The sequence below is a fragment of the Bos mutus genome, chromosome 10 (assembly GCF_027580195.1).
Source record: "Bos mutus isolate GX-2022 chromosome 10, NWIPB_WYAK_1.1, whole genome shotgun sequence".
Classification (NCBI taxonomy): domain Eukaryota; kingdom Metazoa; phylum Chordata; class Mammalia; order Artiodactyla; family Bovidae; genus Bos; species Bos mutus.
Genome location: NC_091626.1, coordinates 20,118,117 through 20,186,230, shown reverse-complemented (window position 1 = coordinate 20,186,230; position 68,114 = coordinate 20,118,117). Strand labels below are relative to the sequence as shown.

The 68,114-nt window shown below is 50.7% G+C and overlaps 5 protein-coding genes across 8 annotated transcripts in view; 2 read left to right on the top strand and 3 right to left on the bottom strand.

Annotated features, from left to right (window-relative positions):
- The window catches only part of NYNRIN (NYN domain and retroviral integrase containing), a 21,236-nt gene extending 8,117 nt beyond the window's left edge, over positions 1-13,119 (top strand). The window contains exons 3-9 of the mRNA XM_070377415.1: positions 1,113-1,765; positions 1,882-3,396; positions 4,255-4,385; positions 4,518-4,614; positions 6,845-6,946; positions 7,157-7,258; positions 8,416-13,119. Of these exons, the coding sequence (XP_070233516.1) occupies positions 1,113-1,765; positions 1,882-3,396; positions 4,255-4,385; positions 4,518-4,614; positions 6,845-6,946; positions 7,157-7,258; positions 8,416-11,278 (5,463 nt within the window). The 3' untranslated portion in view covers positions 11,279-13,119. The remainder of the gene's footprint in view (positions 1-1,112; positions 1,766-1,881; positions 3,397-4,254; positions 4,386-4,517; positions 4,615-6,844; positions 6,947-7,156; positions 7,259-8,415) is intronic.
- A 3,839-nt stretch (positions 13,120-16,958) lies between these two features.
- CBLN3 (cerebellin 3 precursor) lies at positions 16,959-24,772 on the bottom strand. The gene is made up of 3 exons (XM_005910280.3): positions 23,646-24,772; positions 23,245-23,364; positions 16,959-22,934 (listed from the first exon to the last, which is right to left on the bottom strand). Exons 1-3 carry the CDS (start codon positions 23,943-23,945, stop codon positions 22,737-22,739), a joined length of 618 nt encoding a protein of 205 aa, XP_005910342.1. The 5' UTR covers positions 23,946-24,772; the 3' UTR covers positions 16,959-22,736.
- Positions 24,773-24,919: 147 nt separating this feature from the next.
- KHNYN (KH and NYN domain containing) lies at positions 24,920-33,619 on the top strand. 2 transcript variants are annotated; one of them, XM_070377412.1, is made up of 8 exons: positions 24,920-25,084; positions 25,724-25,944; positions 26,763-27,901; positions 28,059-28,189; positions 28,276-28,372; positions 31,323-31,430; positions 31,637-31,738; positions 32,176-33,619. In XM_070377412.1, exons 2-8 carry the CDS (start codon positions 25,744-25,746, stop codon positions 32,426-32,428), a joined length of 2,031 nt encoding a protein of 676 aa, XP_070233513.1. In that variant the 5' UTR covers positions 24,920-25,084; positions 25,724-25,743; the 3' UTR covers positions 32,429-33,619. The 2 variants fall into 2 exon arrangements, with proteins under 2 accessions (XP_070233513.1, XP_070233514.1); XM_070377413.1 differs by lacking the exon at positions 24,920-25,084 and adding an exon at positions 25,228-25,321.
- Positions 33,620-34,898: 1,279 nt separating this feature from the next.
- On the bottom strand, positions 34,899-38,348 carry SDR39U1 (short chain dehydrogenase/reductase family 39U member 1). 2 transcript variants are annotated; one of them, XM_005910277.3, is made up of 6 exons: positions 38,253-38,348; positions 37,832-37,938; positions 37,660-37,742; positions 37,142-37,263; positions 35,988-36,131; positions 34,904-35,715 (listed from the first exon to the last, which is right to left on the bottom strand). In XM_005910277.3, exons 1-6 carry the CDS (start codon positions 38,266-38,268, stop codon positions 35,303-35,305), a joined length of 885 nt encoding a protein of 294 aa, XP_005910339.1. In that variant the 5' UTR covers positions 38,269-38,348; the 3' UTR covers positions 34,904-35,302. The 2 variants fall into 2 exon arrangements, with proteins under 2 accessions (XP_070233515.1, XP_005910339.1); XM_070377414.1 differs by lacking the exons at positions 37,142-37,263; positions 37,660-37,742; positions 37,832-37,938; positions 38,253-38,348 and adding an exon at positions 36,209-37,130 and having other exon boundaries at positions 34,899-35,715.
- Positions 38,349-65,493: 27,145 nt separating this feature from the next.
- The window catches only part of TBC1D21 (TBC1 domain family member 21), a 13,391-nt gene continuing 10,770 nt past the window's right edge, over positions 65,494-68,114 (bottom strand). For both annotated transcript variants that reach the window (XM_005910274.3, XM_005910275.2), the window contains 4 exons: positions 68,021-68,114; positions 66,666-66,782; positions 65,919-66,002; positions 65,494-65,544 (listed from right to left, as the gene is read on the bottom strand). The exon at positions 68,021-68,114 is cut by the window's right edge and continues 7 nt beyond it. In XM_005910274.3, the coding sequence (XP_005910336.2) occupies positions 65,512-65,544; positions 65,919-66,002; positions 66,666-66,782; positions 68,021-68,114 (328 nt within the window). In that variant the 3' untranslated portion in view covers positions 65,494-65,511. The remainder of the gene's footprint in view (positions 65,545-65,918; positions 66,003-66,665; positions 66,783-68,020) is intronic.

Genomic DNA, 68,114 nt, shown 5'->3' with positions numbered 1-68,114 from the left:
TGTGGTTGACACAGGGGTGAGGAGGCGCTTGAGGATGAATGCAGTCATCAGGGTTGGCCGATTAAGAGGGGATTCCCATGGTTCCTTGGAGCCCGTGGGGTCATGCTGGGGGAACTCAGTCAGAGAGTGGAAGAACCCAACCTCTTCCATCCCAATGCTCTCTAAAGACGGAGTGTGTGAGCCCTGGAAACATGAGGGCCTGGTGCCCAGACAGCCAGAGGCCACCCTTCCGGCTCAACCATTGTATATATCTGTGGGGATCCCTTGGATACCAGACCAGGGACTTATCTTCTCCTCTGTCCCCTCTGGGCAACAGAGTTACCATGGTTACAGTTACAGGTTGTGCCAGAGAGCTTCTGCAGGGGGATTAACCAGAATCTCATAGGATTACCCCGTAGTCACTGTGTAGTCAACCCGAGGAGGTGGAAAGAGCTCTGGTTTCAGACCCAGACAGATGGCAGCTGTGGTCTTCACCCAGTCACCGCTGACTGTGTGTCCCTGGGTCAGCGATATGGCCTTTCTGAGCCTGAAAAATGGGAATAGATTGTACCAGGCTCAAGCTAAGCACTTCCTTTGTATTAACGCACTGAAACTTCATGATAGCCTAATGAGGGGGAAACCATTATCCCCATTTTACAGATGAGGAAACCTAGGCAAAGGGAGAGTTAATAACTTGGAGGGTACTCAGTAATGTGCCATCTCCATCCCCTCAGCTATTTCACAATTCTAGAATGCCAGGGTAGGACTGGCTCTTGGGAGTGTCTCATTTAATCCAGCTTTTTACAGGTGAGGGACTGAGCCCCTGAGAAGGTGATAGTTTTCACAGTACCCCTAACATATTGAGGTCCGGTTGGAACTAGAACTAGAACCCTTGACTCCAAGCCCAGGTACTCCCCTCCCCCATTTGTCAAAGCTCCCTGGAAAAAGATGAGTGTGTGAGGAGGCAGTACCAGGGAGAGAGGGCTGGGTCCCGGGCAGGAGTTGGGGTGGGGGGAATGGGTCATTTGGCTTATTAGTGAGCAGGGGGAGTACACGTGCTTAGTGAGGGGAGTGAGCACCAGTGACGGGCCCCCAACAGCTGGCTTCCTTCCTGTTTTCCCCACTGGCTGCAGGAGTATCTGAAGGGCCTGTGCAACCCGGAGCTATGGAAGGAGGTCCGCTACCCAGCAGCTCTGCACTGCGCCTTCCTCGGGGCCCAGGGCCTCTTCCTGGACTGCCTGTGCTGGAGCACCCTGGCCTACCTGGTGCCCGGCCCCCCGGGCTCCCTAATGGTGGGCGGGCTGACCGAGTCTTTCGTCATGACCCAGAACTGGCTGGAGGAGCTGGTGGGGCGGCTGCGCTGGGGCCCGGCCCCTTTGCTCACTCCCCGCGGCATCTGGGAAGCCGAGGTGACCCGGGCCTTTGGGGCCCTGGTCTGGATCCGTGGTGACCAGTATGCCGGGGACCTGCTGCAGCTGCCCCCGGCGGTCCAGGAGCTGCTGCTGAGCCTGGTGCGGGATGCCGCTGGCAAGGAGGACATCATCCAGTGGCTCAGCCGCATCGGCACCTCCGACTCCCGCTCAGACTCTGAGCTCCTGATCTGTCCAACCCACCAGCAAAAGGAAGGTCCAACCATGGTGGCCGTGGGAGACGGTCCTGGCCCCTTTGTGGAGATGGGGAGCCCAGAAAATTCAAAGAGATTAACCAGCCTGGGAGCCACAGGGGCCCTAATCTCGGGTACCCCAGGCCTGAGCACCCAGCAGGAGACAGCAAACCAGCTGGTCCGGTAAGTTCTGGAGAATCAGTTTGTCTTCTCTCCTGTTTCTGCGCCCCAACCCCAGGGAAAGAGTTTGGAACCTAACTCACCTTCCCACCTTTCCAACAAACTCGGGTTTTCTCCAGGGTCACTTCCAACAACCAAGGTGGTGTGGACTGTGCTCGCGAGGAAGGGTCAGTGCAAGCCAGCAGCAGCCAGGACTCCGTGGATCACACCCAAGCCTCGTCCCAGCAGAGGCAAGTCCGGAGAGGGGAAGACAAGCTCCCCCTCCAGCCTCCAGTGTCAGCCCTGAGTGTGTGCTCACCCTGGAAGGCCTGGACCCCAGGGCCAACCTTTGCACCCATGTGGCCAGGGGCTATTGCTGCTACCTTCTGGAGGATCAATGAACTGCACTCTCTTCACCTGGCCTGGCTCCTGTCCCAGGCGTGCTTCAGTTTCCCTTTCTGGCAGAGGCCACTGGGCCCCATTCAGTTCAAGCTGCCAGGGCAGAATCCTTTGCCCTTAAATCTGGGATGGAAACAGAAGGAGCTGGTTCCCCTGCCCAGTGTGGAAAGCCCAGACTGTACACCAGACGGCGGGCCGGGAGGAGAGGCAGCCCTACAGAACTGCCCAAGGCCAGAGACCCCCAAAAAAGTCATGAGTTTACTGGTGGTCTCAGGAGGCTCAGGGGTAAAGGATAAGTCTATCCCAGGACTTCCACAGATAGGGCCACCTTTGACCTCTACACCCCAGCTCCAAGCCAGAAGTGAGCTGGGGGATCAAGGAAGTGTGCAGTGGGATTGTAAGAGGCCAGAAGAGGGGCCCGTTCCAGCACCACCCACTGGGCAAGGGGTGCCTGCTGCTCAAGGGGGGCTGACAGCTCCATCGGGACCTGACTCTAAGACAGTGCCTGAAACTCTCAAAGTGCCCATGGCTGCTGCAGTGCCCACAGCTCAAACCCCACCCACAAATCCAGTGCTGCCTGCAGCCCCCAAAGTGCCTGAAACCCAGATGATGGCAGCAGCCCACGAAGAACGTGCAGCCTCCGAAGTGCCTTCAGTTCCAACAAAGCCAGAAGCTCAGGTGGTGCCCACAGCGCAAAAGGCCGCTGTGGGCGAACCAGCGCCTGCAGCTCCCCATACTCCCACAGCTCAGAAAAGGCAGGCAGCCAAAACATCACCTGCAGGTCCCCAGACATCCAGAGCCCAGACTGCGCCTGCCCCTAAAACCGGACCTACAGCTCCCAAAGCCCCTGCCGCCCCCCAAACTTCCAGAACTCCGAAAACGCCGGCGGCTCAGAAGGCACCCGCAGGTCCGGGGTCCACCCTGGATGCAAGCAAACTCCTGAGTGAGAGCCAGCCTCCGTCAAGGGGCAGTGCTTCCTTCCTGAAGGGCCAGGGGCAGCCTGGAAGTCAGGGGCCACAGTGCAGTGGCACCTTGGCTCCCAGTAGCAAGCGCCAGCCTCAGGTGGAAGGGCTCCTGGGGGCTGGGGAGGGGACCCCAAGGCAGCCAACTCGCCACCCACAGGCAAGCAACACAGTGACCAGCTTCCAGAGGTACCACGAGGCCCTGAATACACCCTTCGAGCTGGACCTGTCAGAAGAACCCGGGAACCCGGAGCTGCGGCGGGTGGTCATTGATGGCAGCAGCGTGGCCATGGTGTGAGTAGCCTTGGGCCTGGGGTGGACTGGGACTGCCGGGGAGTTCAAGCAGGCCATCCCCGGGGGCACCCTGGGGTGCCATTGGGTTCGAGTGGGGGAAAGGGGAGGGACAGGCACGTGTTGAGCAGCTACTGTGTGCTGGGCAGTGCTTGCGGAATCGACATAGCAGCCTTCCAAGGTGGATTTCTGTTCTCCCTTGATAGAGACAGAAACAGGCTCAGAGAAGTGATGCGTCTTGCCCAAGCTCCCAGAGCCAGTAAGGGGCCACGCTGGCCTTTGGGTTCAGATCTGCCCAGGCCCAGAATCTTTCCCTTTCAGCCTGCCTCACATAGCAGGGGGCCTGTAAACCCCAGTTTTCAAATGTTCAGCCCAACCCTTAAGGCCCAGCACTGATCTCAGTGAGGATTTTCCTCACCGTGCCAACCTGTAGAGATCAGGTCCCTGCACAGCACTTCCTGCTGTATATGCATATGTCAGCATGAATACGTGCAAGGTGTCTTCATTTGCCCGTGTCGTAGAATCTATGCTGAGAACATTGCCAGCACATGGTCGTGGTCAGCAAATGTTTGCTTCCAGCCCTAAACTGAGCTCTTTGGTTATAGAGGTTGCCCTCTTCCTTTTGCCCTGGAGGCCCCTACACACACACGCACACGAGCAGGTGAGTGGACCCAGTAGGTGCTCACTATTTGAAGAAGGAGGGAAGGGAGAGGGCACGGTTGGTGCTGATGCTGATACCCTGGCATTTCTGATGCCCTGTGCTGTCCTGGGCTGGTTCTGAGGAGAGTGCAGAGGCAGGGCCATTCCTAGGGCAGAAAATTGCTCCCTCATTGGTACCCCTAACCCCAACCCCACCTCCAGGCACGGTCTCCAGCACTTCTTCTCCTGCCGGGGCATTGCCATGGCGGTGCAGTATTTCTGGAACCGGGGACACCGAGAGGTCACCGTGTTTGTACCCACCTGGCAGCTGAAGAAGAACCGGAGGGTGAGAGGTGAGCTGTGCCCTGCCCCCCAGCCCCTCCGGTGTCACCACGCCTTCTTTTTCCTTGCCTTTCTGTTCCCATCATAGCCTTTCCTCTTGGCGCTTCCTCTGACCCTCACTGTCTTCTGCCTTTCATTTCCAGAGAGCCACTTTCTGACAAAGCTACATTCCCTCAAGATGCTTTCAATCACCCCCTCCCAGCTCGAGAATGGCAAGAAGATCACCACCTACGACTACAGGTGTGTGGCTTTGCAGGCCTTCTCTTGTGGGGCCCCGGGCTTGGGCTTCACTGATGTGTGAGGCAGAGTCTTGCTTCATCTGCTCTGGGGAGATGGAGGCGAACATGTCAGAGGGTCTTGTCAGAGAGGGAAGTGTGGTGCACTGGCCCTCTGTAGGCAGAGGGAGGAACACAGAGAGGAAAGGGCTCCAAGATGGTTCTATTCAAGCCCAGGGACTGTTCCTGAATTTGGGACTTTGCAGTCCCATTTCTCTGAGTTAATAGGCTTTCCTCTCCCATCAGCTTTGGGCTGAAACCCTCTACTGTCTTTGGATGGGACTAGCCCAGGTGACTCCTGGTGCTTCAAGCAAGCCGCTTCCCCCAGCAGCTGATTTGGGTGCCAGTTTGGGTTGAAGCTGAGGTTTTCTCAAGGAATTGCTATAGTCTTTTCCTCCTACCGCCTTGGCTCTGGGAGGAGGTGTGTGTGTGGCTGGAGCCCTGGCTCTGAAAATGGAGTCAGACTGCCCCTGCCTCCTAGCTAAAGGCCGAATGACTCCCTATTTGTCAATCTTGCAGCACGTGACTGCAGGTCCAATGTGCACAGGGGGATCCTGTGATGCTGCTTCTGTTGGGGGCAGAGAAGGCCCTCCCAGCTCACTGGCCCTGGGCTGGAGTCGATGCCCAGCAGGCACAGGTCTTGGCTTCACTTAGACTCCTCCCATGCCAGGCAGAAAGAAGTTCGGTTCCTCCCTAAGACATGGTATCCACTCAGCCTTCAGGTTTGGGTGGGGCAGCTCAAGCATCCTTCCTTCAATAGCATAGACCCTAAGCATGCAGCTTAGATCCTGCATAAGGTCTTTAAAGTGAAAGTGAAAGTGAAGTCGCTCAGTTGTGCCTGACTCTTTACGATCCCATGGACAGTAGCATGCACCAAGCTCCTCCGTCCATGGGATATTCCAGGCAAGAGTACTGGAGTGGGTTGCCATTTCCTTCTGCAGGGAATCTTCCCGACCCAGAGATCGAACCCAGGTCTCCCGCATTGTAGACAGACGCTTTACCGTCTGAGCCACAAGGGAAGACTCTCAAGTGTTAGCTTAGCTGCTCAGTTGTGTCTGACTCTGTGTGATCCCATGGTCTGTCCATGGGGTTCTCCAGGCAAGAATTCTGGAGTGGGTAGCTATTCCCTTCTCCAGGGGAATCTTCCCAACCCAGGGATGGAACCCAGGTCTCCTGCATTGCATACAGATTCTAATGCCTTTTAATTCAGGCCTGGGTTTGAGGGAAGAAAGCTTTTCTGTGGGGCTTCCCAGGTGGCGCTATTGGTAAAGAACCTGCCTGCCAACACAAGAGACTTAAGAGACATGGGTTTGGTCCTTGGGTCAGGAAGATCCCCTGGAGAAGAGCATGGCAATCCACTCCCAGTATTCTTGCCTGGGAGATCCCATGGACAGAGGAGCCTGGCTGGCCCCAGTCCATAGGGTTGCACAGTAGCCGACAAGACAAGCGACTTAGCACACACGGCTTTTCAGCAGAAGGGCCCTCTGCTGGGCACTTGTGGGATTGCATGGTCGAGGCTGCTAGAATTGCTTGCTGCCGCAAATGCTGAGAAGTAGGTAGCCTTTGCTTTCTTTCCTGGTCACAGCCCTCTTTCAAGGAGAAGTGATCCTTGGAAAAATGGATATGTTTACTCAGGTAGGTGTTTTTACATGTGTATAGATGCATACATATATATGTAAATGTGGCTTGGCATGTACATGAATGTTGTCAATTGGTGAAGAATAATCATGGAGTATTGGATATTAATATCTGCTGTGTAGCAGGCACTGAGCTAGACACTTAAGCGTATTGTCTCATTCAGTTTAATTTTCACGGCGATCAAGGGTAGGTATCTTATGTTTGATCGACAGGTACGGAAACCGAAGCAATAAAGAGGTATGTGTGGATGTGGATAAGGCGTGGGTTTCTGTGTGTGTGTCTAAGCATGTGTATGTGAGTGCCTATGTGTAAAATAGGGGTCTTTGTTTGCATAGACAGCTGGGGGATGTGCATCTCAGACTGCCTTTCCGGGGGCTCATGGTTCTCCAGCTAGCTGCATAGACAAGGATGGGCTCTCAAGCCCTGGCTCCCTGACTATCAAGGGCAGTGTTTTTGTCCTACACTTCTCAACAGGAAGCTACAAGTTCAGTTTCTCAGAGGACTGGGGAGGTGAGAGGCTGGGTACTGGGTCTATAGTGACCCCCCTCTCCCTGCAGGTTCATGGTCAAGCTGGCGGAAGAGACAGATGGCATCATCGTTACCAATGAGCAGCTCCACGTCCTGATGAATAATTCCAAGAAACTGATGGTCAAAGATCGGTGAGGCGGCTTCCATGGGATTGGGCTGTTCCTTCCCCGTGGGTGCCAGATAGCCCCTGGCAGGGGATGGTTGGAGGCAGGGAGAGGGGCCTTGGACCAGTGCTCACCAGCACCTGCTGGGAGGATATATTGGTCTCAGCTCCAGCTGCCAACAGGGTGTGAGTGGTCAAGAGCTCCATAGTGACCTTTCTTCCTCTGTTCTGGGCCCAGCCTGCTGCCCTTCACCTTTGCGGGGAATCTCTTCATGGTGCCCGATGACCCCCTGGGCCGTGATGGCCCCACCCTGGATGAGTTTCTGAAGAAGCCAAACAGGTAATGGGTTGGACCTCCCCAACCCCCTGCCACCTCCCAGCTCCTCCTGGGACTGACCGGAAGCTTCCCCTTGGTGCTAGCCAACATTTGTTTAGTGCTTAATAGTGAGCAGAGTAACTTGAGTTTTTTAGGTCTTTGTACTTCCACCCACATCTGCATCCATAAACTAATTACAGTATGGTTTTACAGTTTACAATCTTGCACGCACGCTTGAGTACTGTACGTATCCTTCCACAGCCGGCATCTGTCCCCACGTTTGATTGTTTTTCCCAGGTGTGCGCCATGTTAGTTCCTGTGGCTGGCTTTAACGTCCATTCCCTATTCCATTGCATGAATGCCCGACAGGTTTACGGGGTCTCTGATGGGAGGCCATTTGACAGTTTCTGTGTTATGCTGTGGGCACCCGTGCTGCGGTGAACCACCTCATTCTTGTTTCATTGCATGCAGGGGGAGCTATGTCTGGAGTATATACCAAGAGGAATTTTTTCCACGTGTCTTTCCCCCTTTGACCCTCACAGCTTGACTTAGATACGTGTGACCACTATCCTTATTTTACAGATGAGGAACCTGAGACTCAAGTACTTTCCCCAGGTCACTGTGCTGGTGCCGGCACAACTGATTTGCAGTAACTCAGTTCCTCTGGCTCCCACCCACTCTGAGCCTCCCAGTTCCCTGGGCCCAGCAGGGGACTGTGGTTGGCACCTTCTGGGCAGGGCACTGCTTCCTGGGTCAGGTCCCCCAGTCCCATTTCCCCATTTTGAAGAAAAATGCTGTGGCCGAGGCCTGTGTGCTGTGCCTCCTAAGCCCCTTGTCAGGCCTCCTTCCCTCTCTTGAGCTCCCCTGGCTTGCTTACCCTAGAGTCTGGTTGGAAGGACCAATCATCTAATTCTTATCAAACCGTTGGCTTAAAACTGCTTGGAAATGTCACTTGATCAATGAGGTTTTGATTAAATAAGCCTTCAAAGCCCAGATGAATATCTGACGTTGCGGTTTAGTGATTCTGGGGCTGGAGGGAGTATCTGGGCAGGTCGTGCTGTGTGGGAGGCTGACCTGGCCTCAGGGGCACTAAGCCATTGGGTTTCGCCTCAGGTGGCCTCTTGGGCAGGCTGTCCCCCACCTCCTCCATCAGACCCTTCTGCTCTGCTATTTTGGTGTAGGTTGGACACTGACATTGGCAACTTCCTGAAGGTGTGGAAGACTCTTCCTCCCAGCTCGGCCAGCATCTCTGAGCTGAGGGACGACACGGACCCTGGCCCCCCGGAGAGTCTGCAGAATGTGGAAGAAGTCAGGGAGGAGCAGGAGGAGGAAGAGAGACAGGACGAGGAGCAGAGAGAGGAGCAGGAGATGCAGAAGCCGGCTGAGGAGGAGGAGGAGGACCTGGACTCTTCGCTGATGTCCGTGTTCAAGGCTGAGTGCCCTTCCCTCTCAGAGGAAATCCTCCGGTGCCTCAGCCTCCATGACCCCCAGGATGAGGCCCTGGACATCGATCTCCAGCCGGCGGTGGCCTCTCCCTCGCTGGGCATCCCCTGGGATGGAAAGGCTCCCTGCCAGCAGGTCCTTGCGCAGCTGGCCCAGCTGACCATCCCCAGCAACTTCACCGCCCTCTCCTTCTTTATGGGGTTCACGGACTCCCACCGGGACGTCATCCCCGACTATGAAGCCCTTGTGGCGCCCTTGCACAGCCTGCTCAAGCAGAAGCCGGACTGGCGGTGGGAGCTGGACCATGAGAAGGCCTTCCTGGCCCTGAAGCGAGCCCTGGTGTCCGCCCTCTGCCTGTCGGTCCCCAACCCCCAGCTGCCCTTCCACCTGGAGGTGACGGTGAGCCAAGTGGCCCTGACGGCCGTTGTGTACCAGGAGCACTCGGGGAGGAAGCACCCTGTAGCCTATACCTCAAAACCCCTCCTCCCCGACGAGGACAGCGAGGGCCCGCAGTCAGGGGGAGACAGCCCCTACGCCGTGGCCTGGGCCCTCAAGCATTTCTCCCGCTACATTGGGGACACCCCCGTGGTCCTGGACCTTTTCTACGCCTCCCGGACCTCTGTGGACCCTGAGGCGTGGGACGGCCGCAGGGTTGCCAAAGCGTGGTTGATCAGATGGGCCCTCCTGGTACAGGACAAGGGCAAGAGAGCGCTGGAACTGACCCTTCTGCAGGGCCTGCTGGGGAAGAACCGGCTGCTGACTCCCACGGCTTCCATGCCTCGATTTTTCCAGGTTCTGCCTCCTTTTTCCGACCTGTCCACTTTTGTCTGCATCCACATGTCGGGATACTGCTTTTACCGGGAGGATGAGTGGTGTGCGGGCTTCGGTCTCTATGTGCTGTCTCCCACCAGCCCCCCTGTCTCCCTCTCCTTCTCTTGCTCCCCTTACACCCCGACCTATGCCCACCTGGCGGCCGTGGCCTGTGGCCTGGAGCGTTTTGGCCAGTCCCACATGCCCGTGGTTTTCCTCACGCACTGCAACTGGATCTTCAGCCTCCTCTGGGAGCTCCTGCCCCTTTGGAGGGCTCGGGGCTTCCTCTCCTCCGACGGGACCCCACTACCTCACCCAAGCCTGCTCTCCTACATCATAGACCTCACCTCTGGCCTCTCATCCCTCCCGTTCATCTATCGAACCTCCTACCGGGGCTCCCTGTTTGCTGTGACGGTGGACACCCTAGCCAAGGAGGGTGCCCAGGGGGGCGATCAGTGTTGGAATTTGCCAAACGACGTGCCGGCCCCCGTAGTGACTCCCCGTACTGTGTGCAAGAGGCCTGACTTGCTGGCATTGCAGCGGAGCGACAGCACCCTGGCTGATACCATGGCTAAGCTGCAGGCCGGGCAGAAGGTATCCAACTCCTCACCCTTCAGTTCCGCCTTTAGCTCCCTCAGCCTCGACAAGGAGAGCGGCCTGCTTATGTTCAAGGGAGACAAGAGGCCCAGGGTCTGGGTGGTCCCACGGCAGCTCCGGAGGGACCTGATTTTTGCTGTGCACGATGGCCCCATGGGGGCCCACCAGAGGCCCGAGGAGACCTATAGGAAGCTGCGGTTGCTGGGGTGGTGGCCAGGGATGCAGGAGCATGTGAGACATTACTGCAGGAGCTGCTTGTTCTGCATCCCCCGGAATCTCCTAGGCAGTGAGGTGAAGGTCATTGAGTCTCTGTGGCCCCTCAGGTCCACCGCCCCCTGGTCCAACCTGCAGATTGAGGTGGTGGGCCCGGTCACTGTCAGCGAGGAGGGCCACAAGCACGTGCTGATCGTGGCCGACCCCAACACCAGGTGGGTGGAGGCGTTCCCGCTGAAGCCTTACACGCACACGGCTGTGGCCCAGCTGCTGCTTCAGCATGTGTTCGCCAGGTGGGGCATTCCCGTGAGGCTGGAGGCTGCCCAGGGCCCCCAGTTTGCCCGCCATGTCCTGGTGAGCTGTGGGCTGGCCCTCGGAGTTCATGTGGCCTCCCCGAGCAGGGACCTCCAGTTCCCCTGCCTGACGAGCTCCGGGGCCTACTGGGAATTCAAGAGGGCCCTCAAGGAGTTCATCTTCTTGCATGGCAAGAAGTGGGCGGCTTCCCTGCCCTTGCTGCACCTGGCCTTCAGGGCCTCCTCCAGCCAGGCCTCGCCCTTCCATATCCTGACAGGGGCCGAAGAGAGGCTGACCGAGCCCCTGTGGTGGGAGATGAGCAGTGCGAACATTGAAGGGCTCAAGATGGATTTATTCCTGCTACAGCTCATGAGGGAGCTGCTGGAGCTCCACTGGAGGCTGGCCGAGAAGACAAGCGAAAAGGCTGAGAATAGGCGTTTCAAGCGTGAGAGGCAGGAGAAGGAGTGGAGCGTGGGGGACCAGGTCCTCGTGCTGTCCCTCCCCAGGAACGGCAGCAGTGCCAAGTGGGTGGGTCCCTTCTATATCGGGGACCGGCTAAGCCCATCCCTCTACAGGGTCTGGGGCTTCCCTACCCCGGAGAAGCTTGGGTGCATCTATCCTAGCAGTCTGATGAAGCCCTTTGCCAAGAGCGTCACCCCGCTGTCCTTCAAGGTCTTGGAGCAGTGAGCTGGAGCGGTGGGGGAGCCCCCTCCCAGGGTCCTGGGCTGCTGCTGCTAGGTCTCCCCCTGCCCCCAGGCATGCTCTCACAGCCTCCCCACCCCTACCCCCGGGACTCTTCACTGTGCCTTTTGTAGAGAAGTTACTTCACAAAGCTTTGCTGAACTGCCTTGAACTGGGGACCAGCGTCCCTATGAAACATCCCCAGTATGGGGTACTGGGAGAATCTGCTGAAGGCTGTCAGATGTGGGCCTCTGGCAATTCTACCCTGGGGAGCAGAGAGTTCCTTTCCCGAGGTAGACCGAGTTCAGTGTCTCTCCCCGAGTGAGAATGTACACGTACACACGCACAGCTCAGAATCTTACTCCTGGCTGTCCTTACCATGAAAAGGTGTGGCTCTAGACCTCAGAATTGAAACCACATTCCCCTGTCAAACAGAAACCCCGGATACGGGCTCCTCCCCTGTCTGTCCATTTGGGGAACCTTTGCCCTTGAAGCCGTAGCAGCTGAGACAAATCCATGCAGGCTAAGGAGAGGCACCCATCCTCGGTCTCATGGACCGCTTTCTCAGGCCAGGCTAGGCCTGCCCATTGACCAAGGAAGGACTGGCAGTCCTGGGCCCCGAGGCTTAGAGCTGGGGTGGGAGGGTGGCCAGCCAGGTGGGCTCGTCCTGCCTGTCGGCTCCGAAGGGCAAGGGGGAGCGAGTCAGCCTACCTCATTTGACTCCAGCCAATGGAGACACTCCCTGACCCTGGCTTTAAGGACATAGACCCCACAGGAGTCAAGGATCTTGATGCCAAGTGTGGCATCTCTACCTGAAGAGCTGCTTTGACTAGACCAAGGGGCCCAGGCCTCTGTTTCGGGTTGGCGGGGGGTCACTGAAATGAGCAGTCTGGCACAGTGTGGTGCTGGCGTGGCTCTTCATTCCAGCCCCACCCCGAAACCCACAGCCTCCTCCCACTGCCCCTGTGCGCTGCATCCCCAGACCCTACAGAGTGTGGCTGCTTTGTCTGGGTTCTCCCATCCCACCCCAGTCCCCTCGATTTGCCTTCTGTGTAGAGACAATCCTGGCCCTCCCCTGGCACCCCCCAGCCACTCTTGCAAAGATCAGTCACTGGGAGAGTGCGTTTCCCACAGGTGTGTGTGCCTTCACTCACCCTCTGAATTGCTGCTGCTGCCAACAGAGAGGGTTCGAGGTGGAGGCCAGCACTGTGTCACTCTGGCTGAGCCTCTATGTCGTTTAATTTCTCTGAAGCTGAGCCGGTCTCCTTGCCTAGCTCATGTTGCCAAAACACTTGATATTGCTAGAGCCAGAGTAGAACTTGCCATCAAGTCCACTTTGCTTGTTTTACAGCCAAAGGAAAAGGCCCAGAAAGGGGACGTGACTTCCCCAAAGTCACACAGAGTTGGTGGCTGAGCTGGGACTAGGATTAAGCTTCTTAGTTCACTGTTCACCGTAGATGGGGGTTCAAGTGAGAGAAGCTCTTAAAATCCTGTACCCATCTTCCATCCAACTCCCCATCTCCCAAATCTTGTAGACAAACTACTTAGGTGTTGCCCTTAAACCATTTCTAGCTGTTAATTCTGTCCAGGAAAGAACGATTGGGTGACAACTGAGACACTGAAAGGTGAGCCGTGGGGTTTTTAGCAGATACCTCTTTCCCCCGCCTCCTCCCGCTGCATGTCCCCCTCCTCTTCCCTTCCTCGTCCTCCCTCTGATGGTCTGTTCAACCTCATTCTCCCTTCCCAGTGCTGTACCCATTCCCTGTTAACCACATTTATAATACTATACTTGTTTGTGACCTTTTTTTTTTTTCCATTTGATTTGTCAATAAATGGATCAAAATGGAGCTAATGTCCAGGTTTTTTGTTTAACTTTAGACTCAATTATGGGCTTTCTGGTGACTCAGATGGTAAAGAATCCACTTGCAAAAAAAAAAAAAAAGAATCCACTTGCAATGCAGGAGACCTGGGTGGAGAAGATCCCCTGGAGAAGGAAATGGCAACCCACTCCAGTGTTTTTGCCTGGAAAATTCCACGGACAGCAGAGCCTAGTGGGCTACAGTCCATGGGGTCACCAAGAGTCGGACACAACTGAGCAGGTGGGAATGAAGATTAATGAAGGCTGGTGTAAAAATGGCATCCATGCTAAAGCAACTTGGCTGTGTCGGAAACACAATAGAACTAGGTTTGAATGCTGACTCCATGGCTGTGACCTATGTGGTCCTCTCCTGAAGTCTTGGTCTCCCCATCTGTCTAGTGCAGGCTAACAATTCCTAAATTTCGGATGGTGCAAGGATCTTATGAAATAATCCATGCAAAGAGGCTCCTGTGGTGCGGGGGATGGAGTAAGCCTTCATCACTGGGATGGACTGCATGTTTGCAGATTTATTTTGTCCCCTCAGATTTATAAGCTGAAATCTCAACCCTTAGTGAGATGGTATTAAGGTGTGGGGCTTTGAGGAGGTAATAAGGTTTAGATAAAGTAATGAGGGTGGAGTCCCCAAGATGAGATTAGTGTCCTTGTAAGAAGAGAGAGAAATTGGAGCTCCTCTCTCCACCACTTGAGGATACAATGAGCAGATGGTCATCTGCAAGTGAGGAAGTGGGCTCTTATTAGACACCTGATTTGCCAGCCCCTTGATCTTGAACGTCCAGCTTCTAGAGCTGTGAAAACTGAATTTCTGTTGTTTTTGTTATAGCAGCCACAACAGACAAAGGCAATCACACAGCTCATATTTCTCTTCCTGTCCTAGAACGCTGGCTGTTATTGCCCCTCAGGCTCAGAGACCTTCCTAACCCCGGCCAAGCTTCCGCACTTCCGGTGTCTACTTCTTGCTGCTCTTCTCACTTGTCCATTCAGCACTGGTCGGGGGATGGAGGGGCAGGAAGGAACCTTCCTTCCTGGGAACTCCCCGGCTCACGTGGTTATGGTCACTTAGTGTTTATAGAGCATATCTTGTGTGCCAGGCCCTGTCTAGTGTGGAGTGGGTGGAGGTAGTGGCAGTGGCATGGTCTCTGGCCCTTTGGAGCCCAATGCCAGGTGAGGGAGGCATTTCAACAAGCAAATACAGTGCAGAGTGGTAAGGGAAGGAGCATGGCTTAGGAGCCCACAGCACAGGAGCCTGAAGCCTCTGCTCACACATAATCCAGAGAGGTCTTGTCTTCCCTGACCCCCTTCACTGAAAATAATGCATGTGCTCTTAGGACAGGGCAGTAAGTGAAAGGTTCATACCTCCTAAGAGGAAGTTGATCCAGGAGGGGCTTGGCAAAATCACTACTTTCTACTCAACAGAACTTTAAGCAATACTCCTGTTTTACACACACTGGCTTATGAGCCTCCTGTTGGTGAGATTTCTCTTCTTCGCTGTTGAACAATTTACAAGAATCTGATTTGAGATTCCCCCTATTTTTAGAGGGGCAAATAAAGAAGATGGTTCCACAGTTGAGCACTGTGGGCATGGCAAACCACTAGTCCCTGCTTCTCTCCTTTATACCATCACAGTTTCCTTTTCTCATTTTGGGCACTGGCAGCTGAGCTTCCCAAGTCTCAACCATAGAAATTACATCAGACAGTCCCAGACATAAACAAAATATAGAGAACATTCTATACTGTATCTCATTCTCACATTAAAAAGTACTTAAATTACTAACATAACATTGTAAATCAACTAAACTCCAATAAATTTTTTTTTTAAGTACATAACTATCTGGTGAGCTGGGCACCCCCCTAAGCCTTGATATACCGTGTTTTCCTAGGGACTCTTTATGATATCCTGTGTTTCTGGGTAGAAGTGAACACATCTGAAAGAAAGAAGCATTATAACAGGTAAATGGCTACAATAAAACAATACAAAAATCCTACCCACTTTAAAAAGATTGTCCAAGAGTCCTTGGGACATGCACCAGTTTTGACTTGTTTCTTAGTTCCTATGGTAACAATAACTTACATATATTAGATACTTGGTCTGTGCTTTCCAATCCTGTGGAATAGATACAATGTTTTCTCTATTTTGTAGAGGAAGATAATAAGGCAAGGGGAGGTTGAATACTTTGCTGAAGGTCATGTGCAGCTACTAAGTGAGAGGCTCCAATACTCACCACCTTCACCACATTTACTGTTTCTCACACAAGTATATTCACTTTGTTGCTAGAGTTACTTTCTCCCCACTAATCTATGACCTCTCCATCTTTTGTTAATGTATTCTATGATTTCTCCATTTCATTATGATTTCTCCATTTCAGTTTGGTCCAGATTAAGACAATTCATAAACTAAAACAGAGCTGGTCTACTTCAGTTGGGTCCAAGAACAATTCTCTTGGCCCTGATCAAGTGACTCAAATGTCATGCCCTTGCTTTCTGAGCTATAATGAGAAAAAAGCTATTTCGAGTTGCTGTTTAGGCATTTTACAGTATAATGACCCAGAGTCTGGACATTTGGATAAGGACTTGAGTTTAGGATTCCTGCCCCAAATTACCACTTGCTTTTCCTGGGGCACCTTTGAAAACGACCATTGAGTGTTGAACCTGTATAAAGTTAGTGACCTGCACCCCAATCACCGTATACGTTAATATACTCTTGCTAGCCTGTTCACATGTGAACTGGGTCAGAGCACTGCCCTTCTCCTTGCTCACTGCCTCCCTTTCCCTGCTCCTGGTTTCTGGGATGGCTAAGTAATAAGTCTTTCAATTTTACTTCCTTTGTGGATTGTACTGTACCTTCAATCAAAACAACTGCAAGTTTTTACTTCCCCAGCTGGGCAACCGAGGGAGTTACTTGCTGACCCCATGTGGTGGCTTGCGCCTCCTCATTTAGCAGATCATAATCTGTATATCCTTAATTTAATATACCAGCTACATGTCCCCCAACACATAAGGGGTGCCATTTTCCCTCGGCTAATAAATGGTGCTATTTTGTAAGTTTCTACACTCCTGTAGATGGCGAAAAATGAATCAAAGGAGATTGCAGTATCTGGATTGTAAAGGACCTAAAAAATCTCATTAAGGAATATGGATTTAATCCTAGACCCTCTCCCTTCCCCCACAGTCCCCTAAAGGGCTTTAAGGCAGTGAAGCTCTTTTAACTAGATCACTATGGCAACCCCAGTATGAAGAACAGACTCACCAAAGGCCAAGGGGCCAGTTGGGAAGCTTTCATAGAACTCTATCTGTGATGTCGGGAGTTTGAGCCAGGATGGGTGGGAAACAATGGATAGAACTGATGGATGTGAGTGACTGGATGGGGGTCGTGGGAGAGGGAGGCAGGATTGTGGCTGGTGTTTCCTTGGGGCAACAGGGATGGTCTATTTTTAGACACAGAGAATGAAGGAGGAGATAAATCCACGCACATATGGACACCTTATCTTTGACAAAGGAGGCAAGAATATACAATGGATTAAAGACAATCTCTTTAACAAGTGGTGCTGGGAAATCTGGTCAACCACTTGTAACAGAATGAAACTAGAACACTTTCTAACACCATATACAAAAATAAACTCAAAATGGATTAAAGATCTCAATGTAAGACCAGAAACTATAAAACTCCTAGAGGAGAACATAGGCAAAACACTCCCTGACATACATCACAGCAGGATCCTCTATGACCCACCTCCCAGAATATTGGAAATAAAAGCAAAATAAAAACAAATGGGACCTAATTAAACTAAAAGCTTCTGCACATCAAAGGAAACTATTAGCAAGGTGAAAAGACAGCCTTCAGAATGGGAGAAAATAATAGCAAATGAAGCAACCGACAAACAACTAATCTCAAAAATATACAAGCAACTCCTCCAGCTCAACTCCAGAAAATAAATGACCCAATCAAAAAATGGGCCAAAGATCTAAATAGACATTTCTCCAAAGAAGACATACAGATGGCTAACAAACACATGAAAAGATGCTCAACATCACTCATTATCAGAGAAATGCAAATCAAAACCACTATGAGGTACCATTTCACACCAGTCAGAATGGCTGCGATCCAAAAGTCTACAAATAATAAATGCTGGAGAGGGTGTGGAGAAAAGGGAACCCTCTTACACTGTTGGTGGGAATGCAAACTAGTACAGCCACTATGGAGAACAGTGTGGAGATTCCTTAAAAAACTGGAAATAGAACTGCCTTATGATCCAGCAATCCCACTGCTGGGCATACACACTGAGGACGTGTACCCCAATGTTCATCGCAGCACTGTTTATAATAGCCAGGACATGGAAGCAACCTAGATGTCCATCAGCAGATGAATGGATAAGAAAGCTGTGGTACATATACACAATGGAGTATTACTCAGCCATTAAAAAGAATACATTTGAATCAGTTCTAATGAGGTGGATGAAACTGGAGCCTATTATACAGAGTGAAGTAAGCCAGAAGGACAAACACCAATACAGTATACTAACGCATATATATGGAATTTAGAAAGATGGTAACGATAACCCTGTATACGAGACGGCAAAAGAGACACTGATGTATAGAACAGGCTTATGGACTCTGTGGGAGAGGGAGAGGGTGGCAAGAAAAAAAAAGAAAAAAAAAAAAGAGAATGAAGGAGGAAACAGATTAGGGATGAAAGACTAATTTTAGCAGGTTTACTTTAAAGTGGGATGGGTCATGTACAAGTCTGAGATTTAGGAGGGAGGTTGTGGACAGAGATTAAAAAAGGTGGAAGTTGTCAGCACACGGATGGAGACTCGAGCTTTTAAGAGTGTGTCAGGACAAAAGGAATTCTAAGACAGAATCTCAAGGGAAACTGACATTTAGGAGATGGGCCGGGGTACAGGAGCCTGAAAAAGGCCTCAGCAGAGAGTTGGAGGGAGAGCCCAGAGCATGCACAGTCAGGGAAGTGGGGGCAGGGAGTGCTTCTAGAAGGAGCGGGTGGCCAACAGGGTCAAATGTTAGGGAGAGCCTGAGTGACAGAGGACCAGACGATAGTGACTTTAGTGACGCGGGAGTCCTGTGTGACGCGGGAGTCCTGTGTGACCGGCTGAGGGCAGTTCAGATAGAGCAGCAGAGGCCACAGTTGACTTAAGGGTGTGAGCAACCTGTGCGCATAGATATATGGCTCTAAAGGGGAGGAGAGGTGACGCTCACTAGCATATAAAGCTGAGGGTAACTACGTGTCTACCACTGTTTCCACATCCATCTCTTTCTGTTTTAGATCTAAGAGACTTGAGTCTATTTAACAGCTAAACAGAAGGAGAGAGTGGGGAAGGAGACATCGAACCTACAGGAGGGAGGAGAGAAAAAGAAAAGGCTATGTTTGCAGGAAACGGAATCCACGACTGGTGGATGAAGATAGCCGCCTTGACAGAGAGAAGGACAAGACTTCTACTGAGCCAGATAGGAGGGAGAGATGAGGAGGACGGTGAGTTTCCAGATACGCTGGTGGAAGGGTGTCTCCTGGGGTTTCTGCTTTCTCAGTGAAGCAGAGTGAAGAGTCTGCTGCGGGTGGTGGGGGCAGAGTTGGAGGAGTAAGAGGTTTAAGGAGAGAACAGAAGTCTTCAGCTGGATTCTGGGGAGGATGAGAAAAGAAGCTGGCAAAGAAAACCACAGAAGAACTGCTGGGAGGATAGAGGACCAGGGGCAGCTAGAGACCATGGATTTTAAACCACAGCATATCCTTCAGCAGGACTTTTCTTTGTAGCAATCAGCTGCCAGGGCGTGGGTGTAGAGAAGGTGGACAGTTGGATTCTATTCTTAGGTTCCTTAAAGTCCTAGGAGATTTTTGTGCCTGGAGAGGAACACTAGCCACCATCTGTGCTTTATTTGTTGTCTAATTTATTTACTTCACAAAACTACTTATGCAAAAATTGTCTATATATTTAAACACTATTTATATAACCAAGTCAAAATCTACACATTTTGCAAATCAAATTATCTAAACATTGATCACAAATTTAAATCTTCCTACACATTTCAGAAGAATCATCATTATGTCAGCTTCTCTACATGTTTCAAACATTTTGGTAAAGCACATGTATCTTATAAGGATTATAAACTCTTTTACACTTATACTCATTATAAAAATGGATTTGTAAACCCAAGAGAAGGACATTATCTCAATTCAGACCAATTATTGAATTTAGATATCCAATAGAAGAATATTATCTCAGTGAGACGATGTTTTGAATTGTTAATCAAATTATTAATTATTATAATTAATTATGAATTCTTGGTTGGGACCTGGGAACTACCTGAACTTCTAAGATGATGAAAATATGAGCCAGTGTTTATGTTATACATCACTGGAACTTTTCAAGTCCACACTTTTCCCAAGAATTAGTGTATTGTAACTGGATACTTTCTCTTTAAATTATTTCATCTTTAATGATTATAACATGCAAATGTCCCAAAGATGTCCATACCCAAACCTCCTGCGTTTAATGGTAAAGGGACATTTTCTATGTAATTAAAGTTAAAGGTCTTAAAATAGAGAGATTTCCTGGATTATCTGTGTGGGCCCAATCTAATCATATGAGCCATTAAAATTAGAGAATTTTTAAAGTCAGACACATAACCTAAGGGTAGGTCAGAGAGGTACTGTGAGAAGTACTTGGCCTGACCTTGTTGGCCCAAAGATTGATGGGTAGGAAACTTAATCCTGCAACTATAAGGAACTGAATTCTAAATGAGCTTGGGAATGGATTCTTTCAGTTCAGTAAAGATGGCAGCCCTGCCTACATGACCTAATGAAACCCCGAGCAGAGAATCCAGTCATGCTTTGCTGGACTTCTGACCTATAGAAACTGTGAGATAATAAGTCAAAGTTGTGTTAAGACACTAACTTTGTGGTAGTTGTTACAGGGCAATAGAAAACTAATACAATAACCGACATCATTTACAAATGTATTTAGCTCATTTTACATTTTTACAAACTCCCCCAATATTGTTGTTTTCCTCAATATCCAATTTCCCCTTCTTTCTTATTATATAACTCCTGACATTTAGCTGGACATGGCTGCCTGGAATAAGGACTTATTTTCTAGCCTTCCCACCCCTACCCAATGTGGACACATATGACAAAATTCTAGCCAATGAGATGCAATCAGAATTGTTGGATGTACCTCTCAGAAAGCTTCTTTGAAAGGAAATGGGTGTGTCCTTCCTTCCCCCTTTCTGGGGACTGTAAGGCTGATGTAATGGCTGGAGCTCAAGGAGCCACCTTGGGTCAGAAGGTGAAATGCTAAAGGTGGTAGAACAGTAAGAAAGGAAACTGGGCTGTGATGCTCATAAAACTACCATCCATTCCTGGACTCTTTATTTGCAGATTCTTCTACGTGAGACAGAAATAATCTACCATTTCATTTAAGCCAGTATTATTTTGGGTTTTATTGTTACTGTAATCTGACTATAATTAGTAGGGTAGTATACAGGCTTTCTTTCCCAAGAAATGAAGGATCATGTTTGAGCAGTGAGCAGTTATCCTTTGGATGTTTGACTAATTCATCATCATGTAACACACTGCTGGAATTTCTTCCTTTCTAGTTGTAATATATGACCAGATGGTGCCAATCAATCTCTTTCATTTTTGGTACAGTTCCAATTTTTTCTGGAATTACTCCGAGCTCTCTTGAGCCACCCATCCCTACTTATGCAGATAAGAAAAATAAATGTGCCTTATGAATAAATATAATATGTTATATTTATATTCTTCTACTTATCAAAATTAACTAAAAATATCCTATTATGGTCATAGTTCTTCACTCAGTATATTAACTACATTTTTGTACATTGTATAGTTGCTTTTTTTCTTTTTGAAAATCACAACAGAGTTGTGGATTTTAAAAATTCACCTTGTTCCAATTAACTATATTATTTTCCTTTTGATTATCAAATTGTCACAAATGCCACAAAAGTCAATTTGTGGAAGCCTATTAAAATTTGCTCCTTTGCCTTCATAGATTTACCCTATACATTAAAAAAAAAAAAATCTTTGCTTTTTGTCTTTACCAATATGTTTGAGGCCTAGAGTTATTCATGGCATGGAACTATTCCCTGAGGGAGCCTGAATCCCTTTAAAGGTGAATAATATTTGAGGCAAAGATCCAGGTGCTAAGAATGCACATCAGATTTTTCCCTGATGTTGTTTTATGCTACTTTAGCGATAAAGTTTGAAAAAGTAATTTCTTTTGAAAACCACAAATTCACATTGGTATTTCCTATTTAACTCAAGCACTACCAAATCCTTTTTTATTTGACTTTAAAATACAATTTTACATTTATTGTCTCTGCAGCATATCTCCTTATATCCTGTAATCCCTGAACCTAGCTGTAACAGCATTTTCTCTCCTTAGTGATCCTATATGATCTCACTGACCATCATTCTCTAATTACTTTACTGATAGAGTCATCCATGCTGGGCCAATGGGACAGAGAGGCGAGACAAAGTTTATCATACTGGCAGGAGAGTGGTTGAAGGGATGCACCATGGAATCCAAGGTAACAGGAAGTCTGAGAAGGAGGATAAGATGCCATAAATCAGGAGAAAGAAGAGAGGTTGTGGGATGTGTGAAATAGGTACAGTGAAGGTCAATGAGAGAGCTGGGAGGAAGGAGGTGGTGGTCAGAGCCTGAAGTGATCGAACTTCAGACTATAAAGGTGGAGCAGTTCTAGGAGGCAGCCACAGTCACTGATGTGTTCCATGCCTGCAGACCTACCGTGGCCTGCGTGTGACCTACCTCTATCTCCAGCTGCCAAAAGAAGCTCTGTATACCTGCTCTCAGCCAAAGCAAACATACACACCCCATGTCTTGGGTGGAGAGGTGAGGGCCAGAGTCCATTTGGGATCTGCCGCAAATAGATGCCTGGGTTCACCGTCTGCTGGCTGCCCCCTGTACACGAAAAGTGTGCACTGTGTTCAGCCTGGGTGCATGCCCCCTTCCTGTTGCCGTCACGGGCTCTCGGCTGCCCTGCCGCCCTCCCTACACTTCTGCTAGTGGCTGAACCTCCCTCCTGCCCTGGCCCACACAGTGCTGGCTCAGCTTCTGACTGCGATGGCTGAGATCTGTGATGCTGGCACTCCTCACAGGAAGGAGCCTGCTGGGTATGCTGAGGCTGGTCCATCTGGTCCCATGCAGGGGCCTGTCAGGCTCACCTGAACCACCTGTTCCCAAATAGCACCAAGCAGGAAGCAGAGGTGGGGGGGTGGGGGACAGAAAGAGCAGAGTCTGCAAAGTAGCACAGGTCTCCCTAGCTGCCAAACCCTGCCCTGATCCGAGGACTGCAGGCAGGAGATGCAGTGGGAGGCTGGGGGGGGCAATTGTGGGGGTGGAGTAAGAAGGGCAGGTCCTGAGACACCAGAGCTCTACTCTTCACCTTGGATGTCTGGCACAAGGTCCCATGCAAGCAAGTGGAATAAAAATGCAGCCAGAGGGCATCTCTCTCCTGCCTTAAAGACAATACTTCTGGGGCAGAGGGCAGAGGGCAAAGGTCAGGGGCTAGGTTTCCATCCTTGAAAGGCTTGAGTCCTCAGAGTGGGAAAATGAGGAAGCCAGAGAAGCTTGAATATTTCCAACCACCCAGCAGGTTCCCTCGACGCAGGCGCAGAGATACCCGGTCTCCAGGGTCCAGGGGCAGTAGCACAGAGCTGGTGGCCGCCTCCCGGGTCACATCTGGATCGTTGGCAAAGGCCGAGACGACAGGCCATGTGTTCAGCATCAGGCTCACCTGGGGAGGGGAATCCAGTTAGCACCTCTCCCTGGCCCTTGTCCCAGGAACCCCACTTCCCTCCTTTTCTCCAGCCCCAGAGAGACACTCTGGAAGCTGGGGCTCAGTGCGCCCTCCTGGATGACTGAGAGGTGGCCAGCATTGCACTCTGTGCCTCCTTCCCAATCTCTGCTAAGCAGGCCCTCCCCCACCCTTGCTCCTGGCCCCCCAGGATGTAGCTTAATGGAGGTCTGCCTGTGGGTCCCCTGCGCTCCCCTCCTCCCTCCCCCTCCTGAGCCAGGGATGGGACAGGGCCTAGGGTTCAGGTCACCTGGACAGTCTGGCGGTTGTACACCTTCACCACATGGAACCGGAAGCTGTAGACGCCCCGCACAGGGGCCACGAAGGAGCCAGAGGTGCGGTCAAAGCCACCTCCCTCGTTCACTAGGACCTGTGGGAAGCAGACCCTGCTGAGTGGGGCTCGGGGATGCTTGGGGCTCCGAGAAGCCACGGCATTGGGGGAAGGGGCAGTGAGTAAGGATAGGAAGGGGTGGCAAGTAGACTAAACAGGAAGAATGGACAGATTTAAAAGAAATGATGAGAAAGGGAAGGAAGGTATGGTGGGAGTGAAGGGAAAGGAGACGGGCAGCGGGACCCACAGCAGGGCCATTTCCTTAGCAGCAGAGTGGGTTTGGACAGTGACTCCAGGTCTTTGCAGGGTAGGGGGATTACCTGGTCGAAGTAGATGGCTCCACTGGTGCCATTGCCGATCTCCCCTGCTGGCTCATGGTGGTGGCTGCGGACTGCAGCAAATGCCACTCTTCCAGGGGGCGCCTCTCCCAGGGCTGCTCCCCCTGGCCCTCCTGCGGCAGCTCTGCCGGGCTCACAGACCACCAGGCACTCGCCTTCCAGGAGGACTGGCTCTGTCCCCTCCTGGGCCCACCCGGCCCTCAGGGCCAGAAGTGTGAGGGCCAAAGGCAACCCCAGGCTGAGTGAGGGACCTGGCGGCCAGTGTCGCTTTGTTCCCAGCATGGCTGAGTGGCTCTGTGACCCACAAACCTTCTCTTTCTGCTCCTTGGTTCTTCCCGCCTCTCCCCCAGGCTCTCACCACCCCTCAACCTGCTTCTCAGCTCTCTCTCTGGGACTCCTTCCTGGTCACCTGGTCTTGGCGTCTCTCTCTCCATCCCTCTCCAGGCCCCACGACTCTGTCCTGCCTCTCACTCCTGCTGTCACTGCAGTTCCCTCCTCCTTGGCAGGGCACAAAATGACAGCAGCTGGGCTTTGGGAGGGAGAGGAGAAGTGAGACAGCCAGACAGGAGGGCTACAACCAGAACCCCAGGGCAGCCCCTCTGGAGAGCACTGAAGGCTGGAACTGGGACCACTGGGTGTCTGTGTGAGATTGTGAGTGCACGTATGTGTATGTGAGTGTGTGCAGATGTGTGACAGCCCTTCCTCTTCACTCCTCCCCTCTTCAAAAATCCTTCACAAGTCAGCAGCCCTCTTAGCAGAATCTTTTCCACTGTTGGAAGAAAGGGAATGTTCTTGTATTTTCCCCACAACTGTTTTAGTGGAAAGTGCTTGGGTCAAGGGTGTCACTATCCTGTGATCCTGGGCCAGTCTTTTTCTTTTCTTGGTCTTCTATATCATCATTCGAAGGGACTGGATTAGTCCCTTTAAGGCCCTCTTCACCTCCATCTCTCCCTGAACTGGTTCCTCATTCCAGAGAAACAACTGAAAACTCTGAAGAGCGAGGAGACCTGACCCGGCAGCCTCCGAGCCAGAGCGGGCGAGTGGGCGGGGCAGGGGCGGGCCGGCCGAGGGCGGGACCGGGGGCGGGGCCCCGATTGGGGCCAGGGCCGGGGCCGCGGCCTGGGCTCGGGCCGGGGGCGGGGAGCAGCTGGCGGCTGGCGGGGGCGGGGGCGCGCTTCGGGGCTCGGTGCTGGCCCAGCCCCGGGAGGGGCCCAGCTGACTCCGCCCCCGGCCAGGAAGTGACTCAAAAAATTGTTTGTGATGTGGGGAAGAGAGGTCCCCGTTGGGTGAGGAATCGGAAAGGCCCGCCCCGACTCGGGCCCCCCGCCCTTCTTCCCTGGGCCGGGGGCGCGGGCGAAGGTGGGGCCGGCGGGCACCGAGCGGCGCCGGCGGGACCGAGGCCGCAGCGGGCGGCGAGGCGGGTAGGCGCGCTCTCCCCCGCGCCCGGGCTGCGGGAGCCAGAGGGCGCAGTGCCGAGCGCAGGCGGGGGGCGGCAGCCGCCAGCGGCTGTGGGCGGGGCCCGGCTCGGCCCCTCGGCCCAGCGTGGGGCGCGTGGCGCGACCGAGGGGGGCAGCAGGGGGAGGGGGAGGGGTGGGAGTGGCCAGAACCTTGGAAATGGCCGACGAGGGACCCCAGAGGAGAACCCAGTTCAAGCCCTGGTGAGGATTCATCTCTAAGAGGCCGTCTTGGACCCGGAGGTTGCAGAGACCCGGAGGAGAGGGACTCTTTCGTCACCTGTCCACTCCTTCTGGCCTCCAGACCCAGCTGGATCCTCCTCCCCGTTCCTGCTCAGGGCTGTGGTCGTCATTTTCCAAAGGCCATACGGCCATCCCAGATAGACAGCCTTGTTTATCCGTGACTTCGTCTCCGGGGAGAAGGCCCCCGTGTCCAGATAATCTGACATTCCCTCCCTATTCCAACTGGACTGAAGTTCTGGTTACCTCCTGGGTTGTTTACAGGTTTCATAACTAGGTGCGACCTGTTGATAGCTGGTTAGGTTAGGAGACCAAGATTTGGGCTGAGGGGACATCAAGGCTCTGAGCTGCTTTCCCTCTTCCCAGGGTCAGGCGGCCAAGCAGCCATGCCTACCTGGGGGGCCGGCTCCCCGTCCCCTGACCGCTTTGCGGTGTCTGCGGAGGCCGAGGACAAGGTGCGGAAGCAGCTGCCCCGCGTGGAGCGCATCTTCAGGGTGGGGATGAGCGTCCTTCCGAAGGACTGTCCTGAGAACCCTCACATCTGGCTGCAGCTGGAGGGCCCCAAAGAGAACGCCAGCAGAGCCAAGGTGAATGCCTCTCCTTGACCCGTCCGGGGAAACGATGACCCTCCCCCGAGGAGGCAGGAGAGAGGAGGGGCTGGGGAAGATCTTCACTTCTTGCTTGTCTCACTGGCTCTGAGCTTTGACGAACTTGCACCTTCTCTGTACAGAGTTTTGGTTTCATTTCCGCTGTAATGACCCAGGTTCTGCCAGGGTTTGGAAATAAGTGATTCAGGTCGAATCAGTTTGTACTCTTGGGGAGAACAGAGATAATCTGGTTGGGCAAGCAGGCCCCACCAAGGAATTCACTGAGTGGTGGAAGCCCACACTGCTTCCTCTGGAGTTAGTCAGGGCTTCCAGTAAGGCACCGCCACTGAATACTATCCTTGTAGTCCTAGTTTCAGTTTCCTTATCTTTAAAGTATGAATAATAACAGTATCCACCTCACTGAACTTACTGTGAGTGAGATAAAGCACGTAAGGCGTAATGCATGAGCTCTGTAAAAGTTAGTGTTGATGATCGTTATGATGGAAATATGCAGCATACATACACATAAATGTTTAGAAGAGACAGCCTTTTAACCAATTACTTAACAACAATATCTTAAGTTGAGTCGAGTTCTAAATGGAAATTCAGCCACAGGTTGTCAACTGAAAAGGGAAAGGAGTGAGTTTCTCCAACCTCTTTTAATCCCCACCTTTTTCAGGATCTATAGGGCTCTATTTCTCTGCCCAGGCATCCTGGAGCTCAGGAGACAGCAGTGGGCCCGAAGGGGCTATCGGACCACTTAAGACTCCAGCAATCTCCTTTTTCTTCCTACCTTCCTACCCTCCCTTTTCCCCCAGGAGTACCTGAAGGGTCTCTGTAGCCCGGAGCTACAGAATGAAATCCACTACCCACCCAAACTGCACTGCATCTTTCTGGGAGCCCAGGGCTTCTTCCTTGATTGCCTGACTTGGAGCACATCTGCCCACTTGGTGCCTGGAGTGCCCGGCTCGCTGATGGTCAGTGGCCTGACTGAGGCCTTCGTCATGGTCCAGAGTCGAGTGGAGGAGCTGGTGGAGCGGCTGAGCTGGGACTTTCGTCTGGGGCCATCCCCTGGAGCCTCTCAGTGTGCTGGAGTGCTGAGAGAGTTCTCTGCCCTGCTGCAGGCCCGGGGGGATGCCCACACAGAGGCCCTGCTGCAGCTGCCTCAGGCCGTCCAGGAGGAGCTGCTGAGCCTGGTGCAGGAGGCATCCCGGGGGCAGGGGCCCCAAGCATTCCCGTCCTGGGGTTGGGGGGGCCCAGGTCCGTTGGGCGCTCAGCAGCAGGGAGTCAGGACTCCCCTGGGTGACGGTGGAGTGTCTTTGGACACAGGACCTACAGGGTGGCAAGAGTCAAGGGGAGAGAGACATGCCGTGGAGAAGGAGGGAACAAAGCAGGGTGGTGCCAGGGAGATGGATTTGGGGTGGAAGGAGTGGCCCGGGGAAGAGGCCTGGGAGAGACAAGTGGCCTTCAGGCCACAGTCGGGAGGAGGAGAGGCCTCGGGAGGAGGAGAGGCCGGGCAGGCAGGGCCTCCAAAAGGGAAGGCCCTGGGGAAGGAGGGAGTGCCCCAGGAAAGAGGAAGGCTCGGGGTCCAGGGCCAGCCCCCTAGTACCCAGGGCCCCTATCAGAGGGCATCTCAGCTCCGGGGAGCCTCCCTCCTCCAGCGGCTCCATAATGGGGAAGCCTCACCTCCAAGAGTGCCCAGCCCCCCACCTGCTCCTGAACCCCCGTGGCACTGTGGAGACCGAGGGGACAGGGGAGACCGAGCAGACAAGCAGCTGGTTGTGGCTCGAGGCCGAGGGTCTCCATGGAAACGAGGCACCCGGGGGGGCAACTTGGTGACTGGCACACAGCGTTTCCAGGAGGCTCTCCAAGACCCTTTCACCCTGTGCCTTGCTAACGTGCCAGGCAAGCCAGACCTCCGCCATATCGTCATCGATGGCAGCAACGTGGCCATGGTGTGAGTATCTGGTGGGGCTGAGGGTCCCAGGGAGGGGATGAGGTAGAGATGGGCAGTTGTGTTCACCTTGGGGACATGTGCCAAGCGGAGGGCAGTCCAGCCAGGCTGCCAGGTCTCCACTCCAGGGCCCTTGAGTGCTGACCCCTTCCCACTGCAGGCACGGCCTCCAGCACTACTTCTCCAGCCGGGGCATCGCCATTGCCGTGCAGTACTTCTGGGACCGGGGCCACCGAGACATAACTGTTTTTGTGCCTCAGTGGCGTTTCAGTAAGGACTCCAAGGTCAGAGGTGAGTTGGGCCTGGTCTCTTGTGTCTGGGGATGGACCCCGTGTTCACCTCAGGGATAACCCCATTGTGCTCCTCTGTTTCTCCAGAGGGTCACTTCCTGCACAAGCTGTATTCCCTCAGCCTGCTCTCCCTCACACCCTCCCGGGTCTTAGATGGCAAGAGGATCTCCTCCTATGACGACAGGTACTTGCTTCTCTCTTGTCCACAGACTTGACATTCAGGGAGCCTGGTGGGAGACTGAGGGGGAGACAGAAGCTCTGGCCCCTTCACACTAAGACTTGAGTCGTGGAAAAAGGGCCACTTCTCCATGTGCCCCTATGATTGGGGAGGTAAACCGGCCCTGCAGACAAGATGAGATGGATGGTGAACAACTCTGTTTCATCCTTCACTTTTTCACTGATCAAACTAAAGGATGCTTCGTGTTTATATTAATAGTGCCTTACCATCTAGAAAACACTGGTTTAATGGAAGCATGGGAAAGCTGGTGATATGAATAGCTAGCTGACAAATGCCTCTTACAACCTAGATGTCCAAACACATAGAGAAATTCTCCAACCTTCTGGGAAAACCAGAGTAAATGATCCAAATAATGATACAAAGAATGGATTCCATGCATAATACAGCTGTACAAAACATGGTATTTAAAAAAAGATAAGTGAAAGATCAATGGTCTTAGAATTTGAAGGCCTGAATTTGAGCCTCAAGTCGCATAGTCATTGTGGGTTCTCTTAGTGGATTAACCTCTTTGTCTCAAGTTCCTCTTCCATTCATTGGTCCTCCTTGTGAATATCAAAAGAAGCTAAGGTATGTGCTTTCCTCACTCAAGGTGCTCTGCTGGAGGACAGTGATATTCTTTAGTTTTTCACAGACTCAGTCAAGTGTGGCAGCGCGTCTTATCTCCATTGTACAGAAATGGAGACAGAGGGTCGGAGTAGTTAATTCTCTTGGCAAAGGCTATGACATGGCAAAGGAAGAACGAGAACGTAAAGCTGCTAGATGGTTTAATTGAGGAACACAAGACACATTTCCTCCCTGGTGCACACACTGTGGGAGACAGGTGGATCTCACTTATTATTTTTTAATAGGCTTTTCTCCCTGCCTTTGGCTGCATTGGATCTTTGTTGTGTCATGTGGGGTCTTAGTTCCCCCAACCAGGGACTGAAGCCTCATTCCCTGCATTGGCTGGTGTATTCTTAACCACTGGACCACCAGGGAAGTCCCATGGGTGGATTTTAAAAGCTAATTAACCAATTTGAAAAAATTACAGTGATAAGTTCTTTATTCTCTAGGATTCTCAGTTTTAAATTAAAAAAGAGTTCCCAAGCTGTACTGATTATATATTTTGTTTTTTCAAATATTTAGCTTTTACTCCCTAACAGGTAAATGGTATTCTACAAAACAGACAATTCATGTTCTCCCAATGCAGTTCTGTTTTATGCCTAGATTTCACAGGTTATCTGGAATACAGAACCTTCTTTACATGCCAGTATTGACACAGAATTAAAACTGAAGGTTGTCACTTGTAATACATTTTGAAGGCACGTGTCTACAGTTGTGTAGGTCCTGATAGGCAGAGGTACAATATAAATTTTGTATTTTGCCTAGTTACAGTGGCATGTAGCACAAACCTATTGAATACTGTGGAACAACATATGATCTAATGAGATGATAGTACAATTATCCTTAATTTGAAAATACCTTTTGTTATATGATACCATATATATTTATAATGTCATCTGTTTGTTTCCCAGACAGAAGCTCAGAGCCAGACATCTGTCATTCTGAATCCTGATTAATGGTCCCCTCTATACCACACTAGGGCTTCCCTGGTGGCTCAGACAGTAAAGAATCGCCTGAAATGTAGGGGTCAAGAGTTCCATTCCTGGGTCAGGAAGATCCCCTGCAGAAGAGAATGGCCACCCACTCTAGTATTCTTGATGGGAGAATCCCATTGACAGGGAGTGTGGCGGGCTACAGTCCATGGGGTCACAAAGAGCTGGACACGACTGAACGACCAAGGCTATACCACACTGGTTTCAGATACTGACTGCCTGTGTGGTACTAGGTGTCTGGCCTGCCAAAGGAGGCAGGAATCAGGGAAGACTGGATTCATGACTTCAAAAAGCCCAAAGAAACTGTAAATCAAACAGTATAGAACCAAGAGGAAAGGGATCTCCCTTCTGGCTGGGGTCTTGTGGGAAGGGAAGGATTTGAGAGTTTTTGTTGATTGACAAGGATATCGGATGCACTGGATCTCTTGGTTTCTAAACCTGTTAAGGACTTATGAGTTCTACCCCAGTCCTGTGGAATCAGAATTATTAAAATGGGGCCCAGGCATGTTTTTTTGACGTTCCCCTTATGATTCCTCTCATCAGTGAGGTCTGGTTTCCTTCCAGATGGAGGAAATAAAGGGAACAGTTTGAGAAACATGAAAGTCGGAGAGCGCAGGGCATGTTTGAAGAACAGGGTGAAATCTGATCATTAGTTTTTGGCAGGAGCTATGAGTGCATTAGGGAGGATGGGGAGAGATAAGGCAGTAAGAGTGGTTTGGAGCTGGTTGCTAGGCCGTAGCTGCCAAGCCTGGGATGTGGAAACATTTGGTAGATAAAGGGCAAGTTTGGAAGACTTTTGTGTAGGGGAAGAGCATGTTCTCTGAGGGGAGGAGAGGCTGGAGGGTGGTAAATGGCTGGGGGCAGGAGACCCCCTTATTGGGAGGCTATGCAGTGGTACCTAAGTTGCATTGTCCAAGTAGCGCAAGTACTGGCAGGACTGGAAATGAAGGAAGCGGAGTGGAAGGCCTCAGGGGAGGCGCATGAGGGATCTGTGACTGATTCAAGGGGCAGCAGGGAAGAAGCCAGAGCCAGAGCCAGGTCTTTCTGTCTCATACAGACAAGACACAAAGTGTTGTGGAGGGTTGTGGTGACTGGACGGGTTGCTCTTGGGAGGCCATGAAAGGGTTCATCTTTGTTTCCTTTCTAACCCATGGCGCCTATATCCAGTCAGTCATCTGGTGGCTGGTTCAAGGTGAGGGGCCAGATCTCCATCACTAGAAGTGCGTCACGGGAGTCAATAACGCACTCCGGGGTTGGGACCTTGGAGAATCCCAATATGGCTGCTGTGGTTTTCGAGACAGGTTCATGGTGAAACTGGCTGAAGAGACTGATGGGATCATTGTCTCCAACGACCAGTTCCGGGACCTGGCAGAGGAGTCTGAGAAGTGGATGGCAATCATCAGAGAGCGGTGAGGGAACCCTCCCCTGAGAACAGGGCACAGACTCAGACCTTTCTCTTAAGCCAGCTGTGCCCTGCCACCGGGTGAGGACTCTGGGAAGGGGCTGACACTGCTTTGAAGGATGGTAGCCAACAGCTTCTGATGGTGTTGGTCTTAGCTGTCCGGGTAGCGGGCAAGGGCCCCTCTGTGACGACACATTCTCTGTGCCCATCCAGCCTGCTGCCTTTCACCTTTGTGGGAAACCTCTTCATGGTGCCGGATGACCCCCTGGGGCGAAACGGCCCCACCCTGGATGAGTTCCTGAAGAAACCGGTCAGGTAAGGCCCTGCAAGCTCCTAGGCAGCCCTGCTCTTGCTCTGCAGGGGCCTAGCAGGCCTGGAGAGTCGGTGGAAAATGACTCAATCCAGGCCAGCTATATTCTATAGTAGTTCAGGTTGCCTGGGCTTTGGCCCAAGGAATTCTGACGCAGACCCTTCTGGCTGGGAAGGAAGCTCCTGCTTCCTGTTTTCCCTGATCAGTGTATTTGTATTTGGTAAATGGTTGCTTTTACTCATAGCTGGTTGCATTCAGTACGCCCTCTGCTGGACAGAAAGTAATTATTAGACTAAAGCTGGTTTCACCATCCGGTTCCAAAGGAACCATCCATTTTCCCTTCAGAAGTGAGTTGATACTGCCACTCGGTGGTCAGTTTCTAGAACTTCAGGCTCACTCACTCTAGGACGCTTATCAGCTTTCTGTCTCTGCTTCTTCCCAGGGCCCCGGGGTCTTCTAAGCCTCAGCAGTCTGCCAGGGGCGTCACAGAACACAGTAATCAGCAGCAGGGGAGAAAAGAAGAGGAAAAAGGCAATGGCGGCATTCGGAAGACGCGGGAGACAGAGCGGCTCCGGCGCCAACTGCTGGAGGTGTTTTGGGGCCAGGATCACAAGGTGGACTTCATCCTGCAGCGTGAGCCGTACTGCCGGGACATCAACCAGCTCTCTGAGGCCCTGCTTAGTCTCAACTTCTGAGCCTCACCTGGCTGAGTGGCTGCCCCCCTGCTCAGCTCGTCTCACCCAGTTCAGCTCATCCTGTGAGGGTCCCTCTGCTGCTCACACCCTGCCCCAGTCTCCCCCTGAGTTGGTGCTTTGTGTCAGGGAAGTTCTGAGGAAGAGCATTCGTATGTGAGGAATGCTCTGGTGTGGAGCACTTTGGGGACAGGTCCATGACGTGACCTGATCTCATCTTGAGTCAGGACCTCGACCAGCTCTCAGGAGGTTCTTCTCAGCCTTAACTTCTCAACCTTGCCTTTCGCAGGGTTTCTGTAGGGAGTGGGGGCTGCTGCAAGGGGTGGGTTCCGGAGACTGGGACTGCTGGCCCCTCCTCCACGCCGAGCTGGGGGTAGAGGCTAGGGTAGGTGGGAGGGGAATGGAGAACAGGTGGCCGGGAAGCTAAGCCTTTCCTCCTCCTGGCTGCTGCTCTGAAGGCCAGAGGACAGGGACGCTTCCCAGGCCTGGCTGGGCTCCTGGGCGCACCAAAGGGAATGCTGGCCCCTGGAAAGGCTAGTGTTCTGGGGTCTGGGTCACAGTGGGGCAGCAGCGAGCTGGTGGAGAAGGCAGAGGGAGACTTGGCTTCTGGTCTCAGCTGTGCCTGCCTGTCACCTTGACTGATCTTGGTCTTTACTTTTGCCTACAAGTCGGGGGTAAAAATGCCTGTTGGGAGGAGAGATGAGAACGTGGAGGAAAAACCCTTTGGACGAAAGGTACTTGGACCAAGTCTCAGGTGTGTCTGTCTGTGGTTGCACAGGCTTCTTAACCAGAACCTCACTTTCAGAGAGCTGAGGGTCCTCTGTCCCCAGGGCCTGTGCCCTGGATTTTAACACTGCATCCTCAGTATAATGTGCCCTGTAATGGCTGCGTCCCTTTTGGGCAACCCTCCCCCCCAATCCACATTTACAGAACAGGTAATTAGGGTGACTGCATTACCAGTAAACTCTCAGGGTTTGTTCCTCTCAACGGCAGCTCTCCTGTTGCATCCAGGTGTTTGTTTACAGATGAACGAATGTGTCGGCTAGTCCCAGTCTCTGGTTAACGCACTTGCTCGAGCGCTGAGCAGTCACCAAACTGATGAAGCCATGTTCTGTGAGGACAACGATCATGTGACCTGACCCCAGCATTTTCTCTACAGAACAGCTGTGTCGCATAAAGTGAATCCCACTTCTGCTCTGTGTGTGCGTGTATGCGGATGGGAAGGGTTTATAGAGCTTCTTGTACCTAGAGGAGCTAATCTGGAAAACCAAAATGGAAGACTCAGAGTCGGACCAACTGCTGTCACCTCCGGACTTTCTCTGTCCACCTTGGTTCCTACATGTCATTGTATCTGAAGTCCTCCCGTGCCAGGAAATCTACGAGCTCCGAGGCAGTACGTTCATCTATAGACAGTACTAGTCAGCCCTTCCTTTAGTGCAGTCCTAAATATGCTTCTGTTACTTCTACCTTTGAGGCCAGTCATTCCCTCAGGAACAGTACAGAGCCAGGCAACTTCCTAGAGTCCAAGACCAGGTAAAGAAGTAGGACAGCTGCCTCTGGGTTCAGTGCTGTCTGAGCCCTGCAGCAAGTCCCTAGACGATGCCCTCTGTTTAGGCTCTGACTTTTGCTGCCTGAGTGATAAAGGGAGTTGAAATCACCTGAGATCCTCATACCAGCAGCTAGCATGTGGAGGTTGATGATGGAGGAGGTCCTTGAGTCCCAGTGTTGCCACCCCTGCCCATGGCTGAGGTACACCACACTGAGCAGGGCTGGGGGCAGTCGTACTGGGGAGAGACTAGTTGGGGCTGTGACAATGATTCAAAGATAACCCACAGTCCCCTCAGAAGAAAAGAAATTGGTTAACATGGTCTGAATTGGGAGCTGGGGGAATTACTTCTAGTCAAACTATGGCAGAAATCAGGGTTGATAGAGGGAGATGGTCTTCGATGAATACTTGGGACGTTTTTCCCCCAAAATGTTCAAGTTTGTAGTTTTTGACAGGTTCCTTGTACTTTTCACTTTCAGTGCTGGTGGATGTGCAGTGGGCTTGAGGTAACATCTGCCCTTTTGTGCTAGGGACTCTGGTTGACTGAAGTGGCCTGAGATGAGAGGCAGGTCCTTGGCTACCGACAGTCCTAAGCTTTGCACAGCTTTGTCCTGCTGCAGCTTGATGAACGGGCCAGAGTGTGATTGTTTATCAGTTCACTGCTGTCCAGTGACAGACCAGAGGCTGTCCTAGACTCTGGCCTGTTTCTTCCTCTGCTGGTACCCTAACAGCATTGTGTGAACAAGTAAGTATGCAGGGTGACCACACAGCCCACCGGAAATGGATCACTGTTCCTCTTGTCTTCTCACCTCTGCCTTTGTTATAACCTTGTGCCTCAAATTTGTTGCCAGCTCTTTTGGCAGTCAAGGGACCAAGAAGGGAGATGTTGCCCGTTACCATTTTCAAAACTCCACGTAAAGGAAAGGGTCATCTCGGATGACATTCTTTGAAATAAATTTCAGGAGAATCTAGAACAAAGAGATGAGCTGAAGCCAGTCAATTAATTTGTCTTTATTGCCTAAACTGCAAAACATTCTCTGAATACCAAGAAGGAGAAATGGGGCAGGAACAGGACACACAAGGAGACCAAACTGAGATATATATCTATGAGGAGTTGAAGAAGTTAAGGTCCCAAATTGATGTGACTGTAACCCTGAAATAGCGGAAACCTCTCAGTTAAATAAGATGGAGCAGTGGGACAGTGAGCAAGAAAGGGGGCTTAAGAACCGGATGGTTTTCAGTCACTAGAGGAGAACCCGAGCTTATGCAGTCTCTCACCAGCAAGCCCCTGCTGAGGAACAGGCCTCAGGCCCTGCCTTGAGCCTCCCTGTTTAGGCTATGACTTCCTTCAAGGCAGCCCCCAGCTCTGGGAAAGAATACTGGTAGCCAGCAGCCAGTGTCCGCCGTGGGACCACCTTCTGGCCCTCCAGCAGCATGACGGCACGTTCTCGTCCAAAGACAGCTTGTACCACAGCACTGGGGAGAGGGATGAAGGCTGGGCGGCCCAGGGCTGTGCCCAAGGCCCGGGCAAACTCAGCATTGGTGGTGGAGGAGGCGGGAGCCACTCCGTTCAGGATCCCCTGGACATGGCTTGTTTCAAGGGCATGGGCCAGGATTCCCGCCAGGTCTCTGATGTGAATCCAGGGGAAGAACTGGTGGCCTGAGCCAATGGGGCCCCCCAGGCCCAGGCGGAAAGGCAACAGCATATGACCAATGGCACCGCCTCCACGACCCAGCACAACCCCTAGAGCAGGCAAGAAGGATGGTACAGGGAGGTCCCTCAACCTCCAGGCACCCCCACTGTTCCTCTCCACTTTGCCTTCATCACTCTTTACCTATACTGACTCTGCTCTGTGGCAGGTGAGGGCTGTGGCTCTCTTTGGGCTGTCCTGTCCACCCACCTGCAGGTCAGCCAGAAGTGGCATCTCCTGTGAGCTCAGCTTCCCTTAACCCCACCCCCTCCTGGTCCAGAGAAGACATTCCAACCTGTCTGATACCCAGACCCCTTGTTCTCACCGGAGCGCACCACCACTTGGCGTGTAGAATCTCCAGGAAGCCTGGCTGCAGCTTCCCATTTGGTTACGAGGTTGGAGAAAAAGTCGAAATCCCCTCCTGGGCTGTCCTCGTCGTACTCCGCAGTCAGGCTGGGCTGGTAGTAAGCTGCCGGAGGAACAGCACTGGTCTGCCCTGGGTGTCCTTTGTCCCATCTGGCCCTTTGCAGTCAAGGCTTCCCTTACCTCGCCCTCCTTGGCACCTTGGGAGTCTCTCCATGGGTAGTCAGAGCCGTGGATAGTTTCCCCTACAACTTCTCCATGAGCTGACCCGTTCCTGCCTTGGAGTCATTCTTATCTTTCATTAGAGGGCTAAGCTGAGACTGCTAGAGTGCAGAAGCTAAGAACAGACTTCGGTGCCAGGCTGCCTGAGTTTTAATCTCAGCTCCAAAATTATTTGTCACTTCAGGCAAATTACATAACCTGTCTGTGCAGAATTTTTACGTCTTTAAAATAGGAATAATACCTATCACATAGATTTCTTGTGAGGATTATATGGAATATGGGCAAAGCACTTAGAATAGTGACTAGTGTATATGTATGTGTAGTGTATATAGTGTATGCGTGCGTGTGTGTGTAGATATATATCTATCCTGGTGGCTCACTGGTGAAGAATCTGCCTGTAATGCAAGAGACGTGGGTTCAATCCCTGGATCGGGAAGATGCCCTGGAGAAGGAAATGGCCACTCCAGTATTCTTGCCTGGAGAATCCCATGGATAGAGGAACCTGGGAGGCTACAGTCTGTGGGGTTACAAAGAGTGGGACACAACTAAGCAACTAAACGTGTGTGTATGTATGTGTATATATATATATAAAATTTGGTCCCAAAGGCAAAATACAAAAACTGACAATTCTGTTCCTAAAGCTCTGTGCTCTGAGAAATAAGGGGCCTGGGAGTAGGTGGAGCTTTCTCAGGCACTGGGAGCAGTGCCACTCCTCTCACTTTCTCTGAGGTCCCCATTTCTCAGTGAAAGTACACAAAAGTCAGAAAAAATGTGCGTGGAATGAGGGCCTAGGTAGTTCCTGTGCCTGGAAAAGACCAGCACTCTGGAGCCTGAGCTACCCCTCACTGTACTCCCTCCTTTCCCTGGCTAGTCTAAAGGCTGGTGGGGGCATACCTACACCTGTGACTAAGACCCAGGCCTGGGGGGGTTGTGGGGCCTTGGCTATGGCTCTAGCCAGCGTTTGGGTGGTCTCCAGGCGGCTGCTGAGAACTTCTTTTTGAAAGGCTGCATTCCACCTGCAGGAGAAACATGCATGCATGCATGCTCAGTCATAGGAGTAACACAGAGGGGAATAAAATACCACTAAATATACGCACATACCCTTCCTTCCCTCTTTCCCTGGGGCCCATCTATATCCACGCCTAGTAAAGCCCTCATTGCGGCTTAGAGAAACGGTCCACCTCTCCTGTAGAGGGAAAAGGCACAGGTACTTGGGGGCATCCTGAATGGGGAGTAAGGTCCACCGACTGGGAAGAAGGGTAAGTGAGTGTGGAGGAGAGAGGGTGAGGGAACGAGAAGTTCGGAATATAGGTTGAGTTCTCCATCTGCCAGCCCCAATCTCCACAGCTCACAGGTTCCCATCAGAATCGGCCCTCTGCTCTGAAGAATGTCAGCTTCAGGGCCCGGCTGACCTGCGGAGAGGGTTGAGGATGTTCTCTCCCGCCAGGTTGACTGCAGCATCGCAGCGGGGCAACCCCGACGTCGTGAGATCATCCTGTGGGAGAAAGCACACAGTGGCCTCGAGGCCTCGCTAGGAGCCACCCAACTAAGCCTTCTTTCCATGCCTCCAGAATATGGACATACCCACGTGATCCGATCTGGCCCTGGCTTTCGGGAGATCAACGTCACTTCGTGGCCCCTGGCCTTCAGCAGCTGGGTTAGGGCTGTCCCAATGAAGCCCGTCCCGCCACCTGATCAGAAAATACGAGGTGTTTATCCGCCCGGGGGGCCTTCCGTCCTCGCATGTAGCCCCCTTCTCTGGTGCCCTCCCATATGACTTCAGACTTCTCCCCTCCTTCTTGCCCCCTCCCCGCGATGCTTGCAGGGTGAAACACAGGGTTTAGGGAGATTCGGCCCCTAGGGCTTGGAGGCAAAGGCCAAGTAGCCTGTGCATGAGACGGTACCCTCTCTCAGAAACAGTCTCCTAAGCCCTCAACTTCTGGCTGTATCTTCTTTTTATAAACCTGCCCCCTCCCGCGCCCACCCCCTTCCCGCCCTCCCTCACCCACAAGAACCCGCATCGCGACCACGACCTAACGCGCCTGCGCAAGATTTAGAGTGTCTCTTCTCTAGGACGCCGCTGTAGCCTTTTGCGCATGCGTTTTTCCGGGAGGCGCGCTCCAGTTGTGGGGCGGGCCGGATTGAGGCTGGGAGTGGCCCTGCCTGGCGACCCGGAAGAACTCGTAGAGAAGGTGGTATTTTTCATTACAAGGCGTGGCTGGGACCAGGCAAGGAGGCGGGGCCGGGGAGTAGACTGAGGGGACAAGCCAAAGAGGGGAGGAGGTGAAGGAGGGAAGATTTTAGCGTAGAAAAAACCTTTGACCTAAAGCCCGAAGCTACTCTAACCGCCGAATTCTGGATGTCTATTCGGTTAGACGGATCAGTAGTCCAAGAGAATCTGTCCAGCGGTAGAATGGATTTCTTTCTACCCAGCCTATTATTTTACCTTTTCTTCTGCCTGTTCCAGCTCCTTGCTGTCGGCATTTAAACGTCCTCAAGTTCTCTTCTACTTAAAATAATCCTTCTCCTGCACTGTTCTTCCTCTGCTAATGTCTTTATAATCAAACTTCTTTAAAGAGCGGGGTCCGTTTTCTACTTCTACTTCGCATCCGCTGGCTTTGCCTTTATCATTCTCTGCCTCTCTCGCCAAGATCACCAATTTCCAATGTGTCACCAAAACTAATGCCTAGTTTTCGTTTTTCTTGACCTCTGCATCGCTGGACACTTGCTGACTCGTCCCTCCCTTTGGAAATGCTTGTTTCTCAGCCTCAACAAAAGTCTCACTCTCGTTTGGGTCTTTTGCTTATCTTTGTTCAGTCTCTGTTGCTTGTTCTACTTCCATGTCTTAAAATGTTGATATTCCTCGAAGCTGGGTCCTAGGATCTTCATCTCTTCCCGTTCTGCACTTTCTCCCAGGTATGTATCTCGGGGAACTCAGTTACCAATTTTAAAAAATAAGACTTCCCAAATCACCTGCGAACTATAGGAGAGCCTGAGAGCTACTGAATTCTATAAAAACTTCCCATTAGATATCTCTTTTTGGATATCTAAAACTCTGTTGACTTTCAGTTCAGTTCAGTCCCTCAATTCAATTCAGTCGCTCAGTCGTGTCCAACTCTCACTTCAGTTCAGTTCAGTCCCTCAATTCAATTCAGTCGCTCAGTCGTGTCCAACTCTTTGCAACCCCATGAACCGCAGCACGCCAGGCCTCCCTGTCCATCACCAACTCCCGGAGTCCACCTAAACCCATGTCCATTGAGTTGGTGATGCCATCCAACCATCTCACCCTCTGTCGTCCAGTTCTCCTCCTGCCAATCTTTCCCAGCATCAGGGTCTTTTCCAGCGAGTCAGCTCTTCGCATCAGGTGGCCAAAGTATTGGAGTTTCAGCTTCAACATCAGTCCTTCCAATGAACACCCAGGACTGATCTCCTTTAGGATGGACTGGTTGGATCTCCTTGCAGTCCAAGGGACTCTCAAGAGTCTTCTCTAACACCACACTTCAAAAGCATCAATTCTTCTGTGCTCAGCTGTCTTTATAGTCCAACTCTCACATCCATACATGACCACTGGAAAAACCATAGCCTTAACTAGACGGACATTTGTTGACAAAGTAATGTCTCTGCTTTTCATGTCCGATTCTTTGCAACCCCATGGACTGCAGCCCTAAGCATCACCAACTCCTGGAGTCGACTCAAACTCATGTCCATTGAGTTGATGATGCCACCCAACCATCTCATCCTCTGTCGTTCCCTTCTCTTGCCCTCAATCTTTCCCAGCCTCAGGGTCTTTTCAGATGAGTTAGCTCTTCGCATCAGGTGGCCAAAGTATTGGAGTTTCAGCTTTAGCATCAGTCCTTCCAATGAACACCCAGGACTGATTTCCTTTAGGATGGACTGGTTGGATCTCCTTGCAGTGCTAGGGACTCTCAAGAATCTTCTCCAACACCACAGTTCAAAAGCATCAATTCTTCAGTGCTCAGCTTTCTTTATAGTCCAACTCTCACATCCATACATGACTACTGGTGAAACCATAGCCTTGACTAGATGGACCTTTAAGTTAACCTTAAGTTAAATAAGCAGGGTGACAATATACAGCCTTGACGTACTCCTTTTCCTATTTGGAACCAGTCTGTTGTTCCATGTCCAGTTCAAACTGTTGCTTCCTGACCGGCATACAGATTTCTCAAGAAGCAGGTCAGGTGGTCTGGTATTCCCATTTCTTGAAGAATTTTCCACAGATTGTTGTGATCCACACAGTCTAAGGCTTTGGCATAGTCAATGAAACAGAAGTACATGTTTTTCTGGAACTCTCTTGCTTTTTCGATGATCCATCGGATGTTGGCAATTTGATCTCTGGTTCCTCTGCTTTTTGTAAAACCAGCTTGAACATCTGGAAGTTCATAGTTCATGTATTGCTGAAGCCTGGCTTGGAGAATTTTGAGCACTACTTTACTAGCGTGTGAGATGAATGCATTTGTGCGTTAGTTTGAGCATTCTTTGGCATTGCCTTTCTTAGGGATTGGAATGAAAACTGACTTTTTCCAGTCCTGTGACCACTGCTGAGTTTTCCAAATTTGCTGGCATATTGAGTGCAGCACTTTCACAGCATCATCTTCCAGGATTTGAAATAGCTCAACTGGAATTCCATCACCTCCACTAGCTTTGTTTATATTGATGCTTCCTAAGGCCCACTTGACTTCACATTCCAGGATGTCTGGCTGTAGGTGAGTGATCACACCATCGTGATTATCTGGGTCGTGAAGCTCTTTTTTGTACAGTTCTTCTGTGTATTCTTGCCACCTCTTTTTAATATCTTCTGCTTGTGTTAAGTCCATACCGTTTCTGTCCTTTATTGAGCTCATCTTTGCATGAAGTGTTCCCTTGGTATCTCTAATTTTCTTGAAGCGATCTGTTGACTTTACTTACTAAATATCTTCTAGATCCATCTATTTCTATCTGTGCCACCATTACTCATCTTCAAGTTATTAATATTATCCTCTTTGATCTATTTTCTGCAATAGTTTCTTGAATAGATCTCTGTTTTTGCATGTTTTTTTCCTTTCCAAACTGTTCCACACACTGAAAAGCTGAATGAGTTTTTAAAAATATGTGGGAGGAACACTGTGTGGCATAAATTTCCATTACAGAGTTCCTGAATGTGCTGGATAGACTTGAACTCATCTTCACTTTAATGCATTGTTGAGTTAGCTAGAAAATAAATCTCTAGAGACCAAAAACAAAGTGTGTTTTGGGACTGAGGCTACCTTCTGGGTTGCCAGACTATCTTTGTAACCCAAAGGCTTGGTTGCCAGACAGTGCCTGGGAAGGGGCAAGGGTGAGGAGCTATGGGGAGAAGCGGAGGAGTGTTTGGTAGTCAGGTACCTTTAGACCACAGATTCAGGAGAGTGGAGGTCCATCCATAGCCTCATGGAGGTGAGGTGGGAATCTCTTCCAGAGCTTTATGCCCTTTGTAAGAGGAGATTTACATACAGAGTGGGACAGCACTCTGATCCCAGCCACCACTCCTCCCCTGGGAGGCTGATAGAGAGCAGGCTCTTAATGCCTTAAAGATGTTTTTGTTTGGGGTTCTGGGGATTGGTGGGTCAGCTTCTCCTTCCTCTTCAGCCTGTGCTTTGACAACTGATGTAGTTAGATTAAACGGTTCGCAGATCTCACAGTCCGTCTGACGCATTGGCAGTTAAAACGTTCAAATCTGAGCCAGATAACAAGACATGAGAAATTTCCATCTGCACATCTGGGTGGAAGGGCAGGTGCAGCTGGTGCCCTTCAGGAAGACTGGGGTCCCTCCTGAGTCTGTTGTAATCATAAGGACTTCATTCATTGAAATGAAACTGTTTCCCTTATAGTTGCTTCCTGAAACAGCAAAAGGAGCTGAGCACAGTCCCTCTGGGTGGTCAGGCCATCACTGTGGGGCAGGACAGGAAGCCAGGACTCAGGGAGGTATCCTTCCTTTAGCAGGGACTAAAGGGATGGGGTGTTTGCTGGTGACTCTGCACCTTCCCCCGTGCAAGCTCTAATGTGTGTGAATGCCCTCTTCATTTTGTTTGGGCAACTTCTCTCAGGCTCTGGGATGTGACTTGTTAAATTCTATTCACATCATCACTTTTTTTTTTTTAATCTGCACTTTCTCTCAGGCTCTTGGATGTGACTTGCTAAATGCTGTTCACACCATCATTTCAGGTAGTTTCTGATTAAAATATGATAAAACCAATCAACCAAAATCCTTACATGGAGACCCAACAGATAGAGGACCCTAGAACCCCTCTGGTCTACCTTTTTAACACAGTCTCAGACCCCAGAGTTTGTGGTGATAGAAACAATGTCCTCTGAGCCTTAACCTCTGTGCAGATGCCAACTCTTCTCCCAGGGCCATACCTCCTCTTCTCTTCCCTCCATGAAGATTTCTAGATGCCACCCTCTCCAGCTAGGCCACTATCCAGACATCCGTTCCCAGTGGGGCCTTACTCTGGAGTTGATACTTTCTCACCTCTGGCATCAGCCCCATGTCTTTCTGCTCTTGCTCTGGATCTACCATGAAGACCAAGTGCCCTTGAGATCTGTCTTTTTCTTTCCAGATGCTCCTGTGTGTTTGAGTACTGGAGTGTGTGTGTGTGTGTGTGTGTGTGTGTGTGTGTGTGAGGGATTGACCTTTGGTCAGGCTGAAGGGAAATGTTTAGCATGAGTAGCTCTTGTTGCACCACCAGAGGTCTCAGTAACCCAGAAATTACACTTCCTAGCCATTCAAACGGAGAAGGCAATGGCACCCCACTCCAGTACTCCTGCCTGGAAAATCCCATGGACGGAGGAGCCTGGTAGGCTGAAGTCCATGGGGTCGCTAAGAGTCGGACATAACTGAGTGACTTCACTTTCACTTTCCACTTTCATGCATTGGAGAAGGAAATGGCAACCCACTCCAGTGTTCTTGCCTGGAGAATCCCAGGGACGGGGGAGCCTGGTGGGCCGCCGTCTATGGGGTCGCATAGAGTCGGACACGACTGAAGCGACTTAGCAGCAGTAGCAGCAGCAGCCATTCAAAGGAAGGGCTATGTTGTGATCTGAGCGCAGGTTGGAAAAGAATTTCCAGACACGAGGAAGAATGAGAAACGAATAGAGTTTATCAGAGTGGGACAGGACATTTGAAGAGCGCTCCCGGTCAAGGGAGAACTGAGCCTTTTAAGGGTTAATAGCAAATTTTTATAGCCTCAAAACAGAAAATTCCTGCTCCATTGGTGGCATTAGGTCATTGGTTAGGGTGCTATAGGGTGCATATTTTTATCTACTATGGAGTCAGGTAGCTGGCCGGTTAAGATTAGGGGCAACTCATGCTATGGGGCTTGGTCAGTTCTGGAAATGACCTTGGTATAGAGCTCCACATCTGTGACCTTGGTAGAGGGCTCCACAGGCTACAGGCTGCAGATTGTTTCCAGGGTTCTGGCTCTGGGCTGTGAAACGGCCATCAGGAGACTTTTCCTGGTTTTGTTTCTCCCTGACCGATAGTACAGCAAATAGACAAAGGCAGAAAAAGCCAAGCCAGGTGAGAGATATGGTCCTCCTATTTCATTGCTGGATCATGAATCTTTTTATTTCTCTTGTGATTTACTAAATTTTGCTGGATGAAACACAAGCTGAAATCACGATTGCTGGGAGAAATATCAATAACCTCAGATATGCAGATGACACCACCCTTATGGCAAAGCAAAGAAGAACTAAAGAACCTCTTGATGAAGTGAAAGAGGAGAGTGAAAAAGTTGGCTTAAAGCTTAACATTCAGAAAACTAGGATCATGGAATCTGGTCCCATCACTTTCATGGCAAATAGATGGGGAAACAATGAAAACAGTGTCAGACTTTATTTTGGGGGGCTCCAAAGTCACTGCAGAAGGTGACTGCAGCCATGAAATTAAAAGATGCTTGCTCCTTGGAAGGAAAGTTATGACCGACCTAGACAGCATATTAAAAAGCAGAGACATTACTTTGCCAACAAAGGTCTGTCTAGTCAAGGCTATGGTTTTTCCAGGATGTGAGAGTTGGACTATAAGGAAAGCTGAGTGCTGAAGAACTGATGCTTTTGAACTGTGGTGTTGGAGAAGACTCTTGAGAGTCCCTTGGACTGCAAGGAGATCCAACCAGTCCATCCTAAAGGAAATCAGTCCTGGGTGTTCATTGGAAGGACTGATGCTAAAGCTGAAACTCCAATACTTTGGCCACCTGATGTGAACAACTAACTCATTTGAAAAGACCCTGATGCTGGGAAAGATTGAAGGCAGGAGAAGGGGACGATGAAGGATGAGATGGTTGGATGGCCTCACCAACTCAATGGACATGAGTTTGAGTAAGCTCCGGGAATTGGTGATGGACAAGGAAGCCTGGAGTGCTGCAGTCCATGGGGTCACAGAGTCGGACACTACTGAGTGACTGAACTGAACTGAACTGCTACATCATAGTGCCCAGCACACGTCATTCACCCATAAACATTATGTTTATAAGAAGAATAGTACTTTCAGCATTATTCAGTCTCTAAGTGCTTGGCACCACATAAGCAAAAGAAAGTGGAAATCCATTCTATTTAATTATTATTATCGGAGAAGGCAATGGCGACCCACTCCAGTACTCTTGCCTGGAAAATCCCATGGACAGGGGAGCCTGGTGGGCTGCAGTCCATGGGGTCGAGAGGAGTCCGACACGACTGAGCGACTTCACTTTCACTTTTCAGTTTCATGCACTGGAGAAGGAAATGGCAACCCACTCCAGTGTTCTTGCCTGGAGAATCCCAGGGACGGAGGAGCCTGGTGGGCTGCCGTCTATGGGGTCGCACAAAGTCGGACACGACTGAAGCGACTTAACAGCAGTAGCAAAGCACTTAAAACAAAGCTTGACCACCATTGTTGTTGTTCAGTCACCCAGTCGTGTCTGACTCTTTGCGACCCCATGGATTTCAGCACACCAGGCCTCTCTGTCCCTCACCATCTCCCAGAGTTTGCCCAAGTTCATGTCCGTTGCATTGGTGATGCCATCCAGCCATCTCATCCTCTGATGCCCCCTTCGTCTTCTGCCCTCAATCTTTCACAGCATCAGGGACTTTTCCAGTGAGTTAGCTGTTCGTATAAGATGACCAAAATACTTAAGTTTCAGCTTCAGCATCAGTCCTTCCAAGGGGAGTATTCAGGGTTGATTTCCCTTAAGATTGACTGGTTTGATCTCCTTGCTGGCCAATGGACTCTGAGGCGTCTTCTCCAGCACCACAGTTCCTTCATGGGTCCTACTGCCCCCATGGTCCTAAATAAATAATCTTCGGGGCGATGGTCCTTAATTCTAGGCATCCCAAACCCCAGCAAAAACCCACCCCCTCGCCCTGGCAGCCCCACCCCTGCGGCCAGAGCCGCGCCTGCGCATTGCATGGCAGGTGTTCCGCGAGCTCAGCTACCATCCGCGGAGCTAGCGCTTGAGCCCAGCCGGCCCGCTAGCTGTGTGCTTGGTCGCGTGCCATGCTCTCGCTGGGCACCACGGCCTCGTCCTCTCCCTCCGCCACTCTAGTCCGCACACCCCGGCAGGCAGCCCACTTTCTGTATTTAAAGATGCAGCATTCACGCCTCCCTCCGCAGGCGGCCTTTCATTGGTGTCCGGGCCAGAGTTGCCCGGCCACCCAGGAAAGGAACATGGCGAAGCGGGAGCAAGTCCTGAGCCTCGGAGCGGAGCCGCAGCAAGAGCTCAAATCCTGAGGAAACGCCCCGCCTCTCCGCCCGGGCTGCGGGGTGGGTCACGAATTAAAAACGGAGGTTTGAAACCCTCTGTGGCAAATGAACAGCATAAGAGCGCTTATCTGATTTACCGGGACAAAATTCCAGAGTAAAGGACATGGATAGGCATATAGGAGTGTAGTGGCCCTGTATGTGAGGAAGGCGTAGATGATCTTGAAGTGAAAACTTACTAAATGTTTGGGAGGAAATAACATTCTCATGTGATTCTCAAAATCACACTTGCTTGTAATGTCTGCTGATTGTGTGACACAATATAGTCTTAGAAGTTTCTTTAGAAGACATATCATTGCCAGATGAATAAAACTTTATGTATTCATTGGCTTGCTAGAACTATTTGGCATCCTTTTTAGGAACTCTGGAATGAGTGGGTGAGGTAGTGAGGGGCAAAGTATACTTTTATGATTCAGGATGGATGGAAGAGGGAAATGGGAATGTGAAAAAGCGGACCACTCTCTATTGTGGGCCCCCTAACCAGACCGGAGAGTGCAAAGTGAGATAAGAGAAGCTGTTAATTTAATACAGACTGGACTATTTGAGGAAACAAAGGATGGAAAATGCCTTTTTAGGGTGGAAATTAGAGGTGATGTTTTTACACAAGATTTTAGGTTTTAGAAATAGACTGCCATATAAACCATACCAGGTAATGGTGTTTACACTCAGTTAAGTCGGAGAAGGGAGGTAACTGAGATACCATAGGAAGATTTGTTAGTGAAAAGTTGAAAGATACAATATCAAAAGGCAACAACCCATAAGAACCCTACAAATTAAGAAATAAATTTCTGGGTTACTGTTTTCAGGTACTTAAATTTTCCTTGGTGATTAACCAGCCTAGTCAAAAAGGCTGCTATAGGTAAAAATACCCCTTTTAAAAATACGGTGAAATTGGCTGGTTGGGGAAAAAGAGAAGTCACTGAATAGTAAGAATTAGATGGTAACTAGAAATAAGGCAACCAAAAAACTTGGACTCAAAACCGACTTAACAAAAAACCCTCCTAAACCTTTAATTACAGTCTAACACTGCCATAACTGAATGTGAACACATCCATGTAACCACCACCCCAGTCAGGACGAGCACATCCACACCAACCCCCCTACCCCCCTGCAGGAGGTCCCGTATTCTCCAACCTCAGTCACGGTCTTGAGTCCTGCCTCGTTGATCTTCACCAAAGGTAGCTGTCTATTTTGACTTTTAATACCATAGATTAGTTTTGTTAGTTTCTGAGTTTTATAGAGATGGACTGACAATAGGTCTTCTTTTAAATCTGCCTCTTTTCCTCCCCTCAACATTATGTTTTTGAGATTCGTCCAGGTTATTGTGCATACCAGTGGTTAATTTTTATTGATAGTATCTCATGTGATATTCAGTTCAGTTCAGTTCAGTCGCTCAGTCGTGTCCAACTCTTTGCGACCCCATGAATCGCAGCACACCAGGCCTCCTTGTCCATCACAAACTCCCGGAGTTCACCCAAACTCACGTCCATCTAGTCGGTGATGCCATCCAGCCATCTCATCCTCTGTCATCCCCTTCTCCTCCTGCCCCCAATCCCTCCCAGCATCAGAGTCTTTTCCAATGAGTCAACTCTTCACATGAGGTGGCCAAAGTACTGGAATTTCAGCTTTAGCATCATTCCTTCCAAAGAAATCCCAGGGCTGATCTCCTTCAGAATGGACTGGTTGGATCTCCTTGCAGTCCAAGGGACTCTCAAGAGTCTTCTCCAACACCACAGTTCAAAAGCATCAATCCTTCGGCGCAACTCTCACATCCATACATGACCACTGGAAAAACCATAGCTTTGACTAGACGGACCTTTGTGGGCAAAGTAATGTCTCTGCTTTTCAATGTGCTATCTAGGTTCGTCATAACTTTCCTTTCAAGGAGTGAGTGTCTTTTAATATCATGGCTGCAATCACCATCTGCAGTGATTTTGGAGCCCAAAAATAAAGTCTGACACTGTTTCCACTATTTCCCCATCTATTTGCCATGAAGTGATGGGACCAGATGCCATGATCTTAGTTTTCTGAATGTTGAGCTTTAAGCCAACTTTTTCACTCTCCTCTTTCACTTTCATCAAGAGGCTTTTTAGTTCCTCTTCACTTTCTGCCATAAGGGTGGTGTCATCTGCATATCTGAGGTTATTGGTATTTCTCCCGGAAATCTTGATTCCAGCTTGTGCTTCTTTCAGCCCAGAGTTTCTCAGGATGTACTCTGCATATAAGTTAAATAAGCAGGGTGACAATATACAGCCTTGACGTACTCCTTTCCCTATTTGGAACCAGTCTGTTGTTCCATGTCCAGTTCTAACTGTTGCTTCCTGACCTGCATACAGGTTTCTCAAGAGGCAGGTCAGGTGGTCTGGTATTCCCATCTCTTTCAGAATTTTTCACAGTTTATTGTGATGCACACAGTCAAAGGCTTTGGCATAGTCAGTAAAGCAGAAATAGATGTTTTTCTTGAACTCTCTTGCTTTTTCGATGATCCAGAGGATGTTGGCAATTTGATCTCTGGTTCCTTTGCCTTTTCTAAAAAGACCATTCCACAATTGTATTTTTTCCTCCTACTGTGGATGGACTTTTGGGCTGCTTCCAAATACGCTGTTGTTTTGAGCGTGCTTGTTTATGCTTTATGATACAGTTATTTCTTTAGGGCACATTCCTAGGAGTGAAATTGTTAGGTGAGGGGATATGCAAGTTTTCAGTTTCCGGACTGAGGCTGTCAAAGTGGTTGACTCAGTTTACACTCCTTTCATCACTAGAAGAGTTCCTGTGGCTCTCCTTGCCTAGACTTGTATTATCAGTCTTTCTAAGCCATTCTGGTGATTGTGTAGTGGTAGCGATTGTAGTTTTAATTTGTATTTTCCTGATTACTGATAAGATTGGGTGCCTTTCACATGCTCAGTGGCCTTTTGGATATCTGATTTGTGAACGTCCTGTTCCAAGTCTCTTGTCAGTGTTTCTTTAGGGTTGTTTGATTTTTTCTTATTTATTGATGGGCATTATCTATAAATTCTGCACATGAGCCCTTTGTTGACATATGTGGTGTATAGATCTTCCTCCGTGGGGTAGCTTGCCTGTTTACTCTCTTAAAGGTCTCTTTTGATGAGTGGAAGTCTTTCTTATAATCTGATTTATCAAATCATTTCCCCTTTAAGACAGTAGTTCTCAACTGGCAGTGAGTTTCAGGTAAAATACAGGGCCCCTAGTTAAATCTGAATATTAGATAAGTAGTGAAAAAATTTATTGCCTAGGAAATTTTTGGGACACACACTATTTTTGTTGTTGTTGTTGGAGCTGAGATTCAGTTTTACCTGGGTGTTCTGTCTCCCTCCCCAAATGGCAGCAGTTCCCTCCAGGAACCATTTGGCAATGTCTTGGAGACATTTTTGGTTGTCTTGACTGGGGCTGTGATGGTGGTACTTTTGGCATCAATAAGTAGAGACCAGGGATGCTGTGAAACATCCTATAATGCACAGGACATTCCCTGCAACAAAAACTTATCCCATTCCAAATGTCAGTAGTGCATGGTTGGGAAACTTGCTTTAAGTTTAGTGATTTTTGTGTGCCTTGAAGAAATCTTTCTAAACCCCAGGGTAATAGAGATACTCCTGTCATGTTGTCTAAAAGTTTTATTATTTTACCTTTAATGTGTGGAACACCTGGTATTGATTTTTGTGTGTGTGTGAGATGAGGGTCAAATTTCATTTTTCTCAATAGATAGTCACTTGGCCCAGCAATATGCACCGAAATGAGTGTCCTTTCCCACTGTCCTGCACTTCCTCCTTTGCCTAAACCAAATATCCATGAATAAATGTGTCTTTTTTGCTGGACTCTGATTCTCTGCATCAACATCATATTGTACTAATTACAGTAGATTTAATAAATCTTGATTTCGAGGGATATCTTAGATTGGGTTTTCCAAGAAACAGACAGTGATACAAAGATTTGAGCACAAGTAATTTATTTATGATGCGATTCCTGGAAGGGATGTGGCTTTAGGACTGTCAACCAAAAACATGAGAGACGGAAACAGGCCAAAGGACTTAATGGAAGTTTCTCTTAGGAACTGGGCACAGACAGGAAAAAGCTCTATTCTCCACTCAGCTCCTCAGATCCACCCTCCACCTTGCTCTGGGACCCATTTTTTGCCCTGCTTCTAAAGTCCTCCTTGGCCTTTGGTTTTCAGTTTGGATTGGCAAGTGGGGGCACTGACAGGAACTGGGGGGCAAGGGAAGAGTGAGATGGTGGAATTTTCCACTCAGCCTCTTTGTGCCAGACCACCTGTTGTGAATCCTTCTTCTACCAGAGCCCACGGCTCCTGTGCTGCAGCCACAGCTGGAGCTAGTGGAGGCAGAGCTTCAACTTTCCTTCTGAAGTCCAGGAACCACCCCTCCCCCAAGTGCCCTCATGCCCAAGGGCGGTGGTGGCTTCTCACTCTTGCCAACTCTAGGGTGTGTCGCCACCTACTATTGCTTTCCTGTAACTCTGCTCCCTTTGCAAGTAGAGCCTCCATTAAACTTTTCCTAAATTATTCTGTGCAACTGTGCTGTTGAACAGACACACCTGACAGATACACCCTCTGAGGATAAAGGCACAAGAACAGGTTGATGTGGTTGTTCCACAGTCCAGAGGTGGAGTTCGTGATGGAAACATTCATTTGGTGTGGTGTGCTTTTCAGAGCCAGTAGCCCCAGCAAAGATAAGCTCATGTGTGAGATGAAAATCAGAGAAGATTTTCATCGGGAAAACCATTATGAAAACTAGCAAAGATCTTATCGTCCTGTCTACCCTTGCTAATGGCACAGTTATTGATGAGAAAAATGAACCTGAAATGAACCCGAACTCCTCTTCTGGGGAGCCGTGGTTTTGAATAGCCCTAAAGCCATGTAACCGAAACAAATTCCCCAAACTACAGAAACTTCCAAATAAACTGAAAGCACTGTAAAGGTTGAATAAGGACAGAAGCTATCCATCATTTAATAAAAGACATATACTTAGTAATTAATAGCTCCAGCTGCAAACCATGTAAGCTGGCCAGAGATCCATTGGCCTGGTGGACTGAGATGAGATGTTCAATCACGTGAGAAGAGGAAAAGTCCAGGGTCTTCCCAGGAAAAACAAACCCTGCCTTAGAACCCCCATACTAACACACATTTCCCCCACCCTTACTACATACACGGTGCTGGATCTTGGCACATAGTCAGAAACAAGCAGTTTTTTAAAAAGTTTTATTTATTTTGTGGCTGTGCCTCATAGCCTGCAGTATCTTAGTTCCCTGACCAGGGATCAAACCGGTGGCCCTTGAGGTAGACGTACAGGGTCTTAACCACTGGACCGCCAGGAAGTTCCTAGCCTCCTGACTTCTGTCCCTGCCTTTTTGGTAGAACCCAGAGTAACTGGCTGCTTTGGACTCTGATTGTTAGGGTTTGTCCTGGGTAGGTCCTGGGTTGTTCTTTTCCATGACATGGGGAAATCCTCTTTTATCTGAGCTAATTCTACTCTAGATGTAACATTTTCCCTCCTCTTATCAAACCCCAGCATCTGATATCCGGAGCAATGGCTTTTTCTGCATCTCTGAATCAAATCTACACTGGTTGATCTTGTTTTTTCTGGGTAAACTAGTTGATCAGTGTGCCATTAACAGCTTTTTCCACACTCTCTGTCCAAGAGGAGCTTATTTTTTCTGGACTCACGGCCCTGCAGAGCAGCCCTGGAAGAGGCCAGAGAGCTGGCCCATGATCCTCACGGAACAGTTCTTGGATGGCGCTTCCCTGGGCAGGGGATGTGGCCTTGGATGAGAGCAGCTCCTGGGGAGGGACTGTGAGCCCCCAACAGGCCACGCTCACCCTGACCCTGCAGGGCTCCTCAGCTGTGCAAGGCACACCTCTCTGAGCCTTCTTCCTAGGGTCACCAGGCCTGGTACTTGGACAACTTTGTAATATCCTGAGCTTCCTCGTCTATTTGGGGAGCTCCATGGTGTGTCCACATCTCTCTCTGAGCAAGAAATGGAGGCTTTTGGTCTCAGTTTCTAGAACTGTCACTACGTACTATACATGACTGTTGACTTTAATTCTAGGAGGAGCATTATAGCTGTTATCCCCATTTTATGGATGAGCAAAGTGATATTCAGAAAGGTGAAATGAATGCTCAAGGTCAGGGTCAGGATGTACCCTAGGTCTGCCTGGTTCCTTCACTGCCCTGTGACTTTGCCTCTCGCTGTCAGGCGAGTGTATGCCCTCGGTTCTTTGTCTCGTCACAACAAAGATTTGGAGTGATGGACATTAAAGCCCCTCAGCGTGTCACAGCTCTTGGGTCTTGGACAGACCGTATTATAGCTCTCAGGTCTCGAACGGACCATGTTATAGCTCTTAGACAAATCAGTGTTACAGCTCAGTGTTACAGCTCTATTTTGCTTAGAAGATAGCAGGAAAATCCATGTTCAAGACATGAGGGCACGTCGATCCAAAGACGCGAAGAGAAGAGCGCCCCAACGCACGGGGGAAGGGGAGAGAGAGCTAGCTTTGGCTCCTCTTTTTATATGTTTGCCTCTCCCTGGGCCTATCCTATGTAAATTGGGCCAGCCAGGAGTGTTGTTTGTTTTACCTGAGGTCCTCACTCCGGTCCTCGGACCTTCCTTTGTTCTATTTTCGCAGGCTTTTCCCTTCCTTGTCTTTTAGCCACCACCATTTTGGACTCCTTTTCCCTAGTCTACCTACCTAACATCACCATCCACCATTTTCTTATTAGCTGTGTCACCTTGAGCAGGTCGCTTAACCTCTTTTGGCCTCAGTGTTTTGAAAACGAATTCTAGTCTCCGCTGTGACTCCCTCCGAGGGTTGTTTTTGTCTGACTTTCAAGGAGACAAGGCACAGTAGACCTTGTGCCTGGGCCTGTGACCCTGCTTCTCTGACTCCCTGGGCCCAGCCAGCTTGCCCCCACCCCGTGCTCCCCCTCATCCAGGCCCCTGGTAGCTCTCGGCCCCTGATCCAGAAGAGGAGGAGGAATGAGGAGGGGTGGGGTGGGGGAAGATCTATCTCTGGCTGCTTGTGGTTTTCAAGATTGACCTGTCACCTTTGTAGTTTCTCTTAATGCTGGGAATTATGCAGGACTGCTGTGAATGATCATATGGTGTATGTGCTGGGGCTTTGCCAAGGAAGAAGTGGGGGGTTGAAATCCAGCCCACGCTGGCACCTCTTGCTTGGCTCAAAGGCACCATCTGCCAAGAGGATGCATCTGCCCAGAGGGGACAGCCTTTTAAAACTCTTACAAAGGCTACACAGAAGTTCGCCGTGGGCTTGGAATGTGTTGGCTTTGCAGGAACCCAGGGCTTGCAGCTCAGCCTTCAGACCCTGGAATCCAGATGGAGAAGGGGAGTAAAAAGTAAACCCCAGATGCAGGGGGTTTACAGGTGCAGTTCCAGAAGCCACTGGGATCCCTCCCTGGGAACTGCCCAGCCTCCCAGATACATGCAGAGGGGTTCTCAAAGCCTTCAGCTCACTGCTCTCTGCAGACCTGTGCATGGAGGGCCCCATTCCAGACTGAACTCCCTAGAGCAACCACAGTCAGTCACAGTCTATGTTTTTGCTTGCTCCAGAGAAGTTACTTCCTTATTCATCTCTCCCTTCCCAGTCCTTTCTGTATGGGCTCCAGATTAACATGCCTCAAACCCAGACTTCACTACATTCCTTCCTTTCCTGGCTCAGAAACATGTCGAGCATTCATTGCACATGATCACACACACACACACACACAGCTGCTTTCTCTCAGCGCACATGATCACACACACACACACACACTGTCCTAATTTTAATTTCCCTTCAACCTACCACTTCCTGTCCCCAGGTCTCACCTTCAGACCTTTGCCTCCTGCATCTGTATCCTCACCCACTCTTTTTCACTCTCTAAATAGCAACTTCCGCTATGGGCAATACAGAGCCCCCTCATCCTGGGCAGAGGACCACTGATTTCAGGGGGTGCTGTAGGCCAGGTAAAGCAGCTCTGGGGTGCAGCTCGGTGCCTCAAGTGTCTTGAGGACTGGATGTGAAGCAGGTACTCTGTGGGGCCTGCACCAGACGGCAGCTTCCTGTGTGATGGGGCCTCCCCGGCGGGACTCTGGGGCCTGAGGGTGCTAGCAGCCTTGGTTAGGGAGCAACAGGAGGAAATAAACTACAAGAGGCAGACTTTTTCCCCTTCTCTGTTGACACCTGGTTCCTCCTGAACTTTTCTCAAACTTTGAGCTAACCATGCAGTTTTTCTTATGGAAATGTTTTTCTTAAGTTATGTTAATAAAACGATGTATTTGCTTTGGAATCTGCCTTCAAATCGGTTCCACCTAAGGCTAACTTTTTTACTTTCCTCAAACCTTGGTTTGATAATGGCTCAACAAACCAGTATTCATGTCAATTGTTGTATGGCCGGGGATAACACACGTGGTGCCGTTCTATCTCAAAAGTGCAAGGGAGAGGGGCCTGGTGAGACTCCCGCAGCCTTGAGGTGTCCCTCTTATCTGATTAGCAGCTCGCTAACAGACATAAACGGAAAACAGCCTTGCTAAAAACTAGCAAGTGGGCATTCTTTTTGCCCTCTTTTGATGTCTATGTCAGAAGCTTTCTCTATCTCTATCTCTATCTCTATATCATACTTTAATAAAACTTTGCTACACAAAAAGCTTCGAGTAGTCAAGCCTCATCTCTGGCCCCGGATCGAAATCCTCTCCTCTGGAGGTCATGAATCCCGGCGTAGCACATGGCTCACAACTGCAACCTTTCAGGCCCTGCTAGCTGTGAGTGGGCTCCAGGTCTCCCAGAGGCACCCAGGACCCCCTGTATGGGAGGATCAAAGGTGGAGAACTTGCAGTTCCCGGGGCCCCTTGGCCTCTGCTGTGGTAGGATCCCCAGGAGACCCCAGCCTGTAAGCCAGATGGCACACTTCTAGAGCCCAGAAGGTGACAGGGGCCAGTGACTAAACATGCTGCCCCCACATATGCTCCACTTACTGGCCATGTGTGGCTACTGAGCACTTGAAATGTGGCTCATCCCAGTTAAGATGTGCTGAAAGTGTACTATACTAGTCCCTAATAATATTATGGATATATTGGGTTAGATAAATCTTTTCACTTTTTTTTTTTTTTACAGTTTTAATGTGGCTGTGAAAATATTAGAAAATACACTTGTGTGTCACATTGTATTTCTGCTGGTCTGGGTGTAGAAAACATAGGAGAGGGCCTTGGATGGCTGTTCACACTGTGAAGCAGGTGATGTTTAGGTACAGGTTAGAGGAAACAGGCAACACATGGAGCCTAGACCATCGCAGCTGCCAGGTGCTGGTCCCAGTGCTGCTCTGGGGCAGGAGGGCATGGCTGGTGCAGCTGCTTCCTGCTCTGGGTGCATCTCAGAGCCGAGCCTCTGCTGGTGGGAATGGCAGCATCCTGGGTGTCTGGGTGTGTGGTGTGTGCAGACGAAGATCTGTGAGTCTGGGGAGGAAGCAGACAGATCCTTTCCAAGAGGCTCTTGTTACCATTCTGAGAGGTGACTCATCCAGACCCTGCTTCTCTTGGGCCACCATGTGTAAATGACCACCACTCACAGCAAATCACTCTGAACCACAGTGTGTGGGGGGACTAGGGGTGGGGAGGAGAGGATTCCCAGCCAAGAACTGGGTGTGAAGGAGGCCGTGGTCTCAGTGCATCCACCCACGGGGCTCTGGAGCTGTCAAGAGATGCTTTCAGGGGGACCCTGATGGCTCTTTTGTCCTAAGCTAGTTGCCAGTTCCCAGCAAATCTGCAGCCAGAGTGAAAGGCTCAGGACCTCTGAGAACCAACACCAACACCAGATTCCTTCCCCCACCCTCTTCCAGTCCCCCAGAGTGTCTCTGGCCCAGAAGGCTAGGATTCTTCCCCTGCCATCCCTCCACCCCAGCCAGAGCACAGGGATTGCAGAGTGACTCCATGGGCAGGCAAGGTGCCTTTTCCCTGGGGCAGCCTGGCCTTCCAGTGGAGGCCTGGTTTGTGGAGGAGGTGCGCCCTCTGCAGGACTAACCTGCAGGCGCAGGTTCCACAGCAAGGAGGTGGTGGCTGGTTCTAGAGCCCATACCTTGCAGCTGTAGGAAGACACAGTCTTGAAAAGGCCTTTCCTCCTGTGGCTACTGCTTCTTGGGTTGAAGAATAAAGGATCATTGTTTTTGTTCAGTCGCCAAGTCGTGTCCGACTCTTCTCGACCCCGTGGACTGCAGCATGCCAGGCCTCCCTGTCCCCCACCATCTCCTGGAGTTTGCCCAAGTTCAGGTCCATTGTAATGCCATCCAACCATCTCATCCTATGTCGGCCCCTTATCCTCCTGTCCTCAGTCTTCCCCAGTATCAGGGTCTTTTCCAGTGAGTCAGCTCTTCGAATCAGGTGGCGGAATTATTGGAGCTTCAGCTTCAGCATCAGTCCTTCCACTAAGTATTCAGGGTTGATTTCCTTTAAGAGTGACTGGTTTGATTTCCTTGCTGACCAAGGGACTCTTAAGTCTTCTCTAGCACCACAGTTCAAAATCATCAGTTCTTTGGTGCTCTGCCTTCTTTATAATCCACCTCTTACAACCATACTTGACTACTGGAAAGACCATAGCCTTGATTAAATGGACCTTTATCAGCAAAGTGACGTCTTTGCTTTTTAACACACTGCCTAGGTTTGTCATAGCTTTCCTGCCAAGAAGCAGTCATCTAATTTCATGGCTGCAGTCGCCATCCTCAGTGGTTTCAGAGCTCAAGTAGAGGATATGTCACTGCTTCCACCTTTTCCCCTTCTATGTGCCATGAAGCAATGGGGCTGGATGCCATGATCGTGTTTTTTTTTTTTTTTTTTAATAGCTTTAAGCCAGCTTTTTCACTCTCCTGTTTCACCCCCATCAAGAGGTTCTTTAGTTCCTCTTTGCTTTCTGCCATTAGAGTGGTATCATCTGCATATCTGAGGTTGATATTTCTCCTGGTAATGTTGATTTTCTAGCTTGTAACTCATCCAGCTCGACATTGCTCATGATGTGCTTGGCATATAAGTTAAATAAACAGGGTGACAATAAACAGCCTAGTCATATTCCTTTATCAGTCCTGAACCAGTCAATTGTTCCATACAAGGTTCTAACTGTTGCTGCTTGACTCACATCCAGCTTTCTCAGGAGGCAGGTAAGGTGGTCTAGAATTCCCATATCTTTAAGAATTTTCCACAGTTTATGATCCACACAGTCAGAGGCTTTAGCATAGTCAGTGAAACAGATGTAGATGTTTTTCTGGCATTCTCCCACTTTTTCTGTGATCCAGCGAATGTTGGCAATTTGACCTTGGTTCTTCTGCCTTTTCTAAACCCAGCTTGGACATCTGGAAGTTCTCAGTTCACGTAATGCTGCAGCCCAGCATCAGGATTTTGAGCATGACCTTACTAGCATGGGAGATGAGTGCAATTGTCCAGTGGTTTAAACATTCTTTGGTACTGTCCTTCTTGGGAATTGGGCTGAGGATTGACCTTTTCCAGTTTGTGGCCACTGCTGGGCATAAATGATCATGGTGCACCTGAAGCCTGCAGTATCTGCCCAATAGCTACCAGTTCTTTGAGTTGACATTTACTGGACTAAACACATTTATAGTCATTTGTCTTACAGTCTATAAAGTATGTCTTTTTATTGCTAATTTATAGGTGAGAAAACAGAGATGCAAAGAAGTTATGTGTGTTGTCCAGAGGGCCACACAATAGTTATCTGGAGTCTGACTCTAGAGTTCACGGACTAAACCAGTTTACCCTGCAACCTGCTTAGGGTGTGGCCTCCCAGGAGGGAAATAGGGCAGACAGCTTTGGTGACTGTCATTGTGGTGGTCTAAATGAGGGGAGGCTGATGGAGAAGTGGAAGGGACATGGGCCCTGGGGTAGGAGTAACACCAGGCCGTTTCTGAGTTCTCCTGAGAAGAATGTGTCAGTCTCCCAACCCCAGCTGTGTGTGATAAGTCCCCACTGCTTCCCTTCCCCTCACCAAGGCAGCTTCATTCTGCTGTACACGCTCTGTGGTCAGCCACAGGGTCCCTGTGGAAGAGAGAAAAACTCACCCATTGATTTGGTTTTCATACTTCCTCCCATTTCACAGAGGGAGAAACTGAGGCCCAGCTATGGGTCACCTCACTGGTCGCTTGCAGCCCTCAGGCCTGCTACTGTCGGTGAGTGGGACTGAGTAATGAAGCTGCGCCTTTGCTGAGGAGAGAGAAGTCAGGAGTTGTCACTGAGTTTTTTCTGGGTCTGTGCTTGGGAGCCTCGCCCCTTCTCTCCCCATCACAGCAGACCTTGTGTGTCTTCTAAAGATTCCTTCCCGCCTTCCTCCTGCCTTTGTTCTGACAGGCTAACATCCTCCTCTACTGAACTTAAGAGTTTTGAGAACTCATCTTCCCCAGTTCCGCCTCGCCACTTCTGTGCCACTTGGGCGTTGCTCTCACCCCATGCTGCTCGTGACAGTGACCTTCACCACGCCACCTCTCCCCCTGCCTCTTACCTGTACCCCCAGCCTCTGCACGCACTGCCATCACCTGCCGTTGCCGGCAGCATCGCACTGTCCTCCTCCTCCTGACTTCTATCAGTCTCCCCTCCTTGTCACCATCCTTTCCGCCACCACCATTGTCAACGTGACCTCTAGCATCCCCATGTCACCCATAGCATCACATCCTACATCACCCCCGTAGCTACCATGACCAGCGCCACCGCCACCGCCACCTCCGTCACTTTTACCGTCACCAGCGCCATGGCCACCATCTGTCATTGTCACCGTTCCAGGAGCTTCACCCTCCCCGCCCCCTGTGTCATCTTCTCAGCCATCCCCAGCCCTGCCGCTTCCACCATCATCTCTCCCATCACCTCCACCACCTCCACCACCCCTGCCAACACTACTCTTTGCCCCAGAGAGAATGACCGGCATTGCACCAAGGGACCTGGGAAAGGAACACTGGCAGGGAACAGCCTCCTGCCCGACAGACACTGGCTCCCAGATTTCTCAGAGAAGACCGCCAGCAAGTGGGTGTCAGAACAATCCTTCCTCTTGACCCTTCCTCAGGATGCCTCTGACAGGAGACAGCTCAGCCCTCTGTGTCAGCCATGGCTATACCTAAAGAGACAGCTGCTGTTTGGATGAGGGATCAAGGCCATTAATCTGGGACTGCCCTTGTTTGCATAATGATTGCATATATTTGCATCCTATTTGCTCTCAGCTTCTAAGCACAGCACTGTGGGTGTTTAGGTGCCATTTGCATATCACTGCAGGTGAGGCTCAGGCCTTTGAGATGTGGGCACTTATTAATTCCCCGTTCTTTTATTTATTTATTTTTATTATTATTTTTTTTCCCCTGTTCTTTTATGTGCTGGTTCAGAAAAGAACTTGAAATGCCTAATTCTAGAGTCATTCAGATGCAGGGTTCTGAGGGTGGGGGAGTTGGGAAGGTCCAGTTAAGAGCCAGTGGGGAGAGGGCAGCTGGAGCCTTTGGTGTGTCCAGGGTGGAACCGATGGTGGGGGGTTTGGTTGCAGAGACGAGCTCTGGTTCTTAGTATCAGTTCAGAATAGTGGCCTACACAGCCACTCCTGTCCTCCCCCACTATGATCCCTTCACTGTGTGACCTTGGGAATGTCCCTCCCTCATCCTGTGTGGAAGGCATTAAGCCTCTAAGCTCACTCCATCCACTGTCTGCTCTGAGCGCAGGGGTTCTCCTGACTGCATATTGGAGTTAACTGAGGAGCTTTTTAAAAACACTAGTGCCCTGGCACTGCCCCCTGAGATTCTGATTTCATCAGTGGGCCCTGGGTACGGGTTATTAATAAAAGCTCCCTGGTAACTTTAATGTGCAGCCAAGATTAAAAGCTACTGCCTCTGCCTCTATCCTCCCACCCTGCCCCCTGCCCCCCACAGCCTCCCAAGACCCACCTCCCTCATTTCCAGTTGCTGCTAATCTTTCTCTCATTATAGGCTTACTTAGCCGCAGGGTCTGGCAGGACCATTTGGATGCTAGTGCTTCTGTTGGAGGCCTCAGAAATAAATCCCTTCCCCTGCCTCCCCCTGACCACGTGGCTGATGGCCCTCATGTGGCAGGATAGTACTTGGCAGGGGCTGGAAACTCCTGTCTCCACCTTGGCCTTGCCCAGTCTCGGCTCCCTCAATCTCATCACTCTGCCCGTGGCTGGTCCAGAGAGGGGTCTGCAGGGGCCAGGATGGAGCTGGGGGCTTCTTCTGTGCAGCTCTCCTCCCCACTCCTCTCCCAGACTCATGCATCCAGCTCATCCCACCCACCCAGGCTTGGTTGTCACTGTTTCCCCACCCGGCAGAGAGGCCTGGTAGCCCCTCTTGGCTCCTTACCCTCAGCCCTGTGCAGTGTTCTCCCTGTAGCCCCAGAGCCCCAGCCCAGCCCCCTCTCCTCTCCCACCCCACGTCCCCATTCCCGGCCCCCAGACCCATTCTAGAGAAGGAATGTCCAGAGCAGCCTGAGCATTATTTCAAACCAAGTTGTAGTAGACATGGCTGTCATTTGGTCTTCCCCAAACTTGCTAGGCTCCTAACAGGCCTGTCCTGCACAGGGCAGGACTAGGGAAGTAGAATGGGGCCTCTGCACACCCCCCCACATCCCGCCCACCTGTGGGTCCTCAGTTGCCAGGGGCCTGTGAGATGGAGGTCTGCCCACAGAGGAACAGACAGAACACCAGGCAGGTGTGTGCCTCCGGCGAGATGGCAGACCTCGAGAGAGACTACGGGTAGGTGAAGATGTGAACTCGGGGACCGAGGCTAGCAGTGTGGGCTACGGGGTTTGCTGTCAGCGCTCACATTCTGACTTTGCCATCACTGGCTGTGCAGTCCAGTGCCTTGGGCTCCTCACCAGTAAAAAAAAGTGTGATGCTGGCATCTGTCTTCTGAATTTGAGGATTATGGGAGAGGAAGCCTGTGATGTAGCATGGGGCTTGAAAGAAAAGTGAAAGTGTCAGTCGCTCAGTGGAGTGTGACTCTTTGCAACCCCATGGACTGTAGCCCACCACGCTTCTCATGGAATTCTCCAGGCCAGAGTCCTGGAGTGGATAGCCATTCCCTTCTCCAGGGAATCTTCCTGACCCAGGGATCAAACCCAGGTCTCCTGCATTGCAGGCAGATTCGTTACCACCTGAGCTGGGCTTGGGACACAGCAGTTGCTCAGTAAGTGCTGTTGTGATTATTGTGGTCTCCTTCCTGACCTCCCGGAGCTCCGCCACTCCTTACGGCCACAGTCCCCTCTCCCTTGGGTTTCAGGCCTCTAAGCGGTTAGTGAGAAAGTGGGATTAGGGAAGACTTGTGCCCTTGCCCTTTGGGGTGGGGACTTCAGCTCCACCTTGTGGGGCCTGAGGCTTCTAATTGGGGTTGGTGGTGACAGTAGCAGGAGCACCAGAGCTGGAGCAGCCCCTGCCACCTACCAGGATGCAGCTCAGGTCCCGCAGTTCACGAGCTTTGTTCCTGCAGACCCTGGCCCGAGTCCACCCAGAGGGAGGAGGGTCTGGGCATGGTCAAGCCATATTCCCTCCCCAGCAGTGACAGAACTGAGCAACTGGTCTAAGTAGGTGTAAAGCTGGCGGAACTCGGTGATGGATTGCAGTGTGTACGTGTGTGTGCGTGGAGGGGAGGTGGCAAGTGCAGTAGGGAGGAGGAGTAGAGAGTTCCTTTAGTCTAAATGGACCTGAACATCCTTCTTCTGAAAGGTGGAGGAAAAAGACATTTCCAACTTAGTTATATCTGGATCAGGTTGAACAAGAAAACCACCAGGGATACCCCGGGGCCGCAGTGTGGGTGTGTAGAGTGTGTGTGTGTGTGCATGTGTGTCTGTGCACACATGTGTATTGTGGCTGGGATGGGGCAGAGGCCTGGGAAACACATCCGCGAGAAGCATCAGCCTTAAGACTCACCACACAAGTGCCATTTGTCACTTTGCCATGCTCTGCCAAGACTAATGTGTCTGTTGATGGTCACTAGGATGATCGCTAGTTGAAAAAGAAACCTTACATTCCCTCCTATTTCACTGCCTCCCCCAGTGTTCTAACACGTCTCTTTTTCTTTCCTTAAATTCCTGTTCATTCTCTTTCTTCCTCCCTATGTCCCCTCGAGAAGCCAGTGTTACATCTTCAAGCCCGGTCACATCAGTGCAATTGAGTCCTGGGTAGCGGAGGCCCCACCCACCAGCTATGTCCTTCCCCTCCGCATCAGGTAAGGCCCTTACCCCCCAGGCAAAGGTCTGGGCTTCAGCACAGGACTGGGCTCTGCTGGCCACCACCCATTTCCTTTATCCCTCTCTGAGTCAAAAATACAGACTCTGGGGCCCAGAGAACTTGCGTTTACACATGCCACCTCTGTGCAGCCTTAGCTGGATAGAGAACCATTTTCCTGGTTCCAGGAACAAAGAGTGGGCTTAGGGTCACTCAGGTTTGCTGGAGAAGGGAAAATGAATAACCTCCAGGCAAGAGGCTTAGAACACGAGTGAAAGCAGGAGGGGTGGGATGAGATCATAGAATGGATAAAGCCAGTCCACGCTTTCACCTGAGGCTCAGGACCAAGTTTTAGGAAGCTTGGATAGGGCCGGGGTGCTTCTATTTACTTTATCTCTGTGCTCATGACCACTGTCGCTCTTTTAAAACATTATATTTAGGTCTTGCTCACTGGAAGTATGTAGACACTAGTCTTTCCAGAATGAATTTGTCCCTGTTTTCATCTCCACCATGACTGCCATTACCACCAACCCCATCACCAGTATCAATACAGAAATGGCCATTGTAGATCGTTTTTGTTGACCGAATGAAAGCCGGCACTACCATCACCACCCCTGACATCTTCATCTCTACCACTGCCAGAATCAAATCCTCCCTGCAGCCACCTCCACTGTCATCAATTAATCACACTTTCTGCCACCCCCACCCCCCCACCACTGATAACAGCAATATTGCTAACAACCACCATTATCACCAACCTCCCCACCATCATCACCCAAACTTATATTGCCACCTGTGCCTCCACTACTACACCAGTTTTGACATCAACTCTACCACCACCACCACCGTCATGGACATTACCACTGCGGTCCTTATTGACATCGCGACTACAGCCATGCACCACCATCGTTACCAACATTGCAGCTCCTCCCACCCACTGTCCTCCTCATCACCATCATGCCTGAATCACCACTGTTGTCATTGGCGCCACCGGCACCACCACCCATTGCCATCTTCTCTCCTAGAACCATTTTCTTCCTTCAGAGCACAAAAGGAATATGCAATTATATATTCTTCAAGGCAATTGTCTGGTTTCCACTCAACTGCGACTGCCATGGAAACAGGGATTGTGTCCTTCCTTTCCCCATGGTGGAATCCTCAGTGCCTGGACAGTGCCTCGCAGTACGGACTCCATAAATGTCTGTTGAATTAGCAAATTATTTAGACCCACACAATCTCTACACTGAAGGGAACTTAGTCTCTTGGATCTGAATGCTCCCCATAGTTCTACCTCAGGACTGGACTTTACTGGAGGGGAAAAAAACATGCGGTGATAAAAGTGATAAACTAAGAGAGGAGAAGCCTGTGCTGGCTCCGTGATGCACATGGTAACAGTGTGGGAAGATCTTAATCCGCAGGCCACCAGCCAGGAGCACAGCAGGTGAGCTGAGAGATGTTCAGTCTTCGAAGATCTTCATTGCCATCACTGTATCACTTGGAATTTATCTGAACCTGGATCAGTTCAGCATCAAGACTCAATCCAGCTCATCTTGAAGACAGACAGTGGTGTTCAGACATGCTCCCAGTAAGTCAGAGCCTCCTTGGAGGTAACTTGGAGGAAATGATGAGCTTCAAAAAGGGGTCTGAGAGAGCGATCACAGGCAGGCAGGCTTCTGGACTTCCCAACCAAATTTCAACCACAGAACTCTTAGTGCAGATTTTGTAATAATGGAGCTCCAGTAATTTTAAAATCAGATTTGAAAACCACTGGCCTAGAAGGCAAGTACTTGAATTGCTTAGTTGTGGAGTAGATGTTTGTCATTGATGTCCCAAGCAAAAATCATAAGCCAATTAATGCCACTAGGCCAAAAGAAGCATTAGAAGATGCACACGTGATATTTTTATGGACTCTTCCCAAGGTCACAGTTAGCTCATCTTTTATTCTGGTTCTTTGTTGAAGTGGAAAACAGTTTTGTTCTGAGAACTTTATTCCACACAGGATCCTTATTTAGATAAATTGTCTTGGGAACAGAAGCTTGAGGAAGTGCACAGTATATGAATTTACCCATGTACCCTCTTGCCCAGCAAATGCTGGCTTATTAACCTTGCAGAAAAGACCCTGGGGTGCGGGGGAAGCAGGATCCCACTCTTCCGAGTAACCCCCTCCATCAGAGGCATAGCAGACAAGAGACTCAGAGCCAGCCATGGATGGGAGATTGTCACCTGAGGGGAAGAAGACCAGCCACTAGTTGGGGACACAGTGCCTTTCCAGTGATGGTCACTGAGAGTGACAGGTGGGAGCAGGAGCATGACGATGACAGTCGTGCCTCACCCACAAGAGCCAGGTCCACAGCAAAACCACAGATCCCTCCCACCCATCAATCAGCCCCCTCTGAAAAAGTGTAGCCGCTGGGCAGGGCTCGTGTGTATGCGTACATATGTACATTCACACAGTAGGTGCGCACACTTGCCAAGCAGCTATGGGTCTGCCCTCAGGGTGACCCTCAGAGCATGGGCAGGCTGGGTGGGGGGCTTGGGGCAGGTGCACACTTTGGGGAGAGCAGGTGGCAGGAGCTTCTGCCCTCAGGGAGAGACTGCTCTGCCTGAGTCAGGGAAGAGATGCCACTATCTGGAGAGATTAAGGCTGAAAAGGGGAGTTTAGTTTGAGGCGGCATTTCAGGCTGAGAAACAAGATGTAATTGTGAGGGGCTTTGAAACCAAGGAAGGAGCCTCTTGCTAGCCAGAGATTTGTGCTGTATCCTTCCACAGGCTGCTGGGGAGGTTCTGGAAAAACAGTCATGTATGATTCATGTGTGGGGAGTATAGAAGAGCTATGGGGTGGGAAGCCCTGGGCTCTTGCCCCTCTCTAGACCAGGGATTGAGCAAGCATGTTGGACATGTCCATCTCTTCCACAGGAGGCAGCCCACTCAGAGTCAGTTATGCCCGAAACCCTTTGTTGCCTGGCGGACCACTGCAGCCTTGGAAAACCCGCAGCCCCTGAGGAGTCGCTGACCAGCACCGTCGCTTCCCAGTGTGTGCCCTTTCTCTAGCTCTCCCATCTCTCTTCTCATTAGACAATCCTGTCTCTACTCTCACTCCCCACCCCAGGAAAAACACTGCTCACCACAAACCATGACTCCAGAAGGCTGTTGTTATCACAGCTGTATTACCTACACCCTCACCGGAATGCCCCCTTGGACTTCATCCTGACCTCACAGCTGAAGTACCACCTCATCCTGTCCATGGAGGGCGTCTGTCCATTGTGAGCAGTCTCAGAGAAAGAAATCCTTTAACGACTGAGGAACCTGGGGGAGAGGAGGGTTCTCGCAGGTAGCGGTGGACAGACATCGGTCTGTCGCTCTCATTCTTCAGTTCATTCAGCAATGTTTCCCTGAGCCCCTGGGTGCCCAGCCCTGTGCCCAGATCTGCCCGGATGGATGCAGGGAATGAGGGATGAGGGCTGCGTTCTCAGGAAGCCCAGTCTTCTCTGTGAAGCACAAGTTATGCATGCGAACAGTGAGAAGTCTGTGCAGAGCAACCCCCGTGGGTTGGTGGTGGAGAATATAGCACAAGCTATGTCTCTGAAGTTGAATACACCTGCCATGGAGGGGGCTTGGGCGATCGGGGAAGGCCTCTTGGAGGAAGAAGGGAAGGAAGACAAATAATCAAAGTGACTTACATCCTTCTGGATGAGCTCAGCGTAAACTATGCAGGCAGCGGAGATCAGCTCGTCGGCATCGAGGTCAATGAGGTTGTTGCAGGCCTGTGCCGGAAGAAGGTGGGTGGAAGCAGGTCTCCCTGGGCACAGGCTGGCACAGGCAGCGACCCGCTGCTTCAAGGGGACGAGGCCGCTGCTCATGGCAGTCACTTGGGGCCACCCAATCTCTTCTCAACTAGCTTGGCACAGTGCCTGAATTTTACCATTGGAATTTTATATATTGGAGAGATGGGGAATGCAGTTTTCATTCTTGGCACTAGAGGGTCCCCAGGGTTTCCCCGAGTGCTTCATGGGATTCTGGGAGGACTCGTTTTATGATGGGGGTGCCATCTAAGATGTTTTGGATCACAGACTTCAGCTGCTTTTCAGAATTGTTGGAAAACTCTAGGTCTTTTGTCACAGGAGGACCCTAGGGCCAAAGAGTTAACTGTCAGTCAGTCCAGCCTCAAGGTTAAGAACCGTTCAGGGTCTTAGCTCCCCACCGCCGATGCTAAACAGGGGTACTGGCGATGATGATGGTTATCACGCTTCTGTGTCAGGCCTGTCTGGAGGTTTACATGAGCTGGTCTATACGAGCACTTGGCACAGCGTTTGGAGTATGTCAGTCTCCCCAGTATTGCCCAGGGGCAGCCAGGGCCTCTGAGTCTGTGTCAGGGGTCTCCGGGAGCCGGTGGGGCTGGACTGGGCTTTGCTGGAGGACGCTCTCACCAGGAGGATATCGTCGCCCGTCATGCTCTCCTGTAGCACCTGCTGGCGCACCATCTGCAGCATGCTGTAGGCCACCAGCACCTGGAAGTTCCTGCAGGGTTTCCCTGTGAGCAGCACCTGCAGGGGCCAGTGAACCTCAGTCTGGCCTGTGGTCAGATGCCCTTCGGATGGTGCGGTTCCCACCAACCACGTGACCTGTCAGCCATGCCTGGGCCTTGCTGCCCGTGTGCTCATTCATTGACTCTCATTCATTCATTCAACCTCTGGGGTTCTAGGCATTGTGTTTGCTGTTGGGGGACTCAAGGAAAAAGGCTTTAGGGATTCATCAGCTAGAGAGGAGAGACAGAGAAAGAGAGAAGGAAGGGAAGGAGGAAGGGAGGGAGCAGGAAAGAAGAGAGACAGGGGGAGAGAACTCCAAGAATGACTGGTTAACTCTGTAGCTTTGAGTGGTGCTTTGGCAAAACAACAGTTGTGTCAGGGGTGTCACTAAAGGCCTGATGGTTGAGCACAGAGATCAACAGGCCAGGAGTGAGGAGTGAGGTGGGGGGAGTTGACCTGTGGGGCGCTGAATGCCAGGCTGAGCAGTGGGCCCAATCCTGCAGGCAGCAATGGCCATAGGATAGGGTGGTGGGTGTGTTCCCCGGGGAGTGCATCTTGCCCTGGAGACTGGGGTCAAAGAAGTGTAGGTGTGACCTGTCCTTGGGGGGCCCCTCCTTCTCCAGGAGTCAGGGCTCAGAAGGTGTGGGCACTCAGGTGGAAGGGAAGGCCAAGGAAGAGGCAGCTGGGAAAGTGAAGGCAGAGTGAGGGCCCTTGGGCTGGCAGGGTGGCAGGGAAGCTGAATACAGACCAGCCTTCTGCTGCACGAGCCTCGAGGACCCTCCTGCCTGCACTGCCCTGAGAAGGTGCAGTGGAGGGATAAGAAGAACAGAGGGATCAACTGATGTTCTCACATCTCTCAACAGGGCAGGAGCAGGGCCACTGGCCCAATAAATCTCAATGAACTGTATCCAAAATGAAGTGAAGTGAAGTGAAGTGAAAGTTGCTCAGTTGTGTCTGACTTTTTGCAACCCAATGGACCCATGGAATTCTCCAGGCCAAAATACTGGAGTCGGTAGCCTTTCCCTTCTCCAGGGGATCTTCTTAACCCAGGGATCGAACCCATGTCTCCTGCATTGCAGGGGGATTCTTTACGAGCCGAGCCACCAGAGAAGCCCAAGAATACTGGAGTGGGTAGCCTATCCCTTCTCCAGAGGATCTTCCCAATCCAGAGATTGAACCCGTCCAAAGCTGGCAGTAAAGGGAAGCAAGGACAAGGGCCTCCCTGTTCCTCTGCCCCAGAGCAGCAGGCACCTCACCTCCCAGAGCCTCCAGACGTCGTCAAAGGTCTTGAAGGCACGTTGAAAGCAGAGGCAGAACCAGGGGAAGAGGGATGGCACAGCCCCCGCACCC

What these genes read in the sequence shown, in the direction of transcription:
- CBLN3 (XM_005910280.3), bottom strand. Translation starts at nt 23,945, where the DNA reads ATGCTGGGAACAAAGCGACACTGGCCGCCAGGTCCCTCACTCAGCCTG. An exon ending in GAGCCATCTACTTCGACCAG is followed by an intron (nt 23,365 to 23,645) that starts GTAATCCCCCTA and finishes TGCTTCCCACAG; the next exon opens with GTCCTAGTGAACGAGGGAGG. An exon ending in ACAACCGCCAGACTGTCCAG is followed by an intron (nt 22,935 to 23,244) that starts GTGACCTGAACC and finishes TCCCCTCCCCAG; the next exon opens with GTGAGCCTGATGCTGAACAC.
- KHNYN (XM_070377412.1), top strand. Translation starts at nt 25,744, where the DNA reads ATGCCTACCTGGGGGGCCGGCTCCCCGTCCCCTGACCGCTTTGCGGTG. An exon ending in AGAACGCCAGCAGAGCCAAG is followed by an intron (nt 25,945 to 26,762) that starts GTGAATGCCTCT and finishes CTTTTCCCCCAG; the next exon opens with GAGTACCTGAAGGGTCTCTG. An exon ending in TAAGGACTCCAAGGTCAGAG is followed by an intron (nt 28,190 to 28,275) that starts GTGAGTTGGGCC and finishes CTGTTTCTCCAG; the next exon opens with AGGGTCACTTCCTGCACAAG.
- SDR39U1 (XM_005910277.3), bottom strand. An exon ending in GGCCAGATCGGATCACGTGG is followed by an intron (nt 37,743 to 37,831) that starts GTATGTCCATAT and finishes TTTCTCCCACAG; the next exon opens with GATGATCTCACGACGTCGGG. An exon ending in GGTCTTAGTCACAGGTGTAG is followed by an intron (nt 36,132 to 37,141) that starts GTATGCCCCCAC and finishes TTCCTCCGGCAG; the next exon opens with CTTACTACCAGCCCAGCCTG.